The sequence below is a fragment of the Lotus japonicus genome, chromosome 4 (genome assembly GCF_012489685.1).
Source record: "Lotus japonicus ecotype B-129 chromosome 4, LjGifu_v1.2".
Taxonomy (NCBI): domain Eukaryota; kingdom Viridiplantae; phylum Streptophyta; class Magnoliopsida; order Fabales; family Fabaceae; genus Lotus; species Lotus japonicus.
In genome coordinates, this window is record NC_080044.1 from 47,317,586 (window position 1) to 47,389,674 (window position 72,089).

The 72,089-nt window shown below is 37.6% G+C and overlaps 3 protein-coding genes and 1 long non-coding RNA gene across 11 annotated transcripts; 1 reads left to right on the top strand and 3 right to left on the bottom strand.

Moving 5' to 3' along the window:
• Positions 1–12,539: 12,539 nt before the first annotated feature.
• LOC130713896 (uncharacterized) lies at positions 12,540–13,876 on the bottom strand. 3 transcript variants are annotated; one of them, XR_009011062.1, is made up of 3 exons: positions 13,597–13,876; positions 13,124–13,205; positions 12,540–12,777 (listed from the first exon to the last, which is right to left on the bottom strand). XR_009011062.1 is itself a non-coding variant. In XM_057563722.1 (3 exons), exons 1-3 carry the CDS (start codon positions 13,688–13,690, stop codon positions 12,614–12,616), a joined length of 330 nt encoding a protein of 109 aa, XP_057419705.1. In that variant the 5' UTR covers positions 13,691–13,871; the 3' UTR covers positions 12,540–12,613. The 3 variants fall into 3 exon arrangements, 2 of the variants coding, with proteins under 2 accessions (XP_057419705.1, XP_057419704.1); XM_057563722.1 differs by having other exon boundaries at positions 13,124–13,199; positions 13,601–13,871; XM_057563721.1 differs by having other exon boundaries at positions 13,601–13,870.
• A 2,429-nt stretch (positions 13,877–16,305) lies between these two features.
• LOC130710162 (uncharacterized) lies at positions 16,306–47,542 on the top strand. 5 transcript variants are annotated; one of them, XR_009010313.1, is made up of 10 exons: positions 16,306–16,588; positions 16,962–17,093; positions 29,319–29,396; positions 32,799–32,889; positions 33,539–33,608; positions 33,884–33,947; positions 35,685–35,961; positions 45,883–46,081; positions 46,649–46,782; positions 47,225–47,541. It is a non-coding gene; the product is annotated as an uncharacterized LOC130710162 (long non-coding RNA). The 5 variants fall into 5 exon arrangements; XR_009010316.1 differs by lacking the exon at positions 29,319–29,396 and having other exon boundaries at positions 16,938–17,093; positions 47,225–47,542; XR_009010315.1 differs by lacking the exon at positions 29,319–29,396 and having other exon boundaries at positions 33,771–33,947.
• A 16,268-nt stretch (positions 47,543–63,810) lies between these two features.
• LOC130714062 (uncharacterized) lies at positions 63,811–67,804 on the bottom strand. 2 transcript variants are annotated; one of them, XM_057563918.1, is made up of 2 exons: positions 67,022–67,804; positions 63,811–64,256 (listed from the first exon to the last, which is right to left on the bottom strand). In XM_057563918.1, the coding sequence occupies exons 1-2, from the start codon at positions 67,669–67,671 to the stop codon at positions 64,193–64,195; spliced, it is 714 nt and encodes a 237-aa protein (XP_057419901.1). In that variant the 5' UTR covers positions 67,672–67,804; the 3' UTR covers positions 63,811–64,192. The 2 variants fall into 2 exon arrangements, with proteins under 2 accessions (XP_057419901.1, XP_057419902.1); XM_057563919.1 differs by lacking the exon at positions 63,811–64,256 and adding an exon at positions 64,421–64,753 and having other exon boundaries at positions 67,022–67,801.
• A 2,133-nt stretch (positions 67,805–69,937) lies between these two features.
• Positions 69,938–70,441, bottom strand: LOC130712843 (secreted RxLR effector protein 161-like). Its single transcript, XM_057562658.1, has one exon. The coding sequence runs from the start codon at positions 70,439–70,441 to the stop codon at positions 69,938–69,940; it is 504 nt and encodes a 167-aa protein (XP_057418641.1).
• Positions 70,442–72,089: the final 1,648 nt, after the last annotated feature.

A 72,089-nucleotide genomic window follows, 5' to 3' on the forward strand; every position in this document is an offset into this window, starting at 1 on the left:
TTCACGTTTTATTGGTGCAACAGTTATCACAGTAACAAATGTTAATGACAAAATGCACATTTTAAAAATGGACTTGGTTCCTTCTAATTCCAAATTTTCAATTAAATTCAGAAGAAGACAGTTTCCAATTGCAGTATGCTTTGCTATGACCATAAACAAATTGTCAAGGACAAACACTATCTCAGGTTGGACTCTTCCTTCTGAGGCCCGTCTTCAAGCATGGTCAGTTATATGTAGCTCTCTCTAGAGTACGCTTAAGAAAATGTCTTAAACTTTGTATACTTGATGAGGCGGGCAAACAACAGACCAGTACTCTAAATGTAGTGTTTAAGAAAGTTTTTGGAAATATTTGATGTATACAATACAATTTCAATGATTTATTTCATTTTTCTATTCATATATCTTTACACGAATGACTTATAAACGAATAGCTTATTTATTTATTAAAAAATTAAACATAACAAATTTCGTGCAACGCACGGGTTATCGCACTAGTTTTATATAATACTAGTACCTTTTACCCGTGCGATGCACGGGGATACTCATTTATGTTTATCGTATGTATTTTTATCAAATGTGTGTTTTTTTTAAAGATTTTTTATGTATTGAAAGAATATAATTAATTTTATATCACCATTCATAAATTTGTAAGTTTTATGGGGTGATGATTGTGTTTTTTTTTTATATGCGTTATTTTTGTGTTGTTTGTCTTCATTTATGTAAATGTTGCATTTATGCGTTAGTTTTTTAAAAGTTTCACTTGAATGTGAGAGTAAAAATTTATGAGGGATGTTCCGCCGAATTTCATCATCTATCTGTTTACCTACGTTTCTGTCCCCTACGTACGCCTAATAAGCATGAAGTTTTCTTATATATCATCTAAACTTTGTGTACATAAAATGAGAATTTATGAGGACCCATTCACATAAATATTTCCTCTAGAATTGTGAATTTGAGAATTATGATGAGCTATATATATTTCCGGCCTTTAAAATATACACCATAATCTGAAATAGTCCTTGATAACTTAAATCATCTTTTTTAATCCCTGACAAATATTGTTTGATATAAAAAAGCTCTTGTGATGTCATAATGCTTATTTGACATTTTCATTTATTAATTATTGGTCCATGTAGGAGTCCACAAAGACTTTTTACATAATCTTCATCTTCATCACCCACATCAAACTTAGAAACTCAAATCCAAACTCAAACATTAACAAACTCATATCTAAACCCATCTTCTTCCTATCTTAAATCTCAGAGAAATCATTCAAAATCAACAAACTCATTAACACATAGCAAACTCATAAACCCAAAAATCTATAATCTCAAAACCCCTACACTAACAAATACATGAAAAAGACATTTTGAAGATTTGATGAAGTTGGATATAAACCAAAAAATCTTTTCAAAGTGTTGAATAATCACATATGAAGATGCACTCCAAATCTTGTAGCACAACATCAATATACTTGTTCTTCTTTCCGTCCTTTTCATTTTCCTTTAATTCATCCTTTTGAAGTAATTGTCCAACAACATCTAAAGGAAATTACTTTTAAAATCAACAGTGTATAAAAATATAGACACATAATGTTGTTATTGTCTTAGAACTAACACATCAGGTATTGGTCATTTGAAGTTGAAGTTGTTTGAATTGCATGAAGTGATACCAAATCACAATTTTTTGAAGGAATAGTGTCACGTGTAACTTTTCAATTTTTGTGATGCCCATAAAAGTAATATTGTATTTGTGCTTTGTGACTCTAAATTCGTTGAAGATGTATGAACCATAAATTTTGAATGACATTAACTTTTCCTTTCGAAAATATGTTGCTAAAGGGTGTCATTTGAATACAATTAATGGTACCTTGGATCTTCGATTGTTGTTTTGTTAACAAAAAATTATTCAATTAAAAAAGGCATGTTTGATTTGTTCACTTTTTGTTGTAAAAATAAGTAGTCTGAATCTGGAACCATGGAAATGAAAAATAATAAACAAATTATAATATCTTTTCATCGATTAATAGCAATTAAAAACTACTAACAATTTGAGGTTTTTTAAAATCCCTTGTTTCCCATAAATGAAGCACACGAACTTTAATCTATCATTCGAACTTTCCAAAAACAATGCCATATATCTAATGCAAAGTTTGGGACATTTTTTATTACAAAAATATGAGAAACTGATAAAAAATATTAAACAAATAAGACATTGTTTATTAACTAATTTAATCATGAAAAAGTGAGTTGAAATGAAAGAAAAAATCATTAAGAAATCTGGATGAAAAATCAAAATCAAAATCAAAATCAAACTGTTAAACTAAGCTAGTCATTCTAAAAGACATTCTAAGTACCTGTAAAACGACTCAACGTTTGAGCCTTTACAAAACCCAAAGCAAATACATCAACACACTATTTGAAGTGCACATTTTGAATTAGCTTTGTTACTAATTTATATAGTTGTAGGGTAAAAGGTTAGTGAGGCGCTTTTTTTTTTGAGTGAAATAATATTTTAATGTGGCCTATGAAATTCCATAACTTATAATATTTAAGTCATAATAAATTCAATTAAATTAATTTCAAGGTGAATAGTAAAATGATATATGATGATATTAATGGGAGGGGAAAAGGTTAGTGATTTTTATTTAAGTGAAATCATATTTAATATTTAATCTATTTAATAAATTAAATATAATTATGTTTTCCCTATAGAATTCCATAACTAATAAGATTTAAATAATATAAAGTCCATTTAAATTAATTGTAAGGTTAAGAGTTAAAGGATATAGCATTGATAGAAGAAAAAATGTTAGATGTGAGTTTTTATTTTTTGATTGGAATCATGCTTAATATTTAATCCACCAACTTCACTTCTAAAGAATTATTAACATTAATATTAATTAAGATTGAATTAACATTTCAATAAATGAAAAATAAATATGTTTGTCCTATGGAATTCCATAACTAATAAGATCTAAATAATAATAAATTCATTTAAATAAATTGTAAGGTTAAGAGTTAAAGGATATAACATTACTCTGTCAAAAAAAAAGGATATAACATGACATTGTTGAGAGGAAAAAATATTAGGGGCGAGTTTTGTTTGTTTGAATGGAGTCATGCTTAATATTTCATCCATCAATTTTTAACTCTAAAGGATTATTAAGTTTAAATTAATAATTCAATAAATGAAATCTAAGTATGTTTTCCCTATGGAATTCCATAACTCATAAATTATAAGGATGATCAAGATCAAAACTAATCAACGGTCATGATTGATTTCCTAGAAAATATTATACATAATTACAAAAGGACCATAATAAAATATTCATTCATGAGCCATAGTTTATTGCATGACTATTTTACCCTTCTTGTTGCAAAATCTAAAAGATGAAAAAATTTAAAAGAAATCTGTAAAATTTAAAAGGAAAACAAAGACTTTGTTATACCGAATTATACATAAAGACAATAATCTAGTTGATCAGTTATTAATAGAAAATGAAAATAAAAAAAGTAAGAAACTTACATTGAGTGAAGATTAAACTGTAAAAGAAATGGAAGCAACATCATAAAATTGTGCAAGAAAAACAATGAAACACGATTAGAAAAGTGATAAAGGATATGACTTTGACCGTTTAAAGTTACAACTGGAAGTGAAGAAAATGTATTTTTGAAACGAAATAGAAGTCACGAAAATATCATAATAATGTTAATAATCAAAAGTGAAGAACAAAACGTGCATCAATAAAGAAAGAAAATTAAAATTGGTACCTTTCACCGATTAAATCATAGATAACAACATGTATTACAAATAAAGACTAAATCTTACTGGAGTTGAGGATGAGGAATGAGAAGAATGAATGAGAAAAAAGAAGACCGATTGAGAAGAACATCGCCCGAGATAAAAAAAAATGAAAAGAAGAAATGATGGTGAAATTAGAATAGTTTCATAAATCAAAAGAGAGAAAACAACGAAAATGGAAGGGCTCTTACCATATGGAAGATGATGATGGAGAAGAACGTCGACACCTGAGAATGAAAAATGAAAAAGATGAAATTTTTCTAACCTGATAGAAAATCTTCTTGTGTAGGAATGGTGTCGTTGGAGAATCCAGACATGAGAGATTTCTTGGACATCAATGAATGTGCAAGAGATCAAGATAAGAGAGATAAAAAGAATTTGATATGAAAATGGAAATACTTTTTTCATATGGGAGAAAAAGAAAGAGACTCTTGCTGATTTTTATAACCACAATAAGGAATTACAAAAGCCAAAAACGGTCAAGAAGTGAAAATGCCACCTAAAGGGTTTAAGAAAATGATGTACGGTTAGGATTAGAGGCAATCAAAGGTCAAGATTGATTTCATAATTAATTATCCACAAATTTACATATATGCCCATGAAAAAATATTCACTCATGTGCATTGATATACTAAATTATTGTCTTACCCTTAAAGTTGCAAAAATTTCTCTTTTATATAATATAGATATAGATATAAGAATTTGACCCTGAAAAGAAAATAGGACCAATATCCTTCAATTTTTGGTTTAGAAAATATCATTAATAAAAAATTGAAAATAATAAATAACTTATTATGAAAATCTAACTTGAAGGTTAGAAATTCTTTTGTCATATAATCATTCAAAGAAAAATGTCTTCATGCTAGATCTAAGTGAACTTTTCTCAAAAGCATAAACTTTTATTCATTAAGAAAATAAAAATCGAGAAAAAATCTTTCTCAATTTGACAAAGAGTCAAAATATGACATAAAATATATCTATCAAACTCAACGAAACATACCTTCGCAATTGACAAAGAAAGCCAAATAAATGAGTTGTCAGCCGACAAAAAAATCTTTAAAAAAATTATTCAAATATAATTTAGATGTTAAATGATATGAATGAATAATTAGGCCACTGGAAAGCAATTTTTCAAGTGTTTCGAGTCCCTTGAGGATGTTCACAAAAACTTCTCAATGCCATACACCAAATTTTTCAAGGATGACAAATAGGCAATGGAAAGATTGAATCAAACTATGAAGAATGATATAAAGAAGCTATATATAAGATGAGAGTTCATAAAGTTTAGTTAGTCGACTACTTTGAGATATACAACTTTTTAATGGCTAACACCAAGCCTAACATGAGAAAATTAACATTGGTTACATTATACCTTAGAGAGTAGATCAACCGCAACAATTGACCTTAGGTAAGAAGATATTAACTTCAGATCTTGGATTGGTTTTTGAACCAAGAAGAATGCATATTGGAAACATACTGACACAAAAATAGAAAAATAAATCACACAAAAATGAAATCGAAAAACATGAAGTCATTGTTCAGGAAATCCTGATCTTACATTCTTATAGAAAAATATAAAGAAAAAATAAAGAACAAAATAGAACATGTACATTGTTTGGTGCAGGATTTACAAAACTTGAAACCTAAAACATAAGCTAGTAGCTCACCATTTTCATAGCAACAAAGAAACCCTGCATAGAGTTATGATTTGTAGTCACTGACAACTCTGGAGCCCAAAAATGTAGATGAGGTTAATGAAAAGATGTAGACAAATCAAACAAATGAAGAGTATTTATACCTAAAGACTCAACCATGAAGGATATGAAAATTCCCAACAATTATCTTCCCCATTCCATTCATTGAATAGTATTCATTTAAGAATCAATTAAAATTGGAGGAGAAGTTTTGGATAATGAAAAGTCATGAATCATCAATTTAAAAAAGTTGAAACAATTAGAATATTGAAAGATCAAGAATTATTTTAAAGTATTAAAATCATTAAAGTGATATCAAATTTTAAAATCAATTTCATAAAAGATGAATTAAAAAATATATTTTTTAGAAAATGTATAAAAAAATATAAATATTTGATTGGACAAATGGCGAAATTAAACTACATAAATTCTAAAAATTTAGAATAAATAAAAAACTAAAAAACTATGGGCTAACAAAATAACATATTTGTATATCACTCAAAAAATCACATAATAAATAAAAATATTTTTTTAAAAAAGTATTCATGATTGTTAAAGAATTTTTGATTAACCTAATGGAATATGAAAAATCAATGTTATTAAAAACCACACATTAATTAATGTTTAAATTTTATATTACTTTTTTATGTAAATATGAATGTAGAATTTGAAAGGTTATTGTGACATTATTAGACAAAATAAAATGCATTTTTTACTAAAATATCCATGGTTATCTTTCACAGTTTGTAGAATTAATTGTTAAATGACAGATTTGCCCCCAAGGTTGCATAAACTCTCCCTTTATATATATACTAGTACTATGACCCGTGCGATGCACGGGGGATAATATTTTTTTTTCTTGTGAGTATTTTTTTAAAATCTGTGTTGTTTTTTATGTTTATTAAAAGTAAATTTATGATTTAAAAAGACAAAATTATTTTTAGATATAAGCAAAACATAAATTAGTAAGTTTATTTTCCCGCTTACCTAAAAAAAAGTAAGTTTATTTTCCCCCATGGATGTGTGCTTTTATTTTGTAAAAGTACAATTATTTTGTTTCTTATTTGTTTTTGTCCTTTTTTTATGAGCTTTGATTAAAAATTTACTCACAACTACATTCTATAAGAAGTCTTTATTTATGTAAAATATCATCACGTAAATATTCTCAAGTTTTCTCCAAGCAAATTCTATCTTTGGAAGATATCAACCAAGTAGCAAAAAGTCTTCTAAAAGTGTTTAAAATACCCCAATACAAAGCTTCTATTACTCCATCAATGTATTCTTTATCGTCTTCAAGTAAGCTCATCGCATAGCACACGTCCTTGTAGGTGTCTCATGTGTGTGCTCTTTGAATTCCCTAACTCATAAAAACCAAATAATAATAAAATAAAACATTTTTTTAAATATTTGAGGTAAATAGAAGAAGATATAGCATCATGACATGGAGCTTATAAAAAAAATTGACATTGATGGGAGGACTGAAACTGTGAAATAAAATTTCAATGGAGAAGAGATAGTGGGAAGGTTATTTTTTGCATTGATATTATATTTAATATTAAAACCACCACCGTCAAGTTTTAAGGATTAATTTTAATTATTATTTAATTAATTATTCTATAAATAAAAGATTAAGAATTCATCTGCTTATCAGAAAAAGAAAAAAAAAACGAATTCATCATCTAAAATATGGCCTATCAATTGCTTTTATGATGAAGCCAAATTGCACAACTTTTTTTTTATCAATTCCGTTCTTTTTACTTTTAATTAATTTTAAATTACGGGTATACTTTGCACTTTTTTATTATCATATTTTTGAATTCTATTTGCTTAAAATTTTCAGTGCCATTTGCTTGCCCTTCATGGTGCTCTATGGATATGTTAGTGCCTTCACTACCCGCACATTCCCTTCAACCCAAAACTTAACATCATTGAAGTTTGGCATGCAAAACACTATTTCTATAAAGACATATTTTGAAGTTTCATTTCATGGAATGCAAGACAATATCTCAGCATTAAGAATAGCATTTCCATGAAAAAAGACTAAATAGGAAGCAAATGGGTTCCAAAAAAAGACTTCCATATGCTAAAGAGTATTTAGTTTACTACAATATACTTAACAAGGCAAGAGCTAAATACCATTAAATTGAAAATCATAAATATAAGTAGAAAAGATAGAAACCCTCAGTTCTCATGTACCATCGATCATTTAGGCGTTGTAAGATCCAAATCTGAAAATTAGAGATGCTAGAACAAATAAAAAAAACATAACCCAAACCATCCAAAAGCAAAATCAACTAAATAATAATCAAATAGTTAAATGCATTAAGTGGTTATACATCAAAGAAAGAAGAGAATTGAAGTTCTATATAAGCTAAGAGAAGTAAATATTCTAAACATACGAAAAATTATAACATATACCACTTTTTAATTTATATAAAATTAAAATTACATATACATTAAAACAATGATTAGAAAGACTGATATTTATAAATATACCATGAAATCCCGCAAGAAACCCTAAAATGACCCCTAAACCCTTCAAACACACAAACAAATAATACCTGTAGATATTTGAGAGGAAACTTGTAGACAAATGGAGTGACATAAGGGGCACCGGTTTCAACCTCTTCTGTCATCTTAGATCAAATTGCTAGAGCTTAGAGCTATCTCAAACACCCGAACAAATGCATATTGAAAGTAGTGAATAAAAATAGACGAATTGGAGAATTACCCATATAATGCTCTATTTTTCTAAAGATTCCCTCTCACGGAGCAAGGATTGTCATTTCACCTTCAATAGCTTATTAGCAAATAGGTAAATCATTCTAATTACGTCCCAACTAAAATCTTAATCACTTGTATAATAGTGCAGGTTGTGGGATTCAAAATCACGAAATAGAATTCAAAGTTGGAAAAAAAAATTGAGCAATGCAAAAGAGATCAAATGATCTCAACATGCATCCTATGATAAACCAATCATGGTTTGATACCTTGAGGCCATATATGTTGCTAATTAACATGTCCAGACTGTAGAACTTGAAAAATGGGTATGAAAATGATGCGTTTAAATACTGATAGAATAAGAAAAATCAGAAGAAGAAAGGATGACACACCAAAATATTCATAACACAGACAATATCGATGACATTTAGAAGTTTTTATGAGAAAGGGGTAATGGAAATTTATAGAGGTAATGAAGCTAGAATGAAACAACTCACCTCTTGAAATTATTTTCAAAAAGTTGAGAATTTTTAGCAGGTGAAACGACAACTGTGAGACACCCATAATTATAGGATGTGTTACTCATTATTATTATTTTTTTATAAAGGAAGACTCAAAGTTTGAGCCTTTGAAAAAATCAAAGTAAATACCTTAACACACACTATGTGAAGTGCACTAAAACTAATTTATATAGTTGTAGAGTAAAAAGTTAGTGATGTGTTTTTTTTTTTTTTTTTGAGTGTAATAATATTTAGTGTGCCCTATGGAATTCCATAACATATAATATTTAAGTAATAATAAATCCATTTAAATTAATTGCAAAATGAATAGTAAATGGATATAGGATGACATTGGTGGGAGGGGAAAGGTTAGTGATTTTTTTAGTGAAATCATAATGTGCCTTATGGAATTTCATAACATATAATATTTAGTATTTAGCTAATAATAAATCTATTTAAATTAATTGCAAGGTGAATAGTAAATATAATGGATATATGATGACATTGGTGGGAGGGGAAAGGTTAGTGGTTTTTTTTTTAGTGAAATCATGTTTAATATTTAATTCATTCAATAAATGAAAACTAAGTATGTTTTCCCTATGAAATTCCATAATTAATAACATCTAAATAATAATAAGTCTATTTAAATAAATTGTAAGGATGGTTAAGATCAAAACTAATCAACGGTCATGATTGATTTCCTAGAAAATATTCTACGAAATTACATAAAAATCCATGGTAAAATATTCATTCATGAGTCATAGTATATTGCATGACTATTTTACCCTCCTTGTTGCCAAACTTTGCTTTTATATAATATATATATATATATATATATATATATATATATATATATATATAAAGTAAATACCCCATAATTTATATGTGCACAAATCTATCATATTAATTTTTTCACTAACAAAAAAAAACCTATTATCTTAAACTACTTTGACATTAAAATGATATTATTAGCATTGCAAGCATTCAGGGCCGACCCAACATTAAACGAGGTCTAAAACAAATTTTAAAGCGAGACCTTTTTACTTAAAGAAATGTTTATTTATTAAATTTTTTGAGGCATTTTTTTACTTAGTAAAAATAATTTAGAGGCTTTTTTACTTAGTAAAAAATTATTTTTTTGGAGGCCTAAAGCCCTTGCATGAATAATTATATTTTTAACACGTGCATCTTATGCAAGAGTTAGGGGTGGTAAGACTAGAATCAAATTTTAAACAGCTTAATTGACTTTGATACTCTATCTGTTTCATTTATTTATAGGTTATTTTTTAAAAGTCATTTTTGTAAATACAAATCTCTCTTATAACATTAATGAAGCATTTTATATATGTTTTTAGAAAATTACCTTCATATTAAGAGATAATGTGATTTTGGAAAAATGATTAATATGAGAGAATTTCATGAATAATTTTTTTATAAATTTATTGTAAATAACTATTTTTTTTAATTTTGAATAATTGGGTAAAAGTGATTTATAATTAAATGAAGACGGAAGAAAATGGAAATACTATGTTATAGAATTAGAAACCATCAACGACGCGATATTTTTAGTTTACATTATTAATTTATTACAGTAATTTGAAAATGAAATTACCACACCATAAAAACAAAATCATTACTAAATTTATCATCTGAGTGGGGGAGTTCGAAAGTTAAAGTCCCAATAAGCTGACGAGGTTCTGTTTGAAAGTCTGGACACAGCTAGCCTTTGCACACATTTGCTTCATATAGTTCGTCGCGTGTGCATGGTCCACGCAATTTCAAACCCTCCTCACCCCACACAAAAATTACTCCAGAATCCAGATGAATGAAAGTGGTTATGGCAAGATTATCAGATTATGTGTTTAGTTAATTAATTTCTTTCATTAATTGTTACTTCAAAAGAAGCATTTCATTTTCTTGTCGCACTACTCCCAACAAGGACCACACTGCTCACAATTTCTCCAGAATCTCCACTTGCCAACAAAACGTTATGATAGCCTCTCTAAATTTCAAACACACTACTTGTTTGTCCTTAAACTATATATGTATCTAAGTATCTTAATCATTTACTAGTATTTTGCTAGCTCTCTCAACTAGTTATCACACATGGAGTTTACTTTATGGGCTGCGATCATATACTACTGAACTAATGCAATCGCTTAACGAGAGATCAAAAAATAATGAAGTAATCTACTCAAACTTAAACTCTAACAAGATCTGTGAGAGATATCAAACATGTAATCTATAATTACTAAACAATTCCTTATTTTACTCCACCCACTTAACTTCTTGGTAATAATTAATGCAAAACATTTTTTCGAGATGCTGAGTGTCTAAAATCACTATATTGTTTAGTAGTTCAAAGAGTAGATAGAAAGAATCCGGTGCTTATATTTTCATCTCACCTAATCAACTTAGAAAGGTACTGTGGCTTTAGATTTGTTCCAGCCTGTGTTGCATATAAATGTAAACTTGGTATATTGATGTATCCGTACCATTATTGAAATTTGAGATAAGGCTTTCTTAATTAATATTACAAGGGATAAGAACAGGGTATGGCTGCTCAGGGACGGGTTTAACTAGCTAGCTAGCTAGATACTCGAGAGCCATGGAAAAAAATATTGAAGATTCATCATTTATCCATATCCTTGAGACTTTGACGCTGCATTTATCTTTCAATTGTGTTTTAAAAACGTTTGTAGTAATATACTTTTTTTCAAGAGCCAACTTTTTCAAATTTGTAGGTTTGTATGTTTAGATCCGAAACCTCTTGTACGTCACAAGATAATTAAATAGTTTAGAGGATGTAATTAAAAGAATACATCATTCACCCTATTCACCTGGGCTTAGGGATGCAAGTAAGTAATGCGCTCGTCAGGGGCCTGCGGTCTGACCTGTCAATGACCTAACCTGATCTGTTTAATTAAAAGGTTAAACTTAAACTTTTTAAGGCCATATTAGTTAATAAAAAACGGACTCAATGTACATCACCCGTGGCCGTGGAGGTGACGTTGACTCCTAGCATCTCCACAAGCGGAAAGCATTTAGATTTTTTTTCCTTCCACACCTCATGTAATGTCACTAACAATCTCAATACTTCTATAACATATGTAACTTAAGGTTTTTAGAACTAGACATCGTTCGTAAATATCAATAGTTCTTTTTACAATCCTGAACGATTAAGTCTTTCTAGTTCTAAACTTCGTCGTCCCGAGACCATTCTCATATATCATTTCTCACTGGCACATATATCAGCTCCCTCCTTCACTATTTCCGACATCAACCCAGTTACAATAGCTTCTAGATTCCATAATTGATTCTGAGAAAAACTAAGTTTATCAAATTTCTTCTAAACTTGATTCTAACGACATAATTAATTATGGAGAAAAGCTTATGTAAGAAACTTATGGATTTCAGAATTGATTCTAATGAAATAGAAGCTGATTAAAAAAAACTTTATTAGGTAAACAAGTTTGGAACTTCATTTCTAAGAAAGTCTGTTTATGGTCTAATATTCTTTGGGCCAAATATAACAATTACAGGTTGGGTTCTCCTTTTCCTGGAGCGAATAGAGGCTCGTATATGTGGAAGAACTTGATTTGGCATAAGTTCTAGAGAAGATGAAGTGTTGGGATGTCAAGTGTGAATAAGAAATCTCACATTAGAAGATTAGGAGACAGTTGAACACTTTATAAGTGAGATGACTCATACACTAAATACCTTAAAGTTTTGAACAAGTGTGATTTGCCCTTTTCCCCTGCTTTTTTACCTTGGCTTTGTAGTAGTTAGTTTTTGTCTATATTTCTTTTGTAACCAAAAATAAAAGAGGGAAAGAATAAAGCGATCTTTGTATTTCAATCTTTGTAGATACATTAACTTTCTGTTACACTAGTGCTAATCAAAATTATTTAAACATGAAAACATGGACTTTAGTCGAATGGTAGCGCTCTTCAGGGTGATGCTTCTAAGGTTTTCATCCTTGAAGTTGCAATGTGCTATGAAATCTCCCTTAAGAGTTACTTCTTTCTTGGACACATCTATTGTGTATTCTGTCAACCCTGCATATTAATGTGGTTTTACAATGTGAGGATAAGTTAATTACTGAATTTTGTTGTCTTTAACAGATATAAACCTCTTTGGTAAACTGTGAGTCACTTACTGAAATTAAACGAGCATAATGAGAGCAAAAAAGACTATAATATAATCTTTCACATGAATCATTTTACTGATTTGCCAATTTCTGTTATTGAGTTCATCTTGTCAATTTCCAATTTCACTGTTTTATCTTTCATTCATCATATTCATATTCCGAGAGAACAGTTTAACTTAGTTCTACCATTTGAATTCATCTTTGAATTTATCAAATTTTCTAAATAAAGGAGAAAGCAAAGTTGAGAGGTTCACCAGTCATTTTTGAGACAACTCTGGAAACTCTGCCCCTACAACCATTACATTCCATATTTGCTGTTATCACCACAACCTGAAACTAATTACCAAGCATTACAAAATAAAGTATTGAGCTTCATACAATTATCTAATTCATGATATTTTACACATGAAATCCATCATGATTCATGAACAACAACAATTGTTTGTTTGCATGTTTTCTCAAAAACTAGTTTCACTAGCTGCAAGGATCAAAGGAAGGAAGTAGCTAGGGAAAAAAAGATTAAAGAAAAATAAAAAAATCAATCAAGCACTTTTTTCGAAATCTTTCTACTATAGCATCAATTCTGAGAAGAAGTTTTTTGAGTTTCAAAGTTTTCTTCTCAATTCTGAGGAAAAAAGAAGTTGATCCAAAAGTGCAATTGATCAAAAGACAAAATAGAGATTCAGATTTGGATTAGATTGAGGATGAATCTCAGATAAAAGCTAACCTACCAAGGGGAGTGTCAAGTTCGCCATGTACAGAAGAGAACGGTATTCATTTTCATCGGGCTTCATGCTAATCTCTGTTTCGTTAATGGCCATATGAATTTTAACCAAGCTCTGTTTCTTCTCTCCTTGTTATGGTTTTATATATTCAAAATGCAAACTGCAAGCAAACTTTATCTTTTCTTTTATCCACCAACAAATTTCTTCTCATATTCTCATGTTTGGATAAAGAATTTTCAAATTGATGTAGTTTAAATTCTTCACGTCACATGATATGCAGAGATGAGAGATTGGCTTTAATTTCAAGGTTTGGTACATTCCAGCTACGAAATTCAACTAGCAGACTGTTAGGTACTCAGTCCTCTAACAAAAAATTGTTTGATGATTAATTTTAAATGATGACATTTAGATAAGTTAATTAAACTATAGGCAATTAATGAAAGTCTTTAAATACTTGTTATCCTAGAGAATCTAATTAAAAACTCGTAGAGAGAAAGTTATACTTGATTGAGATTTTCAAATGAAATACTTCACAATGTTGGTTAAGTGGTTGACAAGTCATATTCTTATAAGTAAGGATGAAACACAAGTTCGAACCCTAAAAAGAACATTTGTTAAATAAAACTATCATAATTTCATAGTTTCCAACTGAGACCCTTAAGAAAGGGAAGAAATTCTTCTTATTTATTACGGAGGATTGGAGGTCACCATCTAAGCTGAGTTCACTCCCCCACCTAAGGAATCAATTGAACAAATCAAAGGTATAGACTTGTAGAATTTGACCTATTCACAATGTCAAACCTGAAAACTAAAACAGGGGAGAGATAAACCTAAGTTATTTTTCCAATTTAATAAACATAGTTGTTTCTTTTTAAAGCCAATCCTCTAACGTGAGTTCCAAAAGTGGGTCAAGTGCAATAGGAAGAGAATTATTATACAAGAATCACAAGAAAAATCATCGTGCAAGGGACATCTTATAAAGATTTTGGATGTTGACGTTAAAGAGGGGGGAGCAAGAGCAAGGAAAACTGAAAATTGATGAGGATAATTAACTTGTTTATTCAATAAAATATAAAGCCTCTTTAAATAGGAACTAACTCAAAATATTAGAAAAAAATACTTAAGCATCTGATAAAATTACCCATTCAGCAAATAACAAGCTCCTACTACAAACTAGCAAAATCAAAGATAGTTTCCAACATAAAAAAGAGATACGCATACAACCGCCACAATGATGCATAAAAGGCTGACACCTCCGCGAAAACGGTTTGGATGTGTCAGACAATCACTTAATCCCAATTCCTTCAGGATAATAAATGCACCATATATGAGGGAGCTGTTAATAATCTTTAAGCAGGTTCTCGCAAACTCCATTTCCATTTGCCCACGACAATAATGCAATATTAGTATTATTACCACATTCATGCAGTAATAGAACCCGTGCTTTTTCAGAGCCTTAACAATACGTTCTTCCTCGTAATGTCTTACTGATGATGCATCTGAAACCTTAACTGCTGCCCCGATCGATATAAGGCTTACAATGAGGTAAACGTAAGCATCCATTCCCATTGTAAATGGGAAGACATTTCCTATCAAGAAAGAACAACTAGCTATGAGCTATATAATGAGAAGAAAGCTATCAAAACCTAGCTAAAAAAGAAATGAAATAGTTACCATAGAGAATAGGTAGCGCTACATGCTTGCAATTTTTTCTTCCCGTATTATTCTCATTCTTACTCTATCACATAATGGCTTTGACCTATTCAACAAAAAAATAACGGCTTTTACTTTATGTTGATTAATTCTGCACCAAATTTGTTAACGCAAATCAATTATACCAAATATGATTTGAATTCAAATTCTCCCCAAATCAGCAATCAGATTTTTTTCTTCCCTCAAATCTCTCTTCCAAATTACAAATTTATTTAATGACCCCAAAACTTCTTCATCAGCATGGGCATCTCTGAAAGATTTTAGGTTCCCTGAAATTTTAGACATGACTTTGTACATTGTTTTGTTTTAGACATGACTTTGTTTTGAACTTCAAATGGCATCTTCACGATACAATCATATATTGTGGGAAGTTTCTTTATGATTTGCTATTTGGGATTGGATTCTAATGTTTTCCCTTATGCTATTTGCTGGGTTGCAGGATAGAAATGAAAGACTGTTTTACAAACTTCTAATTGACCATGTTGGGGAGTTACTCCCAGTTGTCTATAAACCATAGACCTTTCCGCTTCAATGGCTTTGTGTTGTCCATCTAAATCTAATGCCTTTGTTTTCCATCCATTTATTATTTTTCCTACTAAACTCAGAAAACTCATCTTTCTAAATTGCGAATTTAATTAAATAAAATAAACTAAATAAATGAATAAGTAGTCATTTTGCATCATATTATTCTGCTATAAGTTTTTTCTTTTTGTGAAAGTGCTATAAATTTACTTTTCAATGATAAAGTTGCAATCCTAAGATTATACAATATGTTCTAAATTTGAGTTTGTTGGTATAAGGCTATCTATCTATCTATCTATAAAGGGAGAGTTTGTGCAGGCTTGAGGGTAAAACTGTAATTTAATAAAACATTATACATGAACCAGATTTTCTTCATGGGTAATTTTGTAACTATAAGTATTAATCATGGATTAAATCTTAGCCGTCCTTTTATTTCAATTTTGGCCGTTGATTCGAAACCCTCCATATGAGTGCTGCATCGCTTGGGTTTCTCTCACACTGCCGTTACATCATTCACCCCCATTTTCTCCTCAGCTTTTCCATCTCTCTTCTGACTATGAATGGCTACCCCTTTGGATTTACTTCACATCATCTTCAATGAGCAAGCAATATATTACGTGAAGCACGAAGTTAACATCACCCTGCAGCTGCCACAATAGACGATGGTAGCGATTAGCAGAGGTCGGTGGCTGTTAAAGAGCGATGGTCATCTACACAATCGCTTTTCTTCTTCCTTTCATCTTAATGCTGACCATGGAGGTGAGATATTTCCCCTTCATATTTTTTTTCCTTCCTTTCACAATTACTATTCAATTTTTCATATTTTTTCATGAATTTCTGCTGCTTTGTTATTTGTTTAGTTTGAAATGTTTGTGATGTTAGAATTAGATAGAAAGTGGAATAAAGGGAGGATAGTTTATGAGAATTGAGTGAGTTTTCTATTGTTGGTTCTAACTTCTAATGATGGTTACATACTCATAGATAGATGATTATCCAGGAGGATGAGGATGCCTCAGACATAGAGGACTTCGCTCTGATTTAGTGATCGTCATCTGTTAAAATCTTTTGATTCCTTTATTAGTGTTATGAAATTATAACTCAACTACAGTTGTCTTCCATTTGCTCGATGTAGGGTTCAAGATTTTCAATAAGGAGGCCATTCCTATTGTGGTTGTGTACTGTTGTGCGTAAAAAAAATATATGTGTATCTCGGGTTCGATAAAAAGCTTCTTGAACTCTTCTTTCATCTGGATGTTGGTTACAGGTGAGAAGTAATGACCTTTTAATTTTATCTTCCCTTTGCTCGGGTGCTATAAATTGTCTTCCCCCTTTTATGTTCTTCACTTTCTTTTGTTACTTTCAATATGTTCTTTTCCCCAATTTATTTCTATTGAAAATGTGTTCTTTGCAACCTTCCCTTCATGGCTTCATTATTTGATAAAATCTGAGACATCACCCCAAGCAAAAGAGTCTTCAAGAGTTTTTTTCCCGTCTTTCTAATTGGTTTTGTTCCATCATGAACATTGAGATGAGGTATAGTAGCTAAGGTGTAAGGAACGTGATGTGAGATTCCTAGAGAGAATGAGGGCGTAACCGCTTAGAGAGAGAGTGTAACTGAATTTCAAGTTTGTTATTTCTCAAATGAGCTAAGAGTCCCTTACAATTGGTTTCCCTCCCCTATTTATAGTTGGGGGAGTTGGGCTTAGCGCCTCTAAATCATTCTAATGGGCCAGTTGGGCCTCCGGGATGAAGGCCCAAGTTCCTGGTCCGCTCTTCGCCTTAGGCCAGCGCTCCTGGGCGAGAGACCCTGGGGTCTCGCCCAGTCCACAAGTCCACAAGACACCGAGCTTGAAGCATGGGAGCTAAGTGTGTCTTTAAACAAAAGAGACGAGGCGATATACGTAAGAAACTAACTAATGCTAAACATAAGGTACGGAAATGAAGAGCAATTGCCAGCATGGCTTGGTAATTTAAAGCTTAAAAATTTAAAGTTTTGAACGCCCCGTCACGCTCCCTTGGCGGCTTGAGTCCACAAGCAAGCTTGTGGCGATGATACTGGATCTGCTCTCCCCGCCATAGTTACGCACGTGCCCTGAATCGTGATTTTCTAACATGTGTCAGGCTTGCGCCACGCGTTGCGCCCCGAGGTCGTGCAAAGGTCAGCAAATCCGTGGAATCTCAACCACTACCTTTGAAACGTCCCTCGAATCATAGTAAAGCCTGGCAATTTGAATTCAAACCAATAAGCTTCAACCGTTGTAACTTTTCATTTAATATGCTGCCTTCGTGTCCCGAAATCCGCGCCACACTCCCTTGAGTGATCATTCCACCTTTGCCATGATGAGGCACAATTTCCCAACCGCTGCTTATCCCAACTTTTAAAATCTCCTTCCCTCACTCATTCACCACTTCTGAAATTCCCACAATCTGCTGAAATTGACAAACTAGCACCCTCTTCCTTTCCCATCCTTATCCTTCTTCCTAGCAAAAATGACTCCCCAACGCTGCACCAAAGGTTCCTCTCGATCCCGCAGCGCCGCTCCCACATCTTCTTCTCCGGTTAACCCTCCCCCCAAAGCGCATGGCGAACGTGACAAGTTGCTGACCCAGGTAGCGGCCCAAATGAGTAAACTGAACAATTTGGGTATCGAGATGAGCTGTCGCGAGGAGGACTTGTCCGCTTGTGAAGGGAGAACGGAGGAGCTGGAGGGCGAGCGGGACGATTTGCAGCAGGAATTGAAGGTAAAGGCTGAGGCGATTGCTGCGGGCAGGACTGCCTGCCTTGTCAAGGACAAAGAGATCGCATTCCTTCAAAGTGAGTTGGGGTCGACGAACGAGTCTCTCTCCGAGGTGAGATCTGAATTAGAAACAAAGACCAAAGCTGTTGCGGACGCGGAATACCGTGCGGATTCTGAGGTCAGAACTCTCCGGGCAAGGCTGGCAGCCAAGGCTGCTGCTGAGGCCGTGGAAGAGCGTGGTCGCGGTTTCTTCCTCGCCAAAGCTCAAGTTCAATATCTTTATGAGGGGATTGACCTCAGTGGGACGGGAGCTTTCAAGAAGGTCACCCCCCAGGGATTGGTCGGCTCAGACGATCCCCCGGGCTTCAATGCTGAATATTTTGCGGCCGCTGAAAACGCAGGGGAAGCAGAAGACGTTAATGTATTGTGAATATTGTATTGATTTTTCTCTTACCTTTTTTTTGTAATTAATATCACCCCATGTTATTTAATGAAAATTTGCTGCGATTTTGTTTGTCCATTTCTCTCCTTGTTCGTGCCCTTGTGCCCTTCGGGCTTTGCATTTTGTGCTCGTGTAGAGATTTTGAATGTGTGCTAGCGAAATCAGGACTTTAGCTCAGCCTTGGACCGAGGCTTTCTTCTTCACACCAATATTTCCCGTAAGAGCAGGTGCGGCCTCGCCGGTTTTATCCCGGTGAGGGCTTACAGTTGCTAGGGACCCAATGGCCATATAGGTTTACCTAGACTTATGCCTAGTTTTTGTTCTCGCCCATATTTCAGGGAGGTCTCGTTTGCCCATATTTCGGGGAGACTTTTGGGATAAACTGCTTGCCCTTGGACAAGGAGCTTATCCGCACACATCGCCAACGAGAGGTCAGCGATTCGCGCCAGACTTTCCGGAGCAATCCCCAGACATCAAGGTCGTGTTGGGATTGCCACCTTCAGGGAATTTTTCCCACCGGGCGAACGTGACATGTTAGTTGAGTTGCTATCTGGGTAGAAGCGGTTCGCGTCGGACTTTCCCGGAGCGATCCCCAGACATCAAGGTCATGCTGGGATCGCCACCTTCGGGGAATTTTTCCCACCGAGCGACCGTCTTTTTGTAGTCCAGCTAGGAGTATTACTTGAGAATATCCTTTTGTATTTGATTTGTAAAATAATTTACATGGGAGGGATGCCTCATTAAAAAACTCTCGTGGCGGAGAAAAAGAGTGCATATTTATTTTTGGTCCTAATTTTTGGTTTTGTTGCTGTGTCCTCGTTCCTGCTTCCTTTTCTGCGTCCTCGGCCCTGCTTTCCACACGCTTCCGCTTCCAGCCGCTTGGGTCAAAGTATCATCCCCATCACCACATCATTCGAGCCCGACGTGCTCGCTATCCACTCATCATTATTTTTGGGCTGGCTTCCTTTCATGCCCGCCTCATGACAATGATGAACTTCTCCTATCTTGCCCTTCTGCTTGTAACGCTTGGACGTTCCTGGCTTGAAAACTACCGAACCCACAAGCTTCCAATAGTTTGTCTATCTTTTTGCTTTACCCGGGCGACGATTCACTGGACTCATTTTCCTCGCCTTCTTCTTGTCCTTAGACCGCTCGCACGCCTTGTTATCTATTTTCTCGCCGCTGCCCTGCTGGACGATTCGCTGATCCATTCCTTGAATCGTGATTCCTTTTCCCTTTTGCTCATCTCGCCCTGAATTCGAGAGATTCGGTTTCCTGAACATCGGCAGTTCCAAGAGTTCTGGGTCCTTTGAGCTCCAGCTGAAGAGGTCAAAGTTGTCCTCTACCAGCTTCTCTAAGCGTCTTTCTTGACTAACCGTGAGCCTGAGCTCGATCGCCAACACCCCCTGCTGAATTTATACGCCTTTAAATCTGCGATCACACTTGCCCAACGCTCCTCTACATGAGCGTCCGTGAACTGTCCATCCCTGCCCGTCCTGCCATCTATCCTGACCTGTCCTTTGTTGCTCCCTGATCTTGCTATCTTCCTGTCAACCCCCCGCTTCGATCCCCATTGCCTGCCTTGATTACCTTGGATGACCTCAACCTCATGACCCCTGTGTCCCTCGCCAGCTCCTTTCTTTCCATACAGGCTGAGACAATTGTTGTAACATTCTCTCGCCCTCCTTTGATCAACTACAATCTTTCCCACTCTTCCACTCATCAGCGGATATTTCACCGCCAGGTGTGCCGTCGAAATTACTGCACAGAGGCGATTGAGTGTGTTCCTTCCAATGATGACGTTGTAGGATGCCACAACCTGCAACACAAGATACCTTACGCGGAGTAGCTTGGCGTTATCGTCAATACCAAAGACTGTGTCCAGATCTACATATCCGCGTACCCAGACTTGCTCGCCCGAGAAGCCTACCAGCGTTCCTGTATAGGGCATCAAATACTTTTCCGTCAATCCCAATTGATCAAAGGCATCGCCGTAGATGATGTCAGCGGAGCTTCCTTGGTCCAAAAGAACCCGCCGCACATTAAAACTGTTAATCCTTATCATTACAACCACGGGATCGTCTTTGTGTGTCTTGATCCCTTCGAAATCTGCCGACGATATCACAATATCTGGATGCTGGAAACCGAATGGAGTTTCATACTGTTGCACTGATGTCACTGCTCTCACGTGCCTTCGCCTTGCCGACGCTGTGTCTCCGCCCCCGCCGAAGCCACCCGCGATTGTGTTTATTGTCCCAACTGACGGCTCAAGGTCTTTATTAAAGGTTTCTTCTGCCTCCTTCTTCCTTGTTGCCAGTGTTTCCTTTTTGTCAGCGGTTGGCATACGTCGGCGGTCGTCTTGCCTGCGGTTATCCTGCTGACGGCCTCCTTTGTACCGGTTCCCTTGCTGTCGTTCTCCATTCCATCGATCGCCAAGGTCGTTCATCTGCGATCGTCCCGCTCGAATGAGCCTCTCAATCTCGTTCTTCAGGGTAAAGCAGTCTCCCGTGTCGTGGCCCGCCGAGCGGTGATACTCGCACCACTTCGTTTTATCCAACGCCGCTCGGGGCGGGTCGGCCTCTTTCTCGCCTTCCTCAACCGCGTGGGTTGCCTTGACCTCTCGAAGCAACTCCATCAAATGTGCATTTAGACTCCTCCCTGACTCTTCTCGCCGGCGAGGGTCAGCTTGATGTCACGGTCTGCGGCGCTCGAAATTTTCTCTCTTGGGGTACAATGGCTCCTTCGCAACCTTCTCTCCGGTCCTCACCTTCCTGTCTCGCTTTTTGCTGCCCTCTCCTCTTTCCTTACTCCGTTTCTCTTCTAGCGAAGCGTCCCCCTGTTCGCCGTCTTTCTCCTTTTTCGCTCGCCTTCGCTTGAAAGCATCATCCTCCTCGTCCAGAATGGATCTCCGCCATGGACCGAGCCGGCTTGCGGCTCAACTTGCTATTCAGCTTCCCCGGTTGCAACCCGTTCTTGAAGGCACGCGCACAGGCGTGCGGCTCTGACTCCTCAATTTTTACTGATGCCGCGCTGAATCGTTTTATGTACTGCTTCTGAGTCTCGCCCTCGGATTGGCGGACGTTGTAGAGATCCTCGATTGTCACTTGCTTGGTTTTACTGGCGGAAAACTGGACAAGGAATTTTGATGAGAAGTCACGGAAATTAGTGATGGATCCTCGGGGTAGCGTGGTAAACCACGCCATGGCTGTGCCTTTGAACGTAGCTGGAAACATCCTGCACTTCACAGTGTCGGAAGCGGCACTGATCACCATCTTTGTATTGAAATATAACAGGTGCTCCATGGGATCAGCTTTCCCGCTATAGGTTTCAAGGACAATATTCTTCATGTTGTCTGGTATAGCGACCTCCCTCACTGCCGCTGAGAACGGCTCGAATTCAGCTACGGCCTCCGCTTCGCGCTCCCCTTCATCCTGCTGCTCGGAACGATAATATTCTTGCTGTTCTTGTAAATAATCGTTTCGTTGCCGTATATCGTCAACACTACGGATCAAGCGCCTCCAATCTTGGTCGGAGATCGGTGCCTGAGGTGCCGGAGTCCCCTCTCCCGAAGCTCCGAGTGAGTGCGCTGGTGATCTCTGCTGCTCCGTCGAAGTTGGCGGAGAAGGTAACAGAGGCGTTGGAGAAGGAGGTGGGGGTGGTGGTGGAGGAGGAGGAGTTAACTGATCGGTTTCTTCACGGCAAACTTGCTCGCGTCGCGGCCTGCCTCTCACGCGACGTGGAGGCGAACCACGCCGCCACTCCTGATCTTCATCGCGTCATCGACGACGTGTCTCCATCGATCTTGGTTAGTGAACCGGAGAACTTCAAGCGAAAAACTGAAAACTGAAGAAAATTCACACAGAGAATCGAACTTCTCTAAATCCAATTGCGATCCACGTAGTCCGGGAATCAAAATCTACCGTTCCCCACAGACGGCGCCAAATGTTCCATCAAGAACATTGAGATGAGGTATAGTACCTAAGGTGTAAGGAACGTGATGCGAGAGTCCTAGAGAGAATGAGAGCGTAACCGCTTAGAGAGAGAGAGAGTGTAACTGAATTTAAAGTTTGTTATTTCTCAAATGAGCTAAGAGTCCCTTACAATTGGTTTCCCTCCCCTATTTATAGTTGGGGGAGTAGGGCTTAGCGCCTCTAAATCATTCTAATGGGCCAGTTGGGCCTCCGGGATGAAGGCCAAAGTTCCTGGTCCGCTCTTCGCCTTAGGCCAGCGCTCCTGGGCGAGGGACCCTGGGGTCTCGCCCAGTCCAGCTTTACTCCCAATCTTTTATCCAGATTTCTGATCACTCCCAGATGGGACATTCTGGCGCTGTGTTTTTGCTTCTCCTCAAAGTTTTCTAGAGAAAGAGTCATCCAATTTGGTAGCTCTGGGTATTACCATTGATGACAATAAATGGACTGATGGCATTGAAGGTAGTTTTTGGATTAAATATTCTTCCCCTTTTGTCAAGCAAATCCATATTTGCTAATCTTTTATTTTCAGAATTCCCTTTTCCCTTCCAAATATTAGAGACGAGAGTGGATTGTACATGTTTAAACCTTTGATTTTATTTTTTCCTCAGAATAAACTTCATTAGCAATTTATTTTTATGTCTTTGAAAATTTTCAGTATGTACTGACAATATAGAGGGTTGTCTCAAACAAATATCAAATTCAATGTAGGTGCCCGACTCAGTGGCAGTCTGTTCAATGGTTGCATGCAAGTTTTCTTTTCTAACCTCATAAGTTTCTGTTGAGTCATCACCAACCTCTTCTTATTCTTATTGAAATGTCAATTTATTATTTTATTTTAGTAACTGAAAAATTAATGAGATTGTTTATTAGAAATTTATAACGTTCACTCTTTAGTTGTCTGTTTAAGATTATAAATGTAATATGAAATTTGAGATAGTGTAGTGAATTGATCGAAGGTAACAATTGAAGATTAATTTAATTTGTTGTGGAAGATAAGATTCTTCTGCAGTAGTTCAGGCCTAATGTGTAAGAATTTAGGCTCACATTAGCTTTACAATTAATATTTGCTGCCTATTAAATGACCCTTTAGCTGAATTTATTTTTATCACCTCCTATAGCTCTGCCTTAGTTTGCTTTCCACCATTGACTTAGGTCTACTGCGGTAGTTGATTTTCCTATGTGCAATTTGTGATTCTGGTGCTAGAGATTTTATCATTCTCCCCTCTTTTTGCTTGCGTGGGTGATATTTATTGTGCTTGCTTATACTCTTTACTGATATAGTTTTAATTTGCGTGGAATGATGCATCAGAAAGATGAATTTGCTAATACAAAGAGTCATAGTAGTTATCCTAATATGCAAGGGCCAGTAAATACAAGTTATCCTCTAGGTGTTTCCTTTAATAGACCTCAAGATAGATAGATGCCCATGATGCAAGAATGCAGTATAATCCTTATCAGGTAAGATAATATGTTGCTAACGTTTCATCGACCACTATACACTACTCCCCGGGTTTGATAACACTTTTGACCAAGACTTTTAGCCATGATGATCTTTCAGTAATTTCTTTGAAAGAAAGCAAGCTAATTGAAGATTTCACTAGGAAACTTTGGATAAAAAATGATGTCAATTTATGGGAGGAATTAAGGTTATGTCATTTGGTGCCAAACTTCTCATTCCCTCTTTGTGAGCTGAGAAATGTGGAAAAGGCCGATACATGGTCCCTTTGATGTTGCTATAGGCCTATAGCTGATATTAAGCATTCTCAAACTGTTGTAAAGGTTAAGACTTAAGAGTAGGAGTTCCTGAATTTAAATTATAGGTAAATTACCTAAGAAAATATTTACAATTTGCAAGTGGTTCAAACGTTGTGGTTGAAGGGTTTCTAAAAGAGACAAGCGGTCCTATCTCTCGATTCAATTAGCTCTCTCTTTACAAAGTGATATTTTCTACTTCTATGTCCCTTTGTGATTTACTTTAATCTATCCTCATCTGCTCCATCCTTTGATGCAGCTGTGGGCCTTTTTTTGGCTCTTCATCTCAACCAGTTAGAGCATCTCCAATGGTAGTATCTAATGTTAAATACATACTCATATGAGTATCTATTACCATTGGAGTACATATTCAATTCCAATATAGCAAAGATGAGTATGTGGGAATAGATACTCTACACTAGACTTGAAAAGTGAGCTTGTATTTATTACAAGCACTTACAATTAATTAAAATAGAGATAAATAATAAAATATACAAATGTGATGTTGTTAGTGAGATCCATTATAGAAACTTTTAAGAGTTGTTGGGTTGGAGTAAAAAGTTAGTAAAGTGGTGTAGATGATGTGGCAGTATGGGGAATTGTAAAAAATGAAGTATAGGTATTTTAGTGAGTATGATAGATGTAGATGCTCTTATTGCAGAGAGTAATCCAGCAGAGCAAAGCATTACTAGAAAACTAACATTTGGCATCTCAGATTTATAACCCACTTCATAAATTATGTACACTAATTTTTTGGCAGTTTTGTATTATATTATTGATTACATGAGTATCATAAATCCTTTAATTTTTTCAAGTGACCTTAGAATTTTGTTTCAAGGGAAGATAGAAATCAATTAAACAAATTTTCCTTTTTATTAAAGGTTTCAACTGCTTCCAAAAAGATGATCGATGCCATTCTAATGTACTATATGTATTCAATTAAGTTTCATAATACTAATTTTAATTGACATTAAAAAAACTTCAACGGTGGCATTATTAAAAAAAATACGACTATTTAACACAATTATTCTATTCAAACAAAATCGAAACTAATAGAATGAAACCTTAATAGGCGAAAAAATATATAAATAGACTGACAAAATGATTTAACACCATTAAGCCTATTTTCTATTTGGAACTTAAATGTGATTAATTATTCAATCCCCAACTAATGGTTATTGGCTAATAAGTATTGGAAGTTATTTACACCGTTAATAATGTTAATTTGAACAATCCCCCACGCATATAGGCAATGAGATTTTATTATATTGAATGAAATATAAAGAGTACTTCAACTCAATACAAAGTAACAAAACAAGATCTAAAAGCACACAAAACATCATAACAAATAAGTGATTGAAAATTATTGACACCGTTATTTTGAACTTGAGTGCTCTTACTCCTTGAAATCCCCCACTAACTTGGTTTAACCATTAAAAAAACTTCAACGATAATGTTGTTCCAAGAAAAAGTAAGCATATTTAACACAATTAATTCTGTTAAAACAAGATTGAAACTGAAGACTGAAACCTTAACAGGTGGAAATAAAAATAGAAACTGACAGGATGATTTAACACAATTAAATGTATTTGCATTTATCCTCGAAGGATATATAGCTCAAGTGGTAAGAGCTGGAGGACATGGGAGGGGCTGGTCTAGAGATTCAATCTCTAGAAGGTTTAATTTATCTTTCTGATGTACCATAAAAGTATTATATTTTAAACTTATTACTCCTTTAGTCCCCATCAAAGTATATTTAACTCCATTAATTATATTAAAATAAAATTGAAACCTTAACAGGTGGGAAAAAAAACCAGGCAGAATGATTCTATTTATATTTTCAACTTGAATTTTATCCTCCTTCAGTCCCCCATTAAGTCTATTTATATTAGTTTTTGCTATTTTGATTGTTGGTTTTAGTTTCAGTACCATAACATCAAAATGCTAATAATTTGAGTTATTAAATAATTTCCTAATAATTTCAATATAACAATATATTAATATATGTTTTAATTTTTTAATTAATCAAAATGATTTTACTATTAAATTGTATTAATTTTTTTTATATTTGGGAAATTAATTTCATGAGTCAATATAGGTTTTTCTTTTATTTTTTTTCCAATATGTTTGTTCTCACTTCTTTCTTCTCCGTGTTTTTTTTCTCACAAATGCATTTAAAAGCTGACGCGCGGTGTACCTTCCTATAAACAAATAAAAAATACATGACATTTCCCCACAAGTATTTTAAAGACATATTTTATTGACTAACTTTTTATTTAAAAAATATTGAATTCTCATTTAAAAAATATGTTTTAGGTCTTATGATTGTATCAATCAATCTAACATGGTGGGTGAGAATTACCACATTCATCATTTATTCAATTAGATAAACAAGGACAAATAACACAAATAAAAAAATCAAATACACTCATAAAAAAACCTTCGACAAAAAAAAACACAATCAAAAACATAAATTAACAATTCGACAAAAAAATATAATTAACACAAAAAAAATTATTTTTTCTCTTTTACTTACAAATAAATAATTTAAAAAAAAACCATTAAAAAACTTAGTACAAAATAAAAAATAATGTCCTCGTGCGTTGCACGGGTAAAAAGTACTAGTACTATATATAAAAGCAAAGTTTTGTCGTCTTAAGGGTAAAAGTGTAATTCAATAGATCATTGAACATAAATTAGGATTTCTCCATGGACAATTTAGTAAATCTCAATATAATTAGTTGGAGATCAAATCTTGGCCGTCCGTAGCGTTCAATCTCAGCCATAGGATTTCTTTTTCTTTTTCACTTCAAAATTCCTCGCACGTTTGGTTTTCCATTTCACAGCTCCCTTCAGTTTTCATTTTTCCACTCCTTTATGGCGTTCTTCCGTTTTCGTTCTCCCAATCCCACCAATCCAAGAGTCACGCTCATTGATATTGAAAACCCACATCGAAGTGAGTTCTAGCGAGACCGAAAAAAATCGTGGGAGAGGAGAGGGCGAGATCGTGAGGAAGAGAGAGATCGAAAATGGTGACTGGAGCGGAGGGGAAATCGTGAGAGGAACTGGGTGGAGCTCGAGGCAGAGAAGACTGTGGCATCTGTAAGGCCCAAGTTTTAACGCTTTGGATAAGTGAATAAAATAAAAGAGTTATTTGATTAAGATAAATTTGGGAAGGAAAGAGGTTCAGGAAAAGTCCAAGAATGTATCGAAAAACCGAAAGAGTTATAGCACAACTAACATACGCTTAATCCTAGGTCGAAGGTATTAGTGAATAGTTAATTTACGCTTTAGGACACGATGGAAACTAATTCCAAAAATCCTCAGAGAAATGTTAGAACTTCTCTTTTCCGTCCTTAAACAACCATTTCGATGCGAAATCCTGGAAAGTACGAACGTCAAATTCCAATTCTCGGAAGTTTGCCGAAACGGAATCCCTGATAGTTCGAAAAACCTAAGATCGACAGACGATGAAGACTTTTTCTATCCGGAAACTCAAATGAAGATTCCACCCGCGTTCTCCTACTTCTCTCATCATTCCTAATCTTTCTTCAGAAGGAAGTTTTCTCATCCGACGATCACTGCAAAAAGTAGTTTTTCGGGATAAACCGACTTACACCGACTTATGCCGATTTTGGATCTTTCGGTTTAATTCCAAGAATCCTATTTTGAGTTCTGGAATTCTGTCGCCAGAACCTATCTTAGAATGCGCAGAGGAACGCGCAGGAAAAATCGGAATCGCAAAAAAATCATTTTTCCGTTTTTTTCCAAAACCTATAAATAGCTTGAAAATTAGATTTTTTGAGAAAAAACCCATTTTCCCCACCCCCAAAACCGCGAGTTCCTAGAGAGAGAGAGAGATCCGGATCTTCGTCGTTTCTTGCCCGTTTGCTTCACCGATCGTCACTAATCGAAGACCTCGAGGTAGGTAATCTATACTCTCCTTCGAATCGTCGTTTCTGTCCATTTCTCCTGCGACTTTCTGAGTTCAAAATTTTGAGGTTTTTGAAAAACTGTTCAAATCAGCTGATTTCAGCGTCTAAACTTCTTCCCTGCATGCTCCTGAGCGTGTTCTGCGGATTAGATTTTGTCAAATGTCGACGAAATGCCGCCGGGATCAATTTCTACCCTAAATACCCATTTTTCGGCAAAGTCGCAACCTTTACGCTCTAATCTATCGACTTGGCTTAGTGCTAGTAGGATTTATCGTCATAAACGTCGTTGTGGACGTCCCCATCCAATTTGTTTTTCAAAAATCCAATTTTGAAATTCTGAGCTAAAAATAATGACCAAACTGCCCCTATATCAGTTTTCGATCCGAAAATTTTTCCGAGCCTAGAACCGTCTTAGTTACGGCTTATGTTAACCTAGGAACCAAGTTTGATCGAAGAAAAATCGACCCTCCCAATTAAGGAAAGTGGCCGAGAGCTATATCAAGGGGGGAGGAGAATCCGATTTTTTCGAAAACTTGTCCTAACGCGTTAGATTGTCGTACCAAGGAGGTAGTAGTGTACTGTGTAACCCTAGGACTCTTTGATTGCTGAGTTTCTGACTCTTGGTGTTGATTTCTGTGATTTTTGCTTAAGGTTCGTTTGAGGAGATTCCAAGAAATCAAGGAGAAGAGTTTGGAGAACATCTTGAGGAAGAAGCTGGAAGACCCACCGGTGAGGGCTACTCTCTGAATTACTAGATAATGCTTTAGGTGTCGACAAGTTCGACTTGATCTATGTGTTATGCACTTAATTGCTAAATGTCTGAATTGTTCTCTGAGGCTTCGGCCGACCTTGTTGAGTACTTGAGGCCATGCTATTGTGTGCTAAATGATTCACATGCTATGTGCTACATGGTTAACTTAGGATGTGTTGGAATATGCTGTTTATGCTTTTGACTGAGCTGTTTTATTTATGCTATTTCACTTGTACCTGAGATTCTGAAGAGTGAGGTTTACGGGCAGGTCATGCCGAATTTTTATGAGATTTTGAGAGAGTTTTAAAAGGACGAACGGAGTTCGGACCTTGTCATGCTCCAATGGATCGAGACCTTCTCAGGGAATTACTTGGGTTTATGGGAACTTTGAAACTCATAGGGAATACGATAAGACTAAAAAGAGCTATTTTTATAAAGAAAATTCATAAGATATTAAACAACCTCTAAACCTTTAAATAAAGATAACAATCTCGGATGCAAGCTTTGGATTGAAGTTTAGTTTTGGAAAACGAGAAGTGTCGTCGGATCCAAGTGTTGAGAAGATTTCGAGTTCTGGGTATGTTGATACTCATTCGCTCTGGGAGCAGTTTGTTTAGCCATCCAAGGGATGAGCCGAGAAGCTTCACGGAGGTGTGAGACCTTGTGAATGCGTGATACTCCACTGAGGCGTGAGACCTTGTGGAAAGCATGGATCTTCACTGAGGCGTGAGACCTCGTGAACAGCATGAAACTTCATTGAAGCGTGAGACTTCGTGCAAGTGTGTAAATTCACTGAGGCGTGAGACCTTGTGAAAGCATAAAACTTCACTGAAGCGTGAGACTTTGTGAATGTGTGAGACTCCACAGAAGCGAGAGACTTCGTGAGAGCATTGATGACTCGAAGAGTTGTCGTGAGTGGTTGCACTCTTTTGTTTATGATTAATTGTATTTTGTCGCAGAATCGACATTTACCTTAGGGTATTCTTTTAGAGACTTTAAGTTATCTAGAACACGTGGCGACGTGTCGGGTGAGGTCGGAGACGTTGTGTGGCTAATCACTTGCATTCATGCACTCATTTTGAGGTTAATACACGGCGTGATACCGGACCTCGGTGGATTCCAAAATGGTCATAAGACCCGGATTTCCATATTTAGGACACTACGGTGGTCCTCAGTAGCAGACGGAATGGCAGACCTACGGGTTCACTGCTGATCTGACTACTTTTGTGTGGTGTAAGAGACACGCGAGCAGGAAGGTACCCACCGTGGCTGGTGTTAGGGCCGCCTCGTTGATGTCCATCCTTCTTCCGGAATGCATTTTGTTACCCAGCATTGCATTTCATGCAACATACATGCTGAATTAGTTGCTGAGTGTGATTGGTAACTGTTTATCCTATTTTTGAGGCATGCTACTTGTTTTTATGGCTCTTTATATTCATTGTGATACATGCAACCCTAGGAAGCTATCCCAAAACTTATAAGCCTGAGAGGCGAGTATTTATTATCCTATAATTATGTCTGGTTTTATTAATTATATAATTCTTTGGAGTTGACCCTCGCGTCTGCTGTGTGTGTTTGGGCGGACTACGCCATTTGTCAGATGAGTATGAGGGATTGGTTTACCATGGTCAGCCCGTCGGGGGGGACCAGGTACGAGATGCTTGATCAAGACGACCCAGGTGCATGGGTGGTCGATCCCGAGGGCCACCGTGCGACCTACACCGGTCGGATCATGGAGGACCGTGTCGACCGATTTGGACGCTTGACGGAGGGAGTGATGAGGAGGCACATAGTGAGCTTCAACCTGCCTCCAGGAGTACACTGTGGACCCGGCTTGGGAGTACCTCCACCGCCACCATCCCCTTCAGATGATGAGGACCCCTCTGAGGAGGTGCCAGTAGGTGGGGCTTCGACGGAGTCTAGTCCGTCTACTGCTGCTGCTGTCGTCGCGGATCTCGTTCCGGGCCCCGAGCCCGAGAGTCCAGTGCAGGAGCGCATTAGGGTGGACAGAGAGGGCAGTGTTGAGTACGTCGACCTAGTCGTCCTGGATGCAGATTCGGATGACGACCGCGCTAGCGTGTAGGATCGAGTGCTAGTGTGGGCTCCTCGGGTAGGGATAGTGTAGGAGTAGTGTCGATGCTCTGACCGTCATGTATCCGTTTTTGGGGACAGGGTAGTTTTCCTACCGGTAGCTTTTGTGTGGTTTCCTATGGAGTTCACAGAGAGCTGGTTGGATTTAGGGGGTCTTCTCTTAGGCCGCTGGGCCAACTTGCTCTCAGATTTTGTAGTTAGTGTTGCAGACACAGTATCTTTATCTTGGACTGTACATATTGCCTTCGGGCGTTACTCTTTTTCTGTCACCCGTCACTGGAGGTTACTCGTGACGTGGTAGTGTTTAGCGAGGCATGTATATATAGTTGTATAGTAGTTCCTTTTATCTTTTGTTGGGGAGTTTTATTGCCTTCTGTCTTTAGTTATCTTGTCGAAAAAAAATAATTCACGTTTTTCCGCTTAAAGTATTTTCTTTTGGTTACTAAAGTGACGCCACCGAAATCGGGGTGTTACAGCATCCTGACTTTCAGGCGAGGTGTTCATACTCTAAAGCCCCATTGCCTCTCCCATTAATCAGTATTTGAATATGTTCCGTTCACGGATCAATTCGTGCACGAGAGGCTCAGCAAGGAGAGGTACGAAGCAGGTGTGATGGATCCGGAGCATTACATGAACAATCCCTGTAACCTAGAGGAAAGATGGAACCAAAATTCGTGCACCGAATCAGTCACGAATTGTGAATGAGGAAGAACCAATGCTCATGTTGTTGCAGGAATGGAACCTTTTCGGTTCGATATTGTGTTCTTCTTACATTGCTACGAAGCTGAAGCTAATGCTTGCGAGGATGTGTTTCTGAATCAAGTTTCATTGCAGCAAGCTGAATCGCAACTCCTCTAATGTGATGACTTCTCCGTCATTTTATTTGTGAGGCAGTGTGCCTATGATGAATACTTGATTTTGCTGGCATTAGCCTTTACGTATTAGCCTACCATTTGATCTATTGTTGTTGTAATTGGAAACTCTTCTTTGATGTTACTTTAACTCTTATTTGATGTTACTATACTATGAGCTAATAGTTAGCAGAACGACCATGATTCCTTGAGATAACTATTTTGATACCCACTAGGAAGGGAGAGATATCATGTGGTATTGCTTTCCCAGTCTGATTACTTTTACCATTTTCCATGTATATTAAGTTATGGCTGCATGGATGTCTTTGCCTTACTTTTTACATGGGAGCAAAGTAGTGTTAGTTCCAGTCCTTGCTTTTTCCCCAGCTTTCTTATGGTTTGGGTGTTTTGTCATTTCTTAGTTCTCCATTTTTTCAGGTTCTACGTGCTTCTTAGCCTGATGAAGCAATGACACATTGGAGAGAATCGCAGAATACACCTCGGAACTTAAGTAGTGAAGGCAGGCGAGGTGAGTTACTTTACATACAGTGGTTACTTGCTTGAATTGATTTCAAAGTTTGATAAACAAGAACTGTAATTTGGTGTCAGCATCTTTCTTCATTCGATTATCCACACCCATTACTTTTAGTGAACTATTTAGCTTAGAATCGGTCTTTAGTGGCTGAGTTATCATCATATCTCATAGTTTTATAACATTTTAAAATGAGTGTTTAGCAGTGCAGTGGAAGCTCATCTACATGTAACATCTGTGTTGAATTTTGACTACAATACTTCCTTCTCCCCGATTAGTTCTTATTTTTTCTCTGCCATGTTCATACTTTATATGCCATAATGTCCTGTTAATTGTGTTATAATTTAGCTTTTATATTTGGCTATTTTGTCTCTCACTGTCAATCATTCTTGCTGTTGTGCTCCACCTAAATAATTGGTGTAGAATGAGAGGAAAATTGTATACATATTTTGGCAACTTGGAGGGCAATTTAATTGATTTTATATAAGCATTCATAATATTATTTCTCTGCGTTTTTTTCATTCTTTCTATGCTGCACATCAGTGACATCACCTTTTTATCGACTCAAATCTCGAACCTGTGTGTTTTTATCTTGGAGCCACTTCATCTCTCTAACGTTTGTTCTTCCTTGCCGTTTTACATCCAGCGTCGTTTCGCAGCCCTATGGTGGAAATTGAAGTTCTGCTTCTGAGAGACTGAATTTGAGGAACTTTGTGGTAAGCTACTAAACCTTTTCTCCAATTAATGCTGATCTGATCCTTCTTCATGTGGTTATAGTAAGATTTGACATGTTCTTTTAACTGATCTGCACCCCTTTTAACTGATCCCCAATTTTATTGCTTCAATTTCTACCATTACTACATGATTTTTATGTGCAGGTTTATTGGCTTTCTGACACGACTTGTTGAGTGTGTCTCTAAAAAAAGCAGTTTCATGTATTGTTTTTTCTAATAATTAGCGGCTTTGGGCTTATGATTCTTTCACTCTGCAGTGATGAATTGATGGGGGCCAAATTGAAAAGTAATGAGCTCCAAATGCCGAATCCAGATTTTCAGGTGATATTTTTGTCTCAAAATTTTTCCTACTGAGGGAATGCTTGCATTCTTTAGTTTCGTGTATACAATAGAAGGAAGATCACACAGATTGAATGTAAAGCCGGCAATGTGACTGAAGTTATTTTATTTAGGGGAAAAGCTAACTACAAAGGGAATAGTCCTTCCACTGTCGACTGGCATGAGAAAGGCCCTTTTAGTTACCCAAGGAATGCTGAAAACTGGCTGATTTATGTTAGATATTTAGAGCACTAAAAAGTAATAGGTGTGTTAAATTTGTGTTTTGCCTAAGAAAGACAATGTTGAAGTGTTTCCACAAATTCCTTATATCCATGTGATCAAGTTCATATTCAAATAATGTCATAGTGGTGAATTTGTTAAAAAAATAATTAGCATTACTATTCAGTTTTAAGTGAAAATATGACCGAGATGACTTGATCATTTAATCTGTACAGGGTCATAAAAATGGCTAGGTGCACTACCATTTTCAATCTTCATTTTTCCCTCTCCCTTTTGATGTTAAAACTCATTTCCTTTTTATTTAGGAAGGATGACTTGCTACATCAAAATAATTAGTGAGCAGTTTTTTAGCTCTTTATCATGTGCTGAAGTTATATAGCATTTACTGTGATTCTGAAAGTGAAGCCTACATGTCTATCTCTTTACCACTTTAAATTTTAATTTTTTATTGTGCTGCTGATGATTCTGTTATTGACTCTTCAACTTTTCTTATCTCTATATCTCTTTAAATTCCAATTATTTTCCTTATCTCTTTCCAGTTTCCTCAAGTACAAAACTCTTTAAATCTTCCCTTTTCGCTAAATCTCAAGCTTCGAAACATCTTCCTCACGGTGCTCTATTTTTTAAGGAGGAAGAGGGTAGAAGATGACCGTTGCAGGTCTCACGTGCTTCCCTCTCTCTTCAGTCCTTTTTTCTCTCTCCAATTGGACATCCACGTAAGCCTCCTCCGTTAACAAATAAACGACAGGACCAACATTGCGGACGGGCAGCAAAGTCAGGGACCATCCGTGTAATTAAATTAGGTGGAGGACTAAAATTATGGAATTGGTAAACGTCAGGGACCAAAGTTGCAATTAAGCCAAATTTTAATACAACTTCAAATTCCGTTACATTTGAATAACATCAGTTACCAAATTAAATTTGTCTTCAATAATTATATAGGAGTTAAAGAATTAGAATAAAGTGCCTTGAATAAATTTAAAACTACCATAGAATTTGATTGAGGAATTCATCAGTTATGCAATTTAATTGTATTAAATAATTATGTAGCAGTTATGTAGCAGTTCATATTCAAATAATGTCATAGTGGTGAATTTGTTAAAAAAATAATTAGCATTACTATTCAGTTTTAAGTGAAAATATGACCGAGATGACTTGATCATTTAATCTGTACAGGGTCATAAAAATGGCTAGGTGCACTACCATTTTCAATCTTCATTTTTCCCTCTCCCTTTTGATGTTAAAACTCATTTCCTTTTTATTTAGGAAGGATGACTTGCTACATCAAAATAATTAGTGAGCAGTTTTTTAGCTCTTTATCATGTGCTGAAGTTATATAGCATTTACTGTGATTCTGAAAGTGAAGCCTACATGTCTATCTCTTTACCACTTTAAATTTTAATTTTTTATTGTGCTGCTGATGATTCTGTTATTGACTCTTCAACTTTTCTTATCTCTATATCTCTTTAAATTCCAATTATTTTCCTTATCTCTTTCCAGTTTCCTCAAGTACCAAACTCTTTGGCCAACTGGCCTCTTATTCCCTTATTCCCAAGTCTGTAGAACCATTGATCACATTTTGATTTGGTTATAAGTGAACTGGTGGGATCCTGGTGGTGTAGACAAATAAGTGAACTACAATCCAAAATTGAGGAGCTGGGTGACAAAGTGGAGGAATTCAATCAGTCCAAGTTCTTGCTTCAGATGATACATCTGGAGAAGTCTCTATACAAAATCGAGCATCTCGATGATAGTTTGCAGTTTCTTCATTCAAGAGGTTTGACTTCCATGTCCTTTTCTTTTCCAGTTAAGTCTTAGCTTATAAGAAACGTTCCTTGGATTGATTATGTCCAAATTTTGAAACTAAACATACACTAAGAAGACATAGTTTAGTACCAGTTGTGACTATTTAGTTGGATGATTTTTCAGTTGGAGGGTTTAGTATATAATTTAGTGGTTACATATTAGTTCTTAGCAGCCATGGAATTTGAGTGAGACATGGAAAAGGATAATAAATAAACGTCAATTACCAAATTAAATTGTCTTCACTAATTGTATAATAGTTATAGAATTTGAATCATTTAACTTGAAATTTTAAGGCTTAATTGCAACTTTGGTCCTTGACGTTTACCAATTCCACGATTTTAGTCCCCCACCTAATTTATTTACACAGATGGTCCCTGACTTTGCTGGCAGTCTGCAACGTTGGTCCTACCATTTGGAGAGAGAAAGAGACCAGCAGCTGATTCAACCTTCTTCCTCGCCTCTAGGGACTCGTTCGTTCTTTAAATCTTCCCTTTTCGCTAAATCTCAAGCTTCGAAACATCTTCCTCACGGTGCTCTGTTTTTTAAGGAGGAAGAGGGTAGAAGATGACCGTTGCAGGTCTCACGTGCTTCCCTGTAACACCCCGATTTCGGCGGCGTCACTTTAGTAACCAAAAGTAAACTTAATGCAGAAAAACGTAAATATTTTTTTTTTGATAATAACTAAGACAAGACTGAATTAAATAAAACCCAATTGCGAAAGGCAACAGAACTAATATACAATATATATAGCATCCCCCGCTGTAAATAGCGACCTCGTCACGAGTAACCTCCAATGACGGAAAGTAGAGAAGTGTAACGCCCGTAGGCAAAATGTACAATCCCAAAATGTTAGGTCAAGTGTCAGCAACACAAGCCCTCAAAAATAAGAATAAGTCAGAGCTAGGACACTAACACCCAACCTTAATAGACTCTAATCACCCATCCCCCATACTTCTATCATCGACTCCCATCTGGTCATGCATGAAGTCCGGTCCACGTCGAAGGCTCAATAGTAGTCATTTCGCTCCGGGTCTTCCCCGAACGACGAGGAATCACGGAAGAATCCACCAACGACATCTGACAAAAAGGGCATACATAGCCCCCCAAACACAGGTAGCACGTGCAAGGGTCAACTTACGGAATATAGTATAGAGAATACAAGACAACAGGTAAAGTATAAGGGGTATAGATATATATGTTATATATATACATATAAGTTCTGCATTGTCTACCCTAAGGTTTAAACATAACATGTTATCAACACTCTAGTACAATTCCATCATCAAAGCACATAACGATATCTATCAACATCTACTCATCAAAACACATAACGATATTTAATTAGAGTGCATGATATGTCAATGCAACGTCAATCTCGACGATTCCGGAAAGAGTAGGCTGGGCACGTTTGAGTCGGTCCTAACATTGGCATTGTGTCGACCATAACCCCCGAGTGTCACTTACAACCTTGACATAGCCGGATCAGTCCTAACCCTGCGGGTCGACTTTTCCCTCCGCTATGCCCGACAATCAACAGGTCGATCCTAACCTCACGGTCGATCATATCCCCCGTCGATGTCCGAATTACCCGAAGGTATAAACTGTACCCGAAGGCATAAACTGTACCCGAAGGCATAAACTGTACCCGAAGGCATAACTGTACCCGAAGGCATAAACTGTACCCGAAGGCATAAACTGTACCCGAAGGCATAACTGTACCCGAAGGCATAAACTGTACCTGAAGGCATAAACTGTACCCGAAGGCATAAACTGTACCCGAAGGCATAAACTGTATCTCATGATGATCTCCAAATCATCCGACTCATCTCCATCCGATGGTCAAAATTGCTCAACGAGCAAGAGTATCAACATACTCGGAAACTATCAATTTCCCGGACTTATCCCCCGGATAGCCCAACAACACAGCTGCTACAACAGCACAAGCGCATCAACATACTCACTACTTCTCAACTTCCTCAACACTTGGATCCGACGACACTTCTCGTTTTCCAAAACTAAGATCTTCATCCCAAGCTTCCTTTCGAGTTTATTATCATTATTTGAAGATTTAGAGGTTGTTTAATGTCTTATGAGTTTTCTTTACAAAATAATATCTTTTTAATCTTATCGCGAATCTTATAAGTTCCCGGGATCTCCAAATCCCAAATGACTCCAGAGAATGTCTCGATCCATGAAAAACCATAACAAGGCCCGAATCTCATTCGTCCTATCGAACTTTCTCAAAACTCTCAAAATAAAATCGGCATGACCTGCCCGCTATTCTCACTACTCAGAATCACAGATATGAGTACAAGACATAGTTTAAATCATCACCGTCATCAAACATGTCATATAACAATACATCTCAGACTAAACACGTAGCACTTAGCATATAAATCATGCACCACACATCCTAGATTACCCACATAGCACATAGCATGTAAGTCAATCTCAAAAACATAGTAGTAGATGCATCATCTACATTGTCAGCCGAAGCCTCAGAAAACATTTTCCCAATCATACACAAACAAGTGCATAAACAGTAAATCAAGTCGAATGCGTCGACACCTAAAGCATTAGCTAGTAAGGTAAGTTGCCCTTACCTCTAGTTATTCCAGCGTTCTTCTCAAACGTTCCTTCACAATGAGCTCCTTGATCTTCAGGAAATTCTTCAAAAGAACCTTTAAAGTAAAACCACAGAATTCTATCAAAATCTATCGGAAACTAAGCTATCAATGCTCACTAAGGTTACACGAAGTAGTTCATACTCCGAGGTACGATAATCTAGCGCGAAAGGACAAGTTTTCGGAAAAGGAATTTTCCCCCTCCTCCCCTATAGAGCTCGGCCACTTTTCACAATTGTGGGACTCGATTTTTCTTCGATCAAACTTGGTTCCTAGGTTATTATTAGTCGTAACTAAGGGTATTCTGAACTCGGAAAAATTATCGGATCAAAAACTGTCGCAGGGGTATTTTGGTCATGATTTTTAACTTAGAAATTTCAAAACTGAAATCCCAAAAACCAAATTTTGCAGGGACGTCACCAACGACGTTTATGACAACTAATCCTACTAGCACTAAGTTAAGGCGATAGTTTTCAGCCTAAAGGTTGAAGCTTTACTCCAAAAACTCCAAAAATGGGTATTTTAGGCTAAAATTGATTCTGGCGGAATTCCGGCGACATAACGGAAAATCTAACCCGGAAGAAGTGATCTTGGGCGCATAGGGAAGAGGTTTAGAATCAGAAATGAAAGATTCAGGATAGTTTTGCAAAAACCCATAAACTATCCGCTCAGAAAACTCTACAGAAAAGCTATGGAAAAAGCGATCAGAGGTAAGGATTAGCGACTATACCTCGAAGCCTTGAAGTAGCAACTGATTGATCGACGATCAAGCAAACGATGAAGAAAATCTTCTCTTCTCCCTCCCTTGTAGAACTCGCGGCCTTGATGAAGAAAATGGAGGAAAATTTGAGAAAATGAAAGTTTCGCGAATCTGATTTTTCCGGCGTCATACTCCGTGAATTAATAGATATGTTTTGGCGAAAGAATTCCAAAACTAAAATGAGGTCTCTTTGTATTTTTGGCAACTAAAGCATAGTCGGTATAAAACTATTTTACCCGATAAGTTGCTTTTTGCATCGAATGTCGGAATGGAAAACTTCCTTCGGAAGAAAGATTGAAATCATCAAGAGAAATGGGTGTCCGCGTGTGGAATATTCATTTGAAGCTCTGAATAGAAAAAGTCTTCATTGTCGAGAAATTCTAGGGTTTTGAAATACCAGGGATTCGGTTTCGGCAAACTTCCGATGATTGGAATCGGACGTTCGTAGATCCTAGAGTTTCGCCTCGAAACGATTGTGATATATGGAAAAAAGAGAAGTTCTAACATTTCTCTGAAGATTTTTGGAATTAACTTCCGTCGTGCCTAAAAGTGAAAATTAGCTATATACTAGGGTTTCTGACCTAGGTTTAAGCGTAAAACGATCGTGCTATAACTTTTATCGACTTCAATACGAACCTCAGACTTTTCCTGAACTTTCTCCTTCATACATTTATTTCATTTACTAAACTTTTGTTCAGGTTTCCCTTCGCCATGCATCAAACCTACTGGTGAATAAGAATTTATTCACTTGGTATAAACTGAAAAACTTGGGCCTTACATTACTACCCTCCAAAAAGAAAGTTTCGTCCTCGAAACTTAGGGTTCAGCAAAAGTTCTGGATATTGTCCCTTGATCTTCTCATCTAACTCCCATATAGCACCGTCCGTGTCCTTGTTCCAAATAACTTTCACTAAAACACTCTGCTTTCTCCTCGATTGTTTCACTCTTCTGGCCCCCATGTTGACCGACGACGTCTCAAAAGACATATCGTCTTCTAACTCTCTGTTGTCCGGTTCGACCACTTGCGTCGGGTCTCCGTTGGAAATAATATTTGTTGGCATTCGTGCAATCGCACAACCTTAACCACATGCTCCTTTTCTTTCGTTCGTCCAAAATGCTGATTAGAAACTCGGTACGTTCCTATGTTCCGAAGTGAATGCTCAACTTGTCCCCGTGATGTTCACTCATGATCCAAAACTCAACTCGATCGCTTGATAACTCCTAGACGAACTATTGCCTTGGAATCTACTAGTCCATTAACGTTACTTCCAACGTTGTAACTATCGTCGCTCGCACCATGAAATCAATCTTCCCCTCAGTCACCGTTCAAATTAAAACTCAACTTGAGTCTTAACACCTCGTGCATAACAAGACTCATCCCCTCAATCATCAATTCATCGACCACTCATAAGCTAATCATCCTCTTAATATCAAACAATCCATTATTGTCGTCTTCGTCCTCAAAACCTTCCTCACTCAACCCAATTTAGGCTTACTGACATCCCTAACACTTCGCATAAATCGAGGTTTATCCTCTAGAAGATCCAATCATAACCATACCTCAAGTATTCATCTTGATACTAACACTTTCCTTCTTGTAACTTGATTACCATCTCGTCGATAAACTTCTTAATCTCCCAATCAAATTATGACAAACTTCAAGTCCTACACACTTATGACAAGAATTAATAGACTTAAAACCTAAACCTTTTCCAAGTTCGGATCTCTGATGCTCTGTAACTCTTCAACATTTCCTAAACGAATATTCATCTCTTAGAACTACAACTCCTTCGCAAGGAAAACAATTACTTAATGAGAACCTTTTCCTCCCAAACTCAACTAATCTTCGATCAACTCAAGTTAATCTTACCAATCCTTCTATCAAAGTCCATAGCCCGCTATGATTCCGAATATCACCCCCTCAATATTAAGTTGATCAGGCCTAATACATCGAAGGTGGAAATCTAGAAAAAGCCCACTGGAACAGTCAATGAGTTTCCTATCATCCAGTGGTCACATACACCCTGATGATAAATCTTCAGTGATGTCGCTACGGAACTACACACCCTCGACATCATACGTATACTATCCATGAGGAATCTCTCTGAGATTCATTCTTCGGCTTCTACCTTCCTTATAATCGCATCGGCGCAATACTACTTTCTAGGCTTAGTGGTTTATTCTAAACCTCGTGTAACTTCTATAGTTAAGCCATTCGGTCAGGGCTTACCATCATATGCTTAGTTAAACAAACAGTTGGTACTTATCACAAGATAGTCTCTGGAACAACTATACAGTATGATTAGGCAATAACTTCAATCAATTCAAAGCGAAAAATCGCTTGCAGACAATCAATTTTCACTCTTTGCAGAGTCACACAACCTAGCACAGAAGACCTATTCCCCAATAACTCCCGAAAGACTCGACAAGCTCTGATACCACAATGTAACACCCCGATTTCGGTGGCGTCACTTTAGTAACCAAAAGTAAACTTAATGCGGAAAAACGTAAATATTTTTTTTTTGATAATAACTAAGACAAGACTGAATTAAATAAAACCCAATTGCGAAAGGCAACAGAACTAATATACAATATATATAGCATCCCCCGCTGTAAATAGCGACCTCGTCATGAGTAACCTCCAATGACGGAAAGTAGAGAAGTGTAACGCCCGTAGGCAAAATGTACAATCCCAAAATGTTAGGTCAAGTGTCAGCAACACAAGCCCTCAAAAATAAGAATAAGTCAGAGCTAGGACACTAACACCCAACCTTAATAGACTCTAATCACCCATCCCCCATACTTCCATCATCGACTCCCATCTGGTCAGGCATGAAGTCCGGTCCACGTCGAAGGCTCAATAGTAGTCATTTCGCTCCGGGTCTTCCCCGAACGACGAGGAATCACGGAAGAATCCACCAACGACATCTGACAAAAAGGGCATACATAGCCCCCCAAACACAGGTAGCACGTGCAAGGGTCAACTTACGGAATATAGTATAGAGAATACAAGACAACAGGTAAAGTATAAGGGGTATAGATATATATGTTATATATATACATATAAGTTCTGCATTGTCTACCCTAAGGTTTAAACATAGCATGTTATCAACACTCTAGTACAATTCCATCATCAAAGCACATAACGATATCTATCAACATCTACTCATCAAAACACATAACGATATTTAATTAGAGTGCATGATATGTCAATGCAACGTCAATCTCGACGATTCCGGAAAGAGTAGGCTGGGCACGTTTGAGTCGGTCCTAACACTGGCATTGTGTCGACCATAACCCCCGAGTGTCACTTACAACCTTGACATAGCCGGATCAGTCCTAACCCTGCGGGTCGACTTTTCCCTCCGCTATGCCCGACAATCAACAGGTCGATCCTAACCTCACGGTCGATCATATCCCCCGTCGATGTCCGAATTACCCAAAGGTATAAACTGTACCCGAAGGCATAAACTGTACCCGAAGGCATAAACTGTACCCGAAGGCATAAACTGTACCCGAAGGCATAACTGTACCCGAAGGCATATACTGTACCCGAAGGCATAAACTGTACCCGAAGGCATAAACTGTATCTCATGATGATCTCCAAATCATCCGACTCATCTCCATCCGATGGTCAAAACTGCTCAACGAGCAAGAGTATCAACATACTCGGAAACTATCAATTTCCCGGACTTATCCCCCGGATAGCCCAACAACACAGCTGCTACAACAGCACAAGAGCATCAACATACTCACTACTTCTCAACTTCCTCAACACTTGGATCCGACGACACTTCTCGTTTTCCAAAACTAAGATCTTCATCCCAAGCTTCCTTTCGAGTTTATTATCATTATTTGAAGATTTAGAGGTTGTTTAATGTCTTATGAGTTTTCTTTACAAAATAATATCCTTTTAATCTTATCGCGAATCTTATAAGTTCCCGGGATCTCCAAATCCCAAATGACTCCAGAGAATGTCTCGATCCATGAAAAACCATAACAAGGCCCTAATCTCATTCGTCCTATCGAACTTTCTCAAAACTCTCAAAATAAAATCGGCATGACCTGCCCGCTATTCTCACTACTCAGAATCACAGATATGAGTACAAGACATAGTTTAAATCATCACCGTCATCAAACATGTCATATAACAATACATCTCAGACTAAACACGTAGCACTTAGCATATAAATCATGCACCACACATCCTAGATTACCCACATAGCACATAGCATGTAAGTCAATCTCAAAAACATAGTAGTAGATGCATCATCTACATTGTCAGCCGAAGCCTCAGAAAACATTTTCCCAATCATACACAAACAAGTGCATAAACAGTAAATCAAGTCGAATGCGTCGACACCTAAAGCATTAGCTAGTAAGGTAAGTTGCCCTTACCTCTAGTTATTCCAGCGTTCTCCTCAAACGTTCCTTCACAATGAGCTCCTTGATCTTCAGGAAATTCTTCAAAAGAACCTTTAAAGTAAAACCACAGAATTCTATCAAAATCTATCGGAAACTAAGCTATCAATGCTCACTAAGGTTACAAGAAGTAGTTCATACTCCGAGGTACGATAATCTAGCGCGAAAGGACAAGTTTTCGGAAAAGGAATTTTCCCCCTCCTCCCCTATAGGGCTTGGCCACTTTTCACAATTGTGGGACTCGATTTTTCTTCGATCAAACTTGGTTCCTAGGTTATTATTAGTCGTAACTAAGGGTATTCTGAACTCGGAAAAATTATCGGATCAAAAACTGTCGCAGGGGTATTTTGGTCATGATTTTTAACTTAGAAATTTCAAAACTGAAATCCCAAAAACCAAATTTTGCAGGGACGTCACCAACGACGTTTATGACAACTAATCCTACTAGCACTAAGCTAAGGCGATAGTTTTCAGCCTAAAGGTTGAAGCTTTACTCCAAAAACTCCAAAAATGGGTATTTTAGGCTAAAATTGATTCTGGCGGAATTCCGGCGACATAACGGAAAATCTAACCCGGAAGAAGTGATCTTGGGCGCATAGGGAAGAGGTTTAGAATCAGAAATGAAAGATTCAGGATAGTTTTGCAAAAACCCATAAACTATCCGCTCAGAAAACTCTACAGAAAAGCTATGGAAAAAGCGATCAGAGGTAAGGATTAGCGACTATACCTCGAAGCCTTGAAGTAGCAACTGATTGATCGACGATCAAGCAAACGATGAAGAAAATCTTCTCTTCTCCCTCCCTTGTAGAACTCGCGGCCTTGATGAAGAAAATGGAGGAAAATTTGAGAAAATGAAAGTTTCGCGAATCTGATTTTTCCGGCGTCATACTCCGTGAATTAATAGATATGTTTTGGCGAAAGAATTCCAAAACTAAAATGAGGTCTCTTTGTATTTTTGGCAACTAAAGCATAGTCGGTATAAAACTATTTTACCCGATAAGTTGCTTTTTGCATCGAATGTCGGAATGGAAAACTTCCTTCGGAAGAAAGATTGAAATCATCAAGAGAAATGGGTGTATGCGTGTGGAATATTCATTTGAAGCTCTGAATAGAAAAAGTCTTCATTGTCGAGAAATTCTAGGGTTTTGAAATACCAGGGATTCGGTTTCGGCAAACTTCCGATGATTGGAATCGGACGTTCGTAGATCCTAAAGTTTCGCCTCGAAACGATTGTGATATATGGAAAAAAGAGAAGTTCTAACATTTCTCTGAAGATTTTTGGAATTAACTTCCGTCGTGCCTAAAAGTGAAAATTAGCTATATACTAGGGTTTCTGACCTAGGTTTAAGCGTAAAACGATCGTGCTATAACTTTTATCGACTTCAATACGAACCTCAGACTTTTCCTGAACTTTCTCCTTCATACATTTATTTCATTTACTAAACTCTTGTTCAGGTTTCCCTTCGCCATGCATCAAACCTACTGGTGAATAAGAATTTATTCACTTGGTATAAACTGAAAAACTTGGGCCTTACATTCCCTCTCTCTTCAGTCCTTCTTTCTCTCTCCAATTGGACATCCACGTAAGCCTCCTCCGTTAACAAATAAACGACAGGACCAACATTGCGGACGGGCAGCAAAGTCAGGGACCATCCGTGTAATTAAATTAGGTGGAGGACTAAAATTATGGAATTGGTAAACGTCAGGGACCAAAGTTGCAATTAAGCCAAATTTTAATACAACTTCAAATTCCGTTACATTTGAATAACATCAGTTACCAAATTAAATTTGTCTTCAATAATTATATAGGAGTTAAAGAATTAGAATAAAGTGCCTTGAATAAATTTAAAACTACCATAGAATTTGATTGAGGAATTCATCAGTTATGCAATTTAATTGTATTAAATAATTATGTAGCAGTTATAAAACTTGGACTATTTAACATGAAATTTACATACAACTTTAAAGTGGATAATAATGATAAAAAATTAACCAAAATATTAAGCAAGCTTTATCTTGAATTTAATGGTCTAATGATAGAGAAATAGATGTGCATCACTAACGCATTTGATGTTATGTGGTCAAGTGGTATGATTTCAGATGAAACATACAAGCTTTTGAACCTGCTATGTGATTCTCAGTCACTCATACACCCATCACACTCATGTGAAAATATTACTGAAATTGCTCATAAAGAACTTGGCAATATAGATCCATACAACATCTTTACTCCTGCTTGCCATGCTAATGTTAGCCAGTCAAGTCAGCCAGTGAAAAGAAAGCATGTGAGTGGACACTTCTTGCCATACAACATTGAATTTAATTTCTTATGGTTAAGGAGCACAGCATTTGACTGTTGATGATTTTCTTATGTCTCATGGTGCAGTATATGTATATATTTTCCAAAACATATGGTACTGTGAGTGAATGCTATAAATAGCCCATAGTTGTTTCCTGTTGAAGCCAATGTTCTGTATCAAACTTCCTCTACATCCTATTTGTGTCTGACTTTTTTTTTTTTTGATAGGCAAATGTTAGTTGTTAGAAATGTTAGTAAATTAATCCCTCCTCCGGGTTCGAACCCGGGACCCTTCACCCCACCCAACCCTTATGTCTCTAGCTCTTACCACTTGAGCTATCCTTCGAGGACCTATTTGTGTCTGACTATGTTTATCATAAGACATTCGTTAGTTTTTGGTTTAAATTCGGACATTAAAATCACGAAATTAAACCCAAAAATATAGATTGTGACATATTTCAAATGATAAGAATTTTTCGGCATGCTACAATGTGTCTGAATTTTGAGATATTTATAGCGCATATCCTTATTGATTTGTCATGTCATGTAACAGAGATTTGGTAGACTCGGTGCTGGGTATGATCCTTGCACAGCGGAGCACTCCACTATATACTTCAATCTACCTGAGGTCCAAAGGATTCTTCATGTTGATCCAAATCATAAGCCTGCTAAATGGAAGGCCTGCAGGTAATGCTCATTATAGATACACTTGAAAGTATAGCTATTGCGATACATTCTTAGTTCATTGCTGGAAAAGGTCAAACAACAAATGAAATGAGGTTTATCATTATGGTCTTTTTTATCAGTAAAAATAAAAATCATTTTAACACTCAGTTGCTATGTCTTCTTTACAATTCTCCTTTCATTTTGAAACTAAAATTTCAAGAATCTTTGCAACTAAATCATTTGATAATTGGTAGCATATTTAGAGATTGTAACCACAACATTATAAAGTGAATTATTGTACTTCCTTCTATTTCTCTCCATGTTTGCATATGTTTCATTTCCTTCACCAAATTTACAGAGATTAGAATCCACTTATTCATTACAGTGTAGTGAATAAGAATTCTTGAAGAATTCTTGATGAACCACTCTTAACAATTTTTGTTGGCATGGCTAATTATGGCAGGAGGAATATTCTAATGCTTTGGAAGTGATTTATCCATTAATATGGGCTATATGGAAGCGAGGCTGTAGGAAGGTGTTTCAGAACAAACACTGGAGATGGCTCGGTCCAATATTTTTAGGCCGAATAGATTTGATTTTATATGGAGGGATTATCATGGTGAAGTACCTTGCTGCAACTTCCTTATTCAACCCAAATGTGGGCTATCTGTTTAACGCGACACCAATGTGTTCAAAAAATAAGTGTCAATGCATACATTAAATTTTTTTTTTAAAAGTCACCAATGAGTATGAATTGATCATTTGTGGTGAATTGATATGTTTCCAAGTTTTTTTTTAACGTATGTTTCCAAATTAAATAGACTTAAAATTACTTATTCAATAACATTTTGATAATTTTTATAACTATCATAAGTGATACGGTAATGTAAATTTTACAAAAGAATAATAATGTTTTTAATATAAACTTAAGTAATAAGTTTCACAAGGATGTGTTAATAATTATTGAAATAAATTTAATAATACATTTCAAATATTTTCCTTTACATTTATTGAAATCAATCCCATGGCAAGTTGACAACTATAATTATTTAACTTTTTCTAAAATTTAAATTATAATTAAACCTTGCCCGTGTAAAGCACAAGTCAAATAAAATAAATGCAACATTTAGGGAAGCAAAGAAAAAAATACAAAAAAATATAATTATTACACTTCTTCAAAATAAAAACAAACACATTCATCGCCAAAAAAACTTTTTTACGTAGATTTAAAATTAGTTTTATTTTTAAATTCTTAAACTTTCTTTACATGTTTTGAAAAATTTCACACTAAAAACTAAAAAGAATATCCTGTAGTGCACGGGCCTCAATCAGTAAAGAAGGTGGGGTTATATTTTTCAAGACAAGTTTTTTCACATGACCAATTATATGTAGTATTCTCTAGAGTCGCGCACTGTAAAGGATTAAAAATCTTCATTTACGATAGTGATGATAACAATTCTTATAGTACTTCAAATGTAATTCGCAAATAAGTCTTTCATAATATCATATGAAGAAGATTTTTTTATAGGAAATGTGCAACGATACACTCTCAGTTTTATTCTCGATGTAATTATTCCAATTATAAGAAAAATATTCGATGGCTATTTTTAGCACATACATGTTACTTCAACTCCTTATAATAAACTATTTGATATATATAAGAAAATAGCAACTCAAATATAATAAAAACAATTATAAAATAAAAGATAAAAACAAAATAGCAAATCATGAAAACAAAAACAAACATTCAGCACAAATAAACATACACATTCATGATTTTAAATATCTAAAATAAAATAATTTATTTCAATCCATAAAATTTCTTTAAAAAACACATATTTAAAAGAAAAAGACACACACAAAAAAAAGGAATAACCCCCGTGCATCGCACATGTAAAAGTACTAGTATAATATATAATAGGTAGGAGTATTGAAGATTTTCTTAATAGGATTTACTATTTGATTGAGAATACTACTTCCAGAACTTAAACATTTGAAAGTGTTTTTTTGGAATGAGACAGAAGCAAAAACTTGAACATCTCTTGAAGCAAAAAAGTTTACTCTTTTAGAAGTTGAAAGTTCATAAGTAAAAAAATTAGTTTCTGTTGCGTTCTAAGGTAAGCTTAAGTGAGAAAAGGTACAAAAAGCAAACCCTAGCAGAGCACTAAAATAGTAAAGATGTAATAAAAGGGAATATTCTCATTAAGTATCAAAAAGTTCTTTGTACAAGGTGATGACCTTCCCTTTTATAGAGGGTAGGGTCATGATATGGACTTTTCCTACATTTGGGCTTGACAACCAGGGCCCAAATCCTTATGCACATAGGACAAATCCAAGAGAATCTTCCAGCTGGCTTGCGGGTCCACTTAAAGGAGGCGAGAATCCTCGGTATTTCGTCAGTTCCCGCCATGTCTGCCTCCGCCCAGCTGATTGCTTGTTTTGGGCGGGCATGAAGGTCTTTATGCCCCGCCCAGTCCACATGCCCCCAAGACATGAGGCTCAGGTAGATTGGGTCGAAATGTCTTCATCATGCTATTTCGTCGCCTGCCTCCATTGTTCATTGGGTGATTTTTGGTGAAGTTATTTGTGAATGTATTGGTTATTCTACACTGCCGCCCTCACGTTTGCTGTTATATCGCCACTTTCCGTATTCGTTGATATACCGCCACTTGTTTCATTTTGTTGTTATGTCGCCATTTTTATGTTTTGTAGTTATGCCGCCATTGTCTCAACCGTCAATCAAGTCTTTTCCACTGACACACGCAATCCTTGTTTTCCGGAATTCGTCATCATTTGCCATGAATGCAGTTTCTATTTGTGTGTCTCGAGGAGTTATACCTTTTCACTTCGCACCTTTTTGTAAAAAAAATTTCAAATTTCAAATCCCACGACGTTTCGCTATTTGTCCCACTCATTCTGTCTCCTCTTTTCCCCTATAAAACCTCTTTTACCTCTTCACTTTTTTACTTTCCTTACTTCCTCCTCTTCGAACTCCGGCGAATCCTTGCTTACTCTGGCCGTCGTCATTGCGCGGTGTTCTCCTTTAGCTGACATTCTCCTTACCCAATCTCTCATCCCCTCCTCTGGTGAGTTCTTTACACCCTCTTTTCTCATTTTGTTTTCTTTCTCTTTCTTTGACACTGTTAATCTTCCTCTTTTAAATTTCATGAAATTACTCAGTATGTCATTGAATAGTGTTAGCGTTTCTTCCTTAGAGCTTTCCTCACCTTCAACGGAGGAGGAAATTTCTGCCCCCTCTGTTATTGAAATCCAATCCTCGCCTTCCATTCACGAGGATTTTGGACCAGCCGGTTCTGTTGATTCTGTCCTTTCTTCCAATGGAGATTTATCTTCGCCTGAATGGCGTACAAATGTACACTTGGTTGAAGATAAATGTCTGTGGCATTCCATCTGGGGTAGTATTGGGAGCATTAATTCGCTTCGAATATCTGCCCAAGGGTTTACAAAGGTAAATCCCGCCAGTTCACATAACGAGGACCTCCAGCTAAATGTTCTTCCCTGCGGCGAGGATGATTGTGTTCTTTTGCGAAAAGATTCATCAGATGAGTCGCCCGACTTCTTTTTCGTTTATGGTTATTTTTTCACTTATTTGAACATTAAACTTCCTTTTTCGCCTTTCATATGTCATGTTTTGTCCTTTCTGAATGTGGCGCCTTGCCAACTCCAGCCCAACGCTTGGGGCTTTATCTGTTGCTTCGAAATCCTATGTGATCATTTGAGCTTCACGCCCACCTACCCTTTGTTTTTTCGTTTCTATAAATCTGTTACTAAGAAACCTACTTCCGTGAAGTGGGTTCCTCTCCTAGCCGCAAGAAAATGAGTCGGTTTACTGCTCTTAAGAGCCATTACAAAGTGCGGCAGAAAAAGTATTTTAAAGTTGTTGAGTCGCCGGAAGTAAAGAACTTGTTTCGGGATTCCAACAATTGTCCTCTCTTCCCATTTTATTGGACAAAAAATCCTCCCCGAAAAATCTCCGTTTCATATGACGCCTTAGACGATTCTGAGCGAGGGGTTGCCGATTATCTTCGTTCATTGTCGGTATTCTGTGGTCATGAGTTGATTGAGGCGTAAAAAACTGGCACCTTAAATCAACTTTTTAGTAAGTTAATGATCTTTACACATAACTTGCTTTTTCATTCATGCCTCACTTCTAACTGTGATACTTTCCTGTGTAGCCACGATGGGTAAAGGGAAGGTCGATGCTAGCCCTTTGAAGATGAAAGAATATCTCGCCCAATCTGTTGAGGCGGCGAGAAAAAGAGCTGTTGATGCTGAGCAAAAGAAAAAACTTGAAGGTACTTCAGATTCAGACAATATCAGGGATCCTAAGCGCCGGAAAACTTCAGGCGCCACTGAAAAAACTGTTGGTGACAAAGCCTTGCACCAGACGACTCTAAATCAATCCGGTTTGGCCTCAAGAGGTAAACCGGTAGAGAAAAAGAAGGGACATGATAATGTCCCGCCACCCCGGGGAGATCCAAATGCGATGATTAACCGCCCACTGACTTCGTTTGCTCATGCTGGCTCTAGTTCAGCCATTGGAGGCGAGGCTCTCCCTACCTTGCTGAGCTTGTCTGATCCTCATTTCAACGGATTAGATTTTATGAATCGAACCTTTGACAACAGGCTCCACAAAGACATTTCTGGTCAAGATCCCCCCCAACATTGCTTCCATGGCCATTCACCATGCCCTTTCTTCCGCCAGTACTGTGGCGGTTATGACTCATTATGTGAAGGATTTGCATGCAGCTAAGAATCGTCTTGAGAAGAAGGCGGCTGACTGGAAGGCTGCGTATGAGCGAGCAAAGGTCGATGCCGAAACCGCCAATAAGCACTTGAAGTCGTCCGAGGAAAAATGTGCTAAGTTAACTGAAGACTTGGCGACTTCTGACTTACTCCTGCAAAAAACTAAATCTTTGAAGGAAGTCATTAATGTCAAACACACTGCTGCTCAGGCTAAGTGCCGGAAGATGGAGGAGAAATATGAACGCCAGAATGCTTCCATTCAAGGGCGTGCATCCATTCAATTTGCTCAAGGCTTTCTCAAGGCTAAAGAGCAAATCAGTTTTGTTGAACCAGGCTTTGACCTTTCCCGTATCGGGTTTTTGAAGGAGATTAGGGATGGGCAGATAGTCGGCGATGATGATGTTGATATTGACCTCCTTCCTCAATTCAACTCTGAAAGTGAATCTGAGGAGGAAAATGGTGAAGATGGTCATGGAGAGGACAAGAATGGGGATGAAGGGGAAAAGGACCCAAAAGCTTCCGCAAGCCAAGACAACAACGCCAACAATGAAAACCTGGCTTGATCTTATTTGTTGTTTTATTTTGTTTATGAGCCAAGCTTTGTTTTGGGCTTCGCCTCTTTTTGTTACTTAAAGCATGTATGGGCCACGCCCTTTTCTATCTTTATTGAAGTTCATTTCAGTTTAACTATGTTGTTACTTTGAAGTTGTTATTTACTGAGCTTTATTAACATTTAGGTTTATATACCTTAGCCGATTTTTCGACGAGGCTTGGTTTCTAGTGGCCACTAGAATTGCCAAGGCTTTTAATACTCGGTGGCGATACTTTCTAATTCCGAAAGGATTATTCGCGGTATTTTATACCTTGATACGACTTACGCCGCATAAATTCGTAATATAAATAAAAAATAAACAATCTCTTGAAATGATCTTTTCATTGCTTTTCCATACATGGGAACTATTGTCCCTTCATTTTTACATATGCCTCCTCATTAAAAACCTTTCCAAAGAAAGGGAAAAAGAGTGCGGCTTCATTCATTTTTGTTGTTCCACTTAACTAAAGTACTACTTCAAATGTGAGGCGTTCCATGTTCGTGGAATCTTTTGACCATTAAGTTGTTCCAATTTATAGGCTCCACCTCCAACATCGCCAATTATCCTGTAAGGCCCGCCCTAGTTGTGCAAAAGTTTGTTATGCTTGTCAGGTATAGTCTTCTTTCGAAGCACTAAGTCTCCTACCCTCATAGTTCTTGGGACCACCTTTGTTGCGAACTTCCTTGCAATCTTCACCTTTCCCGCCTCATTCCTTAAGTGTGCCTCCCGTTGTTCCTCAGGCAGCATGATTAGATTTGCTATCAAATTCTCCCCATTGTCGTCCTCATTAAACCGAGTGACTCGCCAACTTTGGTTTTCAATTTCCACTGGGAGCATGGCATCAGTTCCATAAGTTAGACGATATGGGGTTTCCTTCGTGCTTGTCTGTTCAGTCGTGTTGTATGCCCATAGGACGCCTGGAAGCTCTTCCGCCCAAAGACCTTTCGCCTCATCCAATTTTTTCTTTAAGCCCTTCAAAATAACCTTGTTGGCTGATTCTGCCTGCCCGTTGGTCTGAGGGTGCTCTACTGATGCAAATTGCATTTCAATTCTCATATCCGCACAAAATTCTCTGGTGACATTGCTTGTGAATTGAGTCCCATTATCCATTACCAAAGCCATGGGGACACCAAACCTGCACACAATTCGTCGCCATAGAAAGTTCCTGACTTTAGCGGTCGTAATAGTCGCCATTGCTTCCGCCTCTATCCACTTAGTAAAATAATCAACCGCCACAATGATATACTTCATTTGCGCCTTTGCTACTGGGAATGGTCCTAAAATGTCAGTCCCCTACATAGCAAATGACCAAGGTGCCATCATGGTTGTTAACTCTTCAGGCGGGGCTTTGTGTAGGTCAGAGAAAACTTGACACTTTTCACACTTCTTGACGTATTCCAGGCAGTCTTTCTTCATTGTTGGCCAGTAAAATCCTGCTCTCAATACCTTTACTGCCAATGATCGCCCTCCTATATGACTAGAGCATACCCCTTCGTGAACTTCTGCCATGATTCCCTGGGCATCTCTCATGTCAACACATTTGAGCATATGAGACATAATTCCCCGCCGATATAGCTCATCGCCTACCAGCGTGTAAAAACTAGCCTCCCTACGCTTTTCTTTTGTGTTCAGATCATCATCCTTTGGAGGGTTTTTAAGGAAAGTTTTGATTGATTCCATCCACGAAGGCTCGCCTTCGGTTACCGTCTTTACTTCCTTTAACTTAACTTCCACCAAGTCAATACTGGGGCGAGGAAGGGTTTCCTGGATGACTGTTTGATAATTGCCCAATCGTCCCGTACTGGCCAGTTTTGCCAGCACGTCAGCCCTTTCATTTTGACTTCTTGGAATATGTTCTATCCTGATCTTCTCTATTTCCATCATTAACTTGTGCACCACTTCCAGGTATTTAGAAAGTTGTGGATCCTTCACCTGATACTCTCCTTTTACCTGCTTAACAACCAGCTGTGAGTCGCCTTTGATGAACAATTTTTGAACGCCTAATTCAATGGCGAGCCTTAATCCGGCGATTAGTGCCTCGTATTCTGATTAGTTGTTGCTCGCCTTAAACTCGAATTTCAAAGATTGTTCGATGACCATCTTGTCCAGGCTTTCAATAGTTATTCCTGCCCCACATCCCGTATCGTTGGAGGATCCATCAACAGACAGGACCCACTCTCCCTGAGTTTTCTCGCCTTCTGTGGGTGTTAATTCCGCCACGAAGTCAATCAAGCTTTGGATTGTAACTTATCCCCTTGGATCATACTGTATATCATATTCAGACAACTCGACTGACTAACTGACCAATTGTCCTGACAGATCGGGTTTCTGGAGTACTTGCCTTAAGGGAACATCAGTTTTAACTTTGATTTGGAAACTTTGGAAGTATGGCCTAAGACGTCTCGCTGTTTTTAGAATTGCCAAGGCCGCCTTCTCGATTTTTTGGTATCGCAATTCAGCACCTTGCAGAGTATGACTCACAAAATATATAACCTTCTGCTTTTTCCCTTCTTCCTGAAGCAACACCGTACTGACCGCTCTATCCGTAACTGCCAAGTAGAGCGTCAAAGGAATGCCTGGCGTGGGTTTGGATAGTACTGGTAATGTTGCTAATGATTCTTTCAATTTAGTAAAAGCTTGTTCACATTCCTCGGTCCATTGAAACTTCGAATTCTTTTTCAAACAAGTGAAGAACGGAGCTGCTTCATTGGCAAGAAGCGTGCTAAGGCAGCCATGCGTCCTGTTAACCGTTGTACTTCCTTGACATTTGTTGGGCTTTTCATTTCCAAGACCGCCTTGCCTTTATCTGGATTTACTTCTATCCCCCTTGATGTTATCATGAATCCCAAAAACTTTCCCCCTTGAATCCCAAATGAACATTTCTCGGGATTTAACTTCATACGGTATTTTCTTAGCTGAGCAAATGCTTCCTTAAGATCATCGCCGTGGTCACTGGACTTGACGGACTTAACAATCATATCATCCACATATACTTCCATGTTCCTTCCAACTTGGCTCGAAATTTTTTTATCCATGAGGCGTTGGTATGTAGCTCCCGCATTTTTTAAACCAAAAGGCATAGTTTTGTAACAATAATTCGCTTGATTAGTCAAGAACGCCGTACTTTCCTCGTCTGAAGGATGCATCATGATTTGATTATACCCAGAGTATGCATCCATGAGACTTAAAAGTTCATTTCCGGAAGCCCCATCCACCAATTTGTCAACATTGGGAAGAGGATACGAATCTTTGGGACACACTTTGTTCAGGCTTGTGTAATCCGTGCACATTCTCCACTTCCCATTGGCTTTCTTGACCATCACTACGTTGGCGAGCCAGGTTGGGTACTGCACCTCGCGAATGAATTGGGCCTTGATTAACTTTTCAGTTTCTACTTGCACCGCCTTGTTCTTTTCATCACTCATCCTTCGCCTTGGCTGGATGATTGGTGGTGCCCCTGGCCGTATGGCTAGTTTATGAGTGATCACATTGGGGTCAATCCCTGGTACATCATTAATTGTCCATGCAAAGAGATCTAGATTATCGCCCAAAATGGTGATCAACCTTTCCTCCTGTTCTTTTGTTAAACTGCTGCCGATTTTCAAAACCTTATCCTTGACTTGCGCTGATTTGGTTTCTTCCAAAGGTTGTGGGCGGAAATCGTCGCATCATCCCTTGGGTCTAAACTAAACCCTTCTTGTGGAAAAATATCTGTGATACGGTGGATTTCCTTGGCGGCCTTGTGCCCGTAGAGCACCACACTTCTTAGGTAACATTCTCTCGCCGCATTCTGATCCACGCGAAGGACACCGATCTTCCCATTGCAGGCTGGGTATTTGATAGTTAAATGAGCGGTTGAAATTACAGCGCATAACTTGTTAAGAGTGTCCCGCCCCAAAAGTACATTGTAATTAGCTCTACACGCCAATACTAGGTACTTGACTTGAAATTTCTTGACAAACTCCCCTTCACCAAAGGTTGTTGGTATTTCCACGTATCCCCGTACATTGACACGATCCCCTGTAAATCCCACCAGGGTTCCTTTATATGGTTTCAAATCTGACTCCTTTAGCCCCATGCGATCAAAGGCATCTCCATAAATGATGTCTGCCGAAGATCCCTGATCTAAAAACACTTTCTTCGTCATGTAATTGTTAACCCTGATTATTACAACAATCGGGTCATTGTGATGGGGAATTACATGTGCAAAATCCTGAGGGGTGAATATGATTGGAGAGTGATTCAACCAACATTCGCCTTCGTATGCTTCGTGCACGGAATGTACTGCTGCCACATAACGCTTTCTGGCCTTGCTAGAAATCGCGCCTCCTCCAAACCCACATGCAATGGATGAGCATTCCCCAACAGGGTCGCCCAATTCTTCTACTATCTCCTTTCCTTTTCCTTTGTCCCCTTGAGTTACCTTGGCGGCCTTTGGCGTTGCTGCATCTTTAACAAAATTTGCCAAATGGCCAGCCTTAATTAACCGATCAATCTCCCGCCGCAAGTTCCAGCAATTATCCGTGGTGTGACCCAACGTTTTGTGGTACTCACACCATCTGTTTGTATCCAAATTAGTTGGTGGTCGCCGAGGTGGTGGCGGATATTGCACAACACTTGTCTGTCCAACTGCTATCAATATGGTGCTTAGGGGCGCATTCAGTTTAGTAAGTGGAACCGTATTTGGCGAGGCAACATGTTGACCAGCCGAGGCTGTAGTGGTACCTTGGGGATTTCTATGCCATGTATTCTGGAATCCAGGTTTGGAGTTTTGATATGGACCAGGCCTTGGTGCACGTGGAGTTTGAGCTAGCCTTGTATCCTTTCCAGCCTTGGGTTTGTCCTGCGCAACTCCGCCGGACTGGACGTGTTTCCGTCCCTCCTCCCTTTCTTGCTTTCTCTGATCGTCTTGCTCAATTAAGATGAATTCCTGAACGCGAGCGCGAAGATCCATCATGTCACGCGCTGGTCGTCTTGTTAAATCTCGATTCAAATCTCCCGCCCTAAGGCCATTTTTGAAAGATGCCAGGCATACATCCGAGTTATCCTCCTCCAGTTGAACATCCATCTTACTGAAGCGCGCCATGTAGGTCTTTAGCTTTTCTCCTTGCTGCTGATGTATGCTGATGAGGTCAAACATAGTTGCTTTTGTAGTTTTGTTGGCGAAGAATTGAGTTAAGAATTTAGTGGACAAATTCGTAAAATTGTCAATTGAGAAGGGCGGTTGTCTAATGAACCACTGCATCGCCATTCCCTTGAATGTTGAAGGCAAAATCTGCACTTCACCTCGTCCGTCGCCCCACCAATAACCATTTTGGTGTTAAAGTGCCTCAAATGTTCCATGGGATCAGAATCGCCCGAAAAGGCGTCTAATGCCATTGTTTGCAAATGTTTTGGTATGTCCACCTTTGTGATGGCTGGAACAAAAGGTTGAAATTCGACGACATCCTCAGCCTCAAGACGTTGTCCCTGCTTAAAATCTTGCCTCTGTGTTAAATATTCCACCTGGGCTTGTAACTGTTCGTTCTGGTTTTGTACCTTTTGCAAGGTATCCAGCATTTGCTTCAAAGCCACGGGCGTGATACCCGTTATCACCTCCTGCGCTTTCCTCGAAGCATTGTTCTTAAGATCTTCTAAGTTTACGTACTCAGGCGGCGTTGATCGTCGCCTGACACCTGGATCTGATTTGGCTATCAGATCTGAGGGCTTACCCGGAGCTAGTTTTACCAGCGACGTTGGTGACTGCGCCACTGAGTGAACACCCTCCGAGGAAGCCTCCTGCTCTTGCTCTTGAAGTACTGCACGATTGTTGTCTCGACCGCCGCCGCGTCCGCCCTGACGACCACCACCTCTCCGGCGATGATCACGGCGGCCCACACCGCACGAACGAGTTTCCATGAATCGTAACTCTCACCCTCTACATCACTTGTAGATCTAGGTTAGAGCCACAAACGGCGCCAATGTTGCGCTCTAAGGTAAGTTTAAGTGAGAAAAGGTACAAAAAGCAAACCCTAGCAGAGCACTAAAATAGTAAAGATGTAATAAAAGGGAATATTCTCATTAAGTATCAAAAAGTTCTTTGTACAAGGTGATGACCTTCCCTTTTATAGAGGGTAGGGTCATGATATGGACTTTTCCTACATTTGGGCCTGACAACCAGGGCCCAAATCCCTATGCACATAGGACAAATCCAAGAGAATCTTCCAGCTGGCTTGCGGGTCCACTTAAAGGAGGCGAGAATCCTCGGTATTTCGTCAGTTCCCGCAATGTCTGCCTCCGCCCAGTTGATTGCTTGTTTTGGGCGGGCATGGAGGTCTTTATGCCCCGCCCAGTCCAGTTTCCAAAACCCTAATTTCTGAAAGTGTAAATTTTTTCCCTATTAATTACTGGAATTTGAATTTTTGGAAGTCAAATTTAATTTTTATACTTTCAAAAGTTAAGATTCATAAGTTAACAAAATTAGCTTCCAGAACTTAAACTTTCGAATATTTAAATTTATTTTTCACATAATTTGTTAGATAATCTTTTCTCTTTAATTTTCTTTCAATATGTAATCCTATATTATAAACGTAAATGTTTGACTTTCAAAAAAAATAAATGTAAATGTTTGAGTATTAAATCAAATTAAGAAAATCGCAATTTATATATTTTTTTCAAATATAATTATGATAAAATAATAAAAAAAATACAATTCAAATACATTAATTTTCAAAATAATCCCGTGCATGAGCACGGGCTAATTTTCAAAATAGTTATTGTTTATTTTTGAAGCCAATCCTCTAATGTGAATTTCGATCCGAAAGTGGGTCAAGTGCAATATACGAATGATAGGAAGAGAATTATTGACACAAGCAAAATTACATCGTGCAAAAAGGAACTAATTTACTACTAACAATTAACAACTAACATTGGCCTATAAAAAAAACATCGTGCAAAAAGGACATTTTAAAAAGAAATTGGATGTTGATGTTATCCACCATTTACCGATGCAAGTGAACACTAACAAGGTAAATACAAGATGATTGATGCAAATTGAAGATAAAGTATAGTATTACGGATCATTTGAAATGTTGTATAGTATAAGACCTGGTAGTATAAGGCCTGATTGTATTAGAACCCCGTTTGGAAGAACGTATTTGAGTTTATCTGATAACATAAGCTTTATATCAGTATTTGGAAGTGCTTATGCAAACAGCTTATGGCCTACTATAAGCTGTTCATAATAGCTTATGAAAAAGAGTTTATGCTTATATATAGCTTATTTTCAATTTATTTCAATAAAAAATTAAATAGCTTATTAATAAGCGCTTTTGTCATAAGCGCTAATAACTATAAGCGCTTAATTAAGCTGCATTTTCAAACGGGGCCTAGGCCTGATAGGATAAGACCTGATAAAATTTTATTACTATACAGTGTTTGGTCATGCACTGTATAATTTGGTGGCGACAATGGTGGTGTGGTAGTGGTGGTATTGGAAGGTGATGATGGTGGCGGTGGTTGTGGATGGTGGCGGCGGCAGTGGTAGTAGTGGCAGTACCGGCGATGGTGACAAAGGTGGAAGTTGGTAGCGACAGTGGTGACAGAGGGTGTTGGTGGTGGCGGTGGTGATGGTAGTAGTAGCGGTAGCGGGGATTTTGGTGGTGGATGGTGGCGATGGTGGTGGTGGTGGCGGCGACGATGGTGGTGGAGGTTGTTGGTGGTGGACTGGTGGCGGTGGTGACGGTAGTAGTGGCGGTAGCGACGATTGTTGTGGTGGTGGTGGAGGGTGGTGGCGGTAGTGGAGGTAGCGGCGATAACGATGATAGTATAAACGATGGTGGCAGTGGTGGTGGTGGTAGCGGTGGCGACAACAGCAGTGGCGGTGGTGGTAGTAGTGGTGATAACGATGACGATATCAACAATGGTGGCAGTGGTGGAGCTGGTGGTGGAGCGTGGTGGTGGCGGTGACGGTGGTGGTGGTGGCGGCGACGGCGATGGTGGAGGGTGGTGGTGGTTGTGGGGGTTGATTAAATATATTCAAGTAGTTTACACATCACACTTTTATCATGCCTTTATACACAATGTCAAATTAACCTTAGGGAGAGATAAACCTAGGTAGTTATGTTACCAATTTAAAAAACATAGTTGTTTCTTTTTAAAGCCAATCCTCTAATGTGAGTTCCGAATGTGGGTCAAGTGGTGCAATATATGAGTGATTAGGAAGAGATATATTATACATGAATCAGAAGAAAAATCATCGTGCAAGGGACATCTTCAATAGACTTTGGATGTTGACGTTAAAGAGGGGATCAAGGAAAACTGAAAATTGATGAGGATAATTAACTTGTTTATTCAATAAAATATAAAGCCTCTTTAGCAAAATAAGAACTAACTCAAAATATTAGAAAACACTACCTAAACATCTGATAAAATTACCAATTCAGCAAATAACAAACTCCTACTACAAAACTAGTAAAATCAAAGAAACTTTCCAACATTATTCTTCTATGTGCTCCCCAGTTCATCATCATCCTAGTGTTAGCTCAGTCAATGCGCAGCCAACAAACAAGGCGAAGCCATACGCATACAACCGCGTGCGCCGCGATGATGCATAAAAGACTAACAGCTCTGTGAAAGAGATTGCAGAGGCATATGCACAACCAATGAGACCGGTGTTAAGAGTCTTCAACAAGCTTCTCGCAAATACCAATTCCATTTGCCCACGCCAATAATGCAATATCAGTATTGCTACCACAAATAACAACACGTTCTTCCTTGTAATGACTTACTGATGGTGCCCCGAATCCCATCAATAGAAGGCATATAATGATGTGAATGTAAGCAGACACTCCCATTGTAGATGGGAAGAAAATCATATCAAGAAAGAACGACATCTTGTATTTTTATTACTTGCCTTATTAAATACAAAAAGTGACTAATAAACTAACAAGATAGTTTAAACAGATTTAAAGATAGTCTAACTAATCATCCTATCAGAATTCAAATATCATATCTTAATTTCATGGCTTATCAAAAAAAAATCTCATCTTATTTTCCGATGTATATAAGACTAATAATTCAAATTTAAATAACAACTGAAAACAGAAAACTTAAATTTGAAAACATCAATCGATAAAAGCTGGAAAATAGGAAATAAAATTACCTAAACATCTAATTAAAGTAAAACTAATTCCGCTAATAACACTCCAATCCTACTAAAAACTAGTAAAATCTGTTTTAAAAAAGCTAGCTAGCTAGTTTTTTTTTTTTTTTGATAAGCAAAGAATTTTATTGAAGTGAAGTATAAGGGGTACTTCAACCCAATACAAAAGAGATAGAGAAAAGTAAGGAAAACGCCTAAGAAAAAGAGTACACAAATTATAAAGTCAAAGCGGAACCTCCAAGAAACTAAAAAAAGCAAAACAAAAATCCATAACCAAAGCACTAATCACCACCAACATAGTAGACAGCTCCCACAAGGCCGGAAACAGCACTTATCAAATCCAATATCAATAAGTCATTAGCGAGAAAATAAGATATTTAAGAAAATTAAGAAAACAAACAACAACATTGTCAAATAAGCGACACTGGAGCAGGAGACGGCGGCGGCCATGAGAGTGTGAGAGGAAATTTCTGAGTGTTAGGGTTTTTCTCAGAGAGTAACGAGTGAATGGATTGTTTGTGTTTAGGCTTGGAAACTTTTAACCTACTAGTGTCCATAGTTAAGTAAAAATGTTTCCACCCAAATTTAAAAAGTGTAATCTAGTTCAAATGGTTAAAGCCTTGGTTTTTGTAGACAAGTCGCAGGTTCGAGTCAATGGGGAAACAATTGTTCGATTTTAAAAACCAAATATTTAGCGACGGAAATAAGACGTCGCAAACATCTTACTGCATTTAACGAGGGATTTAGCGACGGAAGACATCAAACAAAAGATTTAGCGACGGAAATAGACGTCGCTAACACATTACTAAATTTACCGAGGGATTTAGCGACAGAAGGACATCAGCGACGGTTATGATTCGTCGCTAAATTCGAAGATAAAATATTAAAATAATATTAGCGAGGGAATTAGCGACGGAAGGACAGCGAGGTTACTGATCCGTCGCTACTTCCGTCGCTAAATTTTAAAATAGGTTTTTAATTTCAAAAACATGAATCCGTCGCTAAATTCGTCACATTCCGTCGCTAATAGCGAGGAATTTTGTTCCCTCGCTAAAATCCCTCGTTAAATCACATTTTTTAGTAGTGATACGAATGAGTAGGAGAATGTTGATCCATTTGAAGATGTTGATATGACTCGGGTCGCTAGGCTCGGGTTTCGATTCAGGAGGCGGAATCGACGGTGTCACACATCAAGGGGCACAAAGGCGCTCGAGACGGAACTCAGTGTCGCACTTTCGCAGCTGTTCACACAAACAACATTTCCCTTTTTCCATCTACCGTCGATACCAACCATCAAGAAAATAGTAGCAGAGGAAATAATATGAATATTACGCTTACGTTTCAAGCACAAATACTGCGATTGAGAAGAATTATGTTCAACCTTGATGTAATTTAACAATTGTCCTAGGTTACTACACTTAATGCATTATAAATGGAGCACATAGCATTAGCCTCAATTCTTCCCATCATCCTGCTTCTCTATTAATATTATAGCAGATACAAAACAAAATGAAACGACCAAAGAGGGGAACAGGGAAAACTGAAAATTGATGAGGATAATTAACTTGGTTATCCAATAAAATATAAAGCCTCTTAAATAGTCTCTAAGAAACTCCTACTACAAACTAGTAAAATCAAAGAAACTTTCCAGCATTATTCTCTGTGCTCCTCAGTTCACTTCTTCCTACCAGCTTTGTGTTAGCTCAGTCAATGCGCAGCCAACAAACAAGGCGAAGCCATACGCATACAACCGCAATAATGATGATGCATAAAAAAAGAGTAACAGCTCTGCAAAAGGGGTTGCAAAGGTATATGCATAACCAATGAGGAGGGCGTTAATAGCCCTCACATAGGCTCTCCCAACAGCACCCACATAGCCTCTCCCCTCTTCCATTTGCACACCACAATAATGCAATATCAGTATTAGTATCACAATCACGCCGTAAGAGAACCCATTCTCTATCAGAACATCAATGTGATCTTCCTGGTAACAAAATAGTGACGCATGTTTGAACTTTGCCCCGATTATCGCTATAATGTTTGTAATAATGGAAATGTACATTTTGAAAACTGGATTTCCTCTTCCTTTGAAGTTCTGGGATGACAGTTCGATGGCTGTCAATGCAAGAAACAGCACAATTGCTGATGAATGCACCCCTAGAAACAGAAACCCACCCCCAAACTAGGAAGCTAGTGGGTTAAAAAATGCGCATAAAACCAGAATAAATAATCTGGCACAAGGAAAGATCCCTATAAATTGTGCAATGAATAATGAGTCTGTTAATAAATCGTATGACTTTTTCTTATTTCTACTGACTACTGAGTCGAAGTGTAGATCGGAACTCCTTTAATTTTACATACGAAATTATTAATACCTTTTTATTAGCAATAGCAAATAAGGATATCTAATAATTCTCAACAAAAAACAAAACAAAACCAACATGCTAACCACAAAACAATAAAAATTGATGAGGACATGAAGGCACTTGAACATCGAGCTATTGCATTAACGTTAGGAGATTTGTTTCAAACGTAACAACTGCATTCTTCTAAAAAAAAGATTTTTTTTATAAGCCAAGAATATATTGAATAAACACGAGGGGTGCTAACAATACAAAGAGAAGATGGAAGAAGAAAAAAGAAATAACAGAAAAACCAGCAAAAAACAGCAAAACAGATTCAAAGTATGATCCTAAACTTTGAATCTCCCCCAATTAATTTACAGCTGCAAGATAAATACAACCCTCAAGTAACAAAGAAAAATCCAACCAATGCATCCCCATAACAGCACACGACACATGATCTTCCAGTAGCAGCAATTGAACCAAATTATCCAACGAGGCACACTCATATACCAGCACCAAAACTAGCGTGAAAAACACCAGGCCCCAGCAAGAATAAATTACGTGTTCAGAAATCTTTCCAGAATTTATTCGAAATTCAAATAAATTTTTGGAAGAAACTTTTGTGAACAGCTTCTGGGTGAATTGATTCTGAAAAAGTAGAAGTTAATCCAAACATGCTAGAAAACTCAAGAAATACTTCAATCAAAACATAAGAATGTTGCAACTATTTAGCGTTTCTCATGACTAAAACCTAGCTCCGCATTTAAATCAGCTAACACAGCCTTACAAAACTCCAAACCAAACATAAATAATTACAACAAAAATGAAATTATTATTTTCATTTTCATTTGGTAAAGCAATTTGATTTTGATCCTCTTACTGGACAGAAAGGACTTAAATCTAATTACAGGTGTACGAGCTTGGGCGGATTTATCCATCACCCATACCACTCCCTATTTCACAATGTCATAATGATCTTGAAAAGGGAGAAGAGGGCCTATGGATCAAGGATTTGTTATAGATTTCTCAAGAATGGATCCAGCATGATTCCATACCATGAAGGAAATCCAGGGAGTTTACAAAGTGCAACAACATATCGAGAGAACATTGTTAAATAAACCCAGACCACTTGGCTCGATCATCTCCTGTAAAACAATAGAACAGGCCATTTCATTAACACAGTATTGAAAACAGAGGAACCCTATTGTTAATTCAAAAACCAGCCATAGCATTCACTTTTCAAGTATTATCACTGTGGTGCCAAAATCTTATAACTATTAAGTATTAACCAACATCATTCTCATTAGAACAAGTAGGACAGCAGCTTTGCATTGATCCACATTTGTGCATATGCAATTGCTCTGTCCATTAATAGCTCAACTAATTTTTATGAATTTGCAACCCTTTCTATTCTAATCCAAGCACAGGCGCCACTCTGCCAGTAAAACTATTACACCACAAAACCAAACTTTAACATGTCAAAAACTACAACCTCTATGCCATGTAAACCAATAACAGTATATAAACAATCATCCTATTTCCTTGTTATGAGATCCAACAAATAATGATCCAAATATTCCTTCCTACAACATTCCTCTTACTAGCAAAATCTGATTATACACTTTACCATTGCCATGATCAACCAGATTGTGAAAATTTGAGCACTAGGAACCTTTTTCTACTTATGATTCTTAAAACTAACATTAAGGACCAAAACTCTATGCCGTGTAGTCAAGCTCTCTCCGAATATTACCACATCTAACCTCTTTACTAAAAAGAAATCAAATTGTGACCTCGAGATCCTGCTCTTATAGGTGATAAGATGTTCATCCCACTTTTTAAAACAAGTTTTCAAAATCTTGAGGTCATATGCAATAGAAAATCTAAAATAGATTGCACTTCTTCATTTAGCTCCCCAAAATCAAAACCTCCATGGACTCTAGTAAAATGCCTTGCTTCCAAACCGACGTATCTATCTAGACCATCACCTATGACCAATTTCTATTCTTGTGGGATACATTGAACGAAACTCACCAAATCATCCCAAAAAATTTCTTTCACAAAATTTTTATCCTACTTGAGGGGCGTAAGCACCAATGATATTAATAGTCTATTGAGTGTTAGGAACCCGGTTTTCAGCAAGGAAATGTAGAAACAAAGTTAGATACTAGGAATAGAACTAGAAAATAGAGATGGAATTGCATAATATCACTGAACCCTCTGGTAGAAACCCAGAAGCAGTGCTGCAGAAGATTACAGGGAAAAGGAAAAACGAAAAGATAGCAGAGGCAAATTAGAGAGTGCCTCTATTCTCTCCCAAGTCCCAAGCCTAAACCCAATTCAAGCCTAACCTCTCTCTCACAATACACGCTTATATAGCCATTCTCTCCTCAGCATTCTCTCTCTTTCACACTCCTAGCACCCTGAAGATACTGCCACATCAGCTTGGCAGTTATCACTAGTGGGAATCAATTTTATTTCCCTTTCTACCCTTCCTAACAAATACCTTAGCAATACTAGGACTACTAATATCTGGGTTCCTATCATTGAGACACCAACAATTTTAAAGATAAGATCTGATCCTAAAAACTTTTGACATCCACTACATTCTATTTTCCAGTTCTTGTCCACAATAATACGAACATTGCTCCTTCCTCTGACCTTCCCTGTGTACCAAAGCTTAAATCCTATAGTACCTAGCTCCTTAGCTTGCATCCCAACCCATTTAGTTTAACATTATATTAATCCTTCTCTCAATCATTGTGTCCACCACCTCCAAAGATATACCTGTCAAGGTACCAATATTCCAAAAACGAAACCTAATCAAGCATTCTTCAGCTATTGTATTTCTATTTATGTTGGTCGTTAAGTAACGGCCAATCACTAACATAAATCTGTCGAGTTTGATCCATAATACAGATAACGGCCAATTTTACGTTTGATCCATAGGCAGAGTTGCAAGTTTTAACTCATAATCCAAGAATTTAATCTAAGGAAGGCTCAATGTAGGAATGCATGGTGCTGATGCATTTGAAACCCGAAAAATATTCATAAGTTAGATCCAAAATTCACAGCTAACAACATGGCCTACTAACAATCAAATAAGATCCAGTTCAGCCAATTTCCATAAAGATGTCAAACATATCAAGAGAGATAGAATCACAACCAATGCAAGTCAATTCAGCTATAGCCTATAGATAAGAAATAACTACCATGAATCTAAACAAAACCAGATACCAACATGATTAATTATATGAACCCATCTTTCTTTATACAAAAGACTACTAAATCAAAATTACATATCTTTCATGTCTGTTTGAAAATCCTAGATTGCACAAAACTTCTTAAGTTACCATGTAGAACCTAACAATAACATATCAATCAAAACATTGAAAAAGAAAGCAGTTTTTCACCTGGAGAACCTACTACTTCTGTAAACATCTCTTTCGCTTTTCCTCTTCTCCAGTATCAAGGCCCTCTCTCTATCCTTCTCTCGCCTCTCCCTTTTCACCCTCTCTTCCCTCAACTCCTCCAATGTCTTCTTCTGCTTCTTCTTCTTCTCACCCTTCCCATCACTTCCACCATCATCAACATCATCATCAACATTACCAATTGGCTTCCGAACATACCACGGCAACTGAACCCCCTTCCCAGCAACCCCATAACCCAACCTATACTTCTCATCCTCAGGACCCACAACACGAACCTCCTCTTTCTTCGCCTTCTTCTTCTTCCTTGAATCCTCCCCCTCTATCTCTTTACCACCCTCTTTCTTCACCGGGTCGAAAATCTTGATCCCTTCGAAGAGGTTGATGTGACCCGGATCCGCAGCCACCTCGGGTTCTGACGATTCTGGAGGCGGCGGAATCGACGGTGCTAAACCTTTAGCGGTGCGGAGGCGCTCGAGACGGAACTCGGTGTCGCGTTTTCGCGCCTGCTCGCGCTTAAGCTGTTCCTCTTTGGCGGCTTCCTCCTCGTCGCGGCGAACTTTCTCTCGGTTGTCGAAATTGTATACGTTCCATCGCTTCTGAGGGAGGATGTTAAGGCCGCCGTGACCACCCATCGTTCAATTGATTGAAGGATTCACCGCCACCACTGTAACAAGTTGGATTTGGAGGATGAATTGAAGATGATTATTGTGCCCTATTGGGATTTGTCAACTGCCTTATACTCTACATTGATTTCACATTCCAGCCTTAATTTTATAATTCAATTAAAATCTTATTAAAAAATCTGCTACTATAAAATTGTTTCTAATATTAACCCAAATTCTAGACGCATCTAAATAAAGCAAAACATAGATAATAGATGGAGGGTTGCTCCAAACTCGTCGTTGCGAGCCTTCTCTAGCCGCTTCCCGTGCTAGTTGGTTTGTCGTGTTATTTCTCTCCCACTCAATGCTCCTAATCAAGCAGCGTTGTATACCTCCCATGGCGCATCGCACACGATCAATGGCTTGACGATCCCAGTAGTGGGCTGTATCAAAGGAAGGTTGAAGGACAGATACCACTTGTAAGCAATCAGTGAAACAAACTACGTCCGTGTGTCCAAGCTCAATTGCATGGTTGAAGCCCAGTTCTACCGCCAAGAGTTCAGCGAGGAAGGCACTTCCATGGCTGTGACTCATTGACACGCCTAAGAGCCAACGACCACCGCTGTCCCGGATAACCGCCGCACAACCTGTCTTTCCCTTTGTCGGGTTCCAACTACCGTCTATAGAAATGTGAACTGCATTTGAGTCATTTAAACCAGAAGGCAAGAAGCTCTCCCCCTGCTGCAACAGACCCGATTGCAGCGACTTACGCCATAACGCCTCATCTCGCAACATATAACGTAGGACCTGGTTGAGAGACCACACCTACCCTTCAAAAACTTGATTGTTACACCAGTGCCACATCCACCACAATAGAGCAATGGCAAGAATACAGTGTCAGTGAGTTAGAATGTCATGGAACCAAGTAGAGAAATCAATCTGAACGGCTAGAGATGGAAGTAATGAACGAAAATGAATCCAGGGACCACGCGAGGCATGGCACCAGTGGAAGATATGGTCCAGGTCTTCGACATCAGAATTGCACCGTCGGCACGCCGCACTAGCCGCTAGGTGACACTGAAATCTCTTTGCGTTTGTAGGGAGCGCACTGTGACCAACGGGCCAAAGAATAAAGCGAGTTTTCTCTAGGACTTCCGCCTTCCAAATCTTCCTCCAGCTCCCTATTCCCCCTTCCTTTACGATAATTAAATTGTGATATGCCGAGCTAGGTGTATAATTTCCATCCGGGCTATGCACGGAGTATGTAAGGCTACAAAAGTATGTAGAGTAAGTCATCATTCTTTGAGCTTGTAAACACAACTTAACGGCCATGACTAAAACAGATAAAAATGTATATTTTAAGGGATTGAAAACTAAGAAATATTTTTCATAGAATAAAATCAATATTTTTTTTCTGGTACCAAAATATATTCAAGCCTTTTATTTATTTCATGGAGGGCTTAAAGCCCAAAAATACAAAAGTAAAACTACACTTTTAAATTCATTAAAGATCTGTGGCCCACGAAACAGTATAGTCCACTCTCTACACCGCTTTTTGTGGAGGTTTGAAACCGCCACAAAAGTGGTAAAATTGCTTTTAGCTCCATTTCCAACTTTGTGGTGGTCTTAAACCGCCACACAAGATTGGGTGTCCCAATATGGTTCACCATTGTACCATGATCTGTATATCAGAATTGTTTTAAATTTGATTCATTACTATTGGATTCATGAAATCAAATCATACACTTATCTATATCTATATCTATATCTATATATCTATATCTATATCTATATCTATCAATATCTATTCTATATATTATATAAAAGAAAAGTTTTTGCAACTTTAAGGGTAAGACAGTAATTTAATATATCAATGCACATGAGTGAATATTTTTTCATGGGCTTATATGTAAATTTGTGGATAATTAATTATGAAATCAATCTTGACCGATTGTCTCTAATCTTAACCCTTCATCATTTTCTTAAACCCTTTAAGTGACCTTTTCACATTCTATATACTATTCTATGAACGTTAATATTCTTTATGAAAATATTTAACTAAAATGCCTTTATTAATAATAATAAAATGATACAAAATGTGTTCAAAACATATTGGATTCAAGTGCATATAATAATGGTCTCCCACTAGAATTAGAACCAATCAGGCATAAGCTTAATGTCTATTGCGCTAGTGTGACTAATTTTCTTCTGTTGTGCAAGAGGCTTAGTCAAGGGGTCAGCAACATTATCATTAGTATGAACTTTGCATATTTTGACATCTTCATCAATTATTTTCTCAGATGAGTTGAAACCTTCTAAGTCTATGTTTGGATAGTTGATGAGACCTAAGTTCCTTAGCTTGTACAATGACTCCATTGTTGTTGTCACAATAGAGACTAATTGGACCCACAATATTAGGAACCACACCAAGTTCCATAATGAACTTTTTTATCCAAACTACTTCCTTTGATGCATTTGAAGCGGCAATGTACTCAGCCCCTGTGGTAAAATCAACAATTGTCTCTTGTTTTGAACTCTCACAGCTCACAGCGCCGCCATTTAAACAGAACACGTAACCCGATTGCGACCTCGAGTCATCTTTGTTAGTTTGGAAGCTAGCGTCCGTGTAACCTACTACACTTAGCTCATCTTCCCTTCCATATACCAAGAATGTGTCCTTAGTCCTTCTCAAGTAGTTAAGGATATTCTTGACAGCAATATAGTGACCTTCACCGGGATCTGACTGGTATATACTCGTTACGGTTAGTGCATACGAGATATCTGGCCGAGTACATAACATGGATCGTTGTAGATGCTTTCTTTATTCCATAAATGGATCATTGTAGATTACATACCTTATTGGAACCATCAGGCATAACAAAAACCCTCAGGTTGTGCCATACACACATCTTTAAGATGGTTACCATTTAGGAAAGCTGTCTTGACATCCATTTGCCAAATTTCATAATCATGGTATGCTGCTAAAGCAAGCAAGATCCTGACAGATTTAAGCATAGTAATAGGGTAAAAAGTTTCATCATATTCTACACCATGAATTTGCTTGAAACCTTTAGCCACTAGTTTTGCTTTATAGGTATTTACATTATCATCCACGTCAGTCTTCCTTTTGAAGACCTACTTGCACCCAATTGGTTTAATCTCATTAGGTGGTTCAAATCAAGGTCCATACCTTATTAGTGTACATGGAATCCATCTCAGATCTCATGACCTCACGCCATTTCTCAGACTTTGGATTTTGAATAGCCTCTTGGTAAGTCGTTGGCTCATTTTGATCCATGAACAATACATGTCCTTCCCGAGTTACGAGAAAATAGTATCTTTCGGGCAAGGACCATACTCTATCTGACTTACGCAAGACTTGTGTTTCCTGAGCTTGAGGTAACACAACTGTTTGATACTCTTGTTGTTGTTCCATTATAGGCTCACTGCCACTGTGTGGTTCTATAATTGCTTCAAGTTCTACTTTCCTCCCACTTATTCCTTTGGAAATAAACTCTTTTTCAAGGATACATCAGTTCTAGCGACAAGCACTTTGCCTTCGGTAGGATTGTAGAAGTAATAACCCTTAGTTTCTTTTGGGTATCCCAGAAAAAGACATTTATCAGATTTAGGTCAAAGATTATCTGAAATTAGACGTTTCACATATGCTTCACAACCCCAAATTTTTATAAAAGACATACTGGGTCGTTTTCCAGTCCATATTTCATATGGTGTCTTTATGACAGCTTTAGATGGAACACGGTTTAGTGTGAAAGCTGTCATTAGCAAAGCATGTCCCCAAAAGAAGTTAGGGAGATCTGATTAACTCACCATTGAACGAACTATATCCAATAAGGTTCATTTATCCTTTCAGATACACCATTCCATTGTGGTGTACTAGGGGGAGTGAGTTGAGAAATAATCTCAAACTCTTTTAGATAGTCATCAAATTCTTGGCTCAAATATTCTCCACCTCGATTTGATCGGAGCGCTTTAATCTTCTTGCCAAGTTGATTTTCAACTTCATTCTTGAATTCTTTGAACCTTTCAAAGGATTTTGATTTGTGTTTCATGAGATACACAAAACCATACCTACTGAAATCGTCAGTAAATGTGATGAAGTAATGAAAACCTCCCTAGCCATTGTGCTTATTGGTCCACATACATCACTATGTATGAGGCCTAGAAGATCACTTGCTCTTTCACCTTTTCCAGCGAATGGAGCCTTAACCATTTTTCCCAATAAACAAGACTCACATGTGTCTATTGATTCAAAATCAAAAGAGTCCAAGTATCGATTTTGATGGAGCTTGGAAATGCGTTTCTCATTTATATGGCCTAAGCAACAATGCCATAAATAAGTGGGGTTCAATTCATTGGCTTTGACCCTCTTCGCATTTGCGTTATAGATTGGTATTTCGAGATCAATGACATAAAGTCCATTACTC

Bases quoted from the DNA above. Each gene is read 5' to 3' on its own strand.
- LOC130713896 (XM_057563721.1), bottom strand. From the start codon at position 13,690: ATGGCCATTAACGAAACAGAGATTAGCATGAAGCCCGATGAAAATGAA. The intron at 13,206-13,600 runs GTAGGTTAGCTT...CTTGGTAATTAG, and splicing joins CGAACTTGACACTCCCCTTG to TTTCAGGTTGTGGTGATAAC. The intron at 12,778-13,123 runs GTGAACCTCTCA...ATTAATATGCAG, and splicing joins AGTTGTCTCAAAAATGACTG to GGTTGACAGAATACACAATA.
- LOC130714062 (XM_057563918.1), bottom strand. From the start codon at position 67,671: ATGGGTGGTCACGGCGGCCTTAACATCCTCCCTCAGAAGCGATGGAAC. The intron at 64,257-67,021 runs GTGAAAAACTGC...CTACTTTTTCAG, and splicing joins AGAAGTAGTAGGTTCTCCAG to AATCAATTCACCCAGAAGCT.
- LOC130712843 (XM_057562658.1), bottom strand. From the start codon at position 70,441: ATGTTATGTACTCGGCCAGATATCTCGTATGCACTAACCGTAACGAGT.